This window comes from Pygocentrus nattereri, chromosome 16 (assembly GCF_015220715.1).
Source record: "Pygocentrus nattereri isolate fPygNat1 chromosome 16, fPygNat1.pri, whole genome shotgun sequence".
In the NCBI taxonomy this organism is placed as follows: Eukaryota; Metazoa; Chordata; class Actinopteri; order Characiformes; family Serrasalmidae; genus Pygocentrus; species Pygocentrus nattereri.
This window is the reverse complement of record NC_051226.1, coordinates 32,506,404-32,578,492: the sequence shown is the minus strand read 5'-3', so window position 1 is coordinate 32,578,492 and position 72,089 is coordinate 32,506,404. Positions and strand designations below refer to the sequence as shown.

At 40.7% G+C, this 72,089-nt stretch overlaps 1 long non-coding RNA gene across 1 annotated transcript; it reads left to right on the top strand.

Annotated features, from left to right (window-relative positions):
- Window positions 1-23,571: 23,571 nt before the first annotated feature.
- Window positions 23,572-66,008, top strand: LOC119265385. Its single transcript, XR_005131617.1, has 3 exons — window positions 23,572-23,692; window positions 54,274-54,396; window positions 65,861-66,008. It is a non-coding gene; the product is annotated as an uncharacterized LOC119265385 (long non-coding RNA).
- Window positions 66,009-72,089: the final 6,081 nt, after the last annotated feature.

Genomic DNA, 72,089 nt, shown 5'->3' with positions numbered 1-72,089 from the left:
CAATGTGCATGCAAAATAAATATGCTTATACTGGACTGCCATGCACATAAATGAGTAGCATCACTGTTATTTTGTGTTTTTATTGTTATCGCCTTTATAGACAATACTGATAATAGTTTTGGATTTGTGAACTGCAAATTGAGCATTTTCTTCAGGTTGTACAACAACTACACTCAAATTTAGTGTGTGATCATACAGATTTGCAAAAGATGAAAAACTGTTGGTGGAATTTGTGATCTGTGCACTCATTTATTTATTAGATTTGACCCTAAACACCTCAATAAATACCGCAAACGAAGGGTAGGAAGTTTGCTTCTCTTGTTTTAGAGTTGGAACTACAAAGCTAATGTAGCTAACAAGTCTCCTGCTAATTAGCATGGCGCTCACCGCTAAAAGTACACCTAGATGACTGGTACTGTTTTTAGCTATGCTAGTATACTTTAGCCCACATTTATAGATAACAGTGGGTCATACAGTGTCAGAAACAACACGATCAAGTCTGTAATTGTTTACTAAAGTGTAAAGCAAGCGTTTTACGACTGAGGCCTGCGCTTAGCACCATGCTAATGGGTGAAGATACACTTCTGTTACACGCTTTTACGTTAGCCTCATAGCCCCAGTGCTTAAACTAAAGTAGCAAAACACTGAACGTCTTGGCTGATGGACTGCACTTGAGGTAAGTGTGTAAATTTGATATTCACCTGTCGATTCAAGAGCGTGGTCTGCAGTGCCGTGGTCCGCCTAAGACTGTTTGCATTGACACTGCGAGCCAGGTTATGACAGACGAACGCAGCCAGGCCAGATTAAATATTTACAGTTATCACTGTGGAACGCTCCTGAGGCATCCGTCTCCTTCCTCCTGGCACGTCCCGCGGCCCTAACGCTGTCTATCAGGAATCCGCGGGTAATAATTACCAGAGCATCCGCTCGTTAGGATCCATCTGATATCATGCAGGAGGAATTCTACCAACACTGATGAAGATAATGTTGAGTTTTCCTGTAGCTGGAGAGCGAGAAGTGAGAACGGTCGGCCCTCAAGGTCGGTTACGGGGTGAGCTAAACCATTTTCGGCACAAGTTCACCAGAGAAACTGCGGTTTAGCATGTATTTATCACTGAAAGCTAGAAGCATAGCTGTTACTTCATGATAGGCGGCTTACATTCTGAAAAGCAATGGTTTCGTAAAGGGAATGACTCGATTTAGATCCATAAGCTCTGTATTAGGGAGAATGGTTCTATATAGCACCAAAAATGGTTCTGCTGTTGTTCAAAGTATCAAGCTCGTAACAATAGCACAAGGTTTTTTGGTGCTACATAGAACCCTTTTCAAAAAAGGCTCTATTTAGAAACATAAAAATCTGAATCATTAGATTTTGAGTAGTACTCAATGACTTTAAACAGCTGTTCAAACATAACATCATCATTATTTTTTCATTAAAACACTAAAAAGTACCGAACTTGGTCACATCTGACTTGAGTGATTTAGCATTTTTAGTGTAAGAGAAGAATAAAGCCTTCTTAGATTGGAGTCTTAAGTCTTCAGTTCTAAGATGTTCCACTGCAGCTCTATAAGTTACAGTCAGTACTTAAGTAGTTTTGTGAGTCACTACTGTTTTGCTTCTTCTCAAGCTGTTTTTTGGGAAGGTGTGTTTGCTTGACTCATTATTTCACCCAAAATTTATTACTTTCACCTGAGTTTGGGTTTAGGCCGCTTTACCCTCCTCCAATTACTCTGCTCAGCTAGATGTGGGTCTCTAAATCAGGCTTCCAGACTCGGTTTAAGCCCTCAGAAGTCATGTGACTAGGCAGGGCTGTCAGTGGGGATTCCCCCGTGAGAGTGCGTGTCATTCTGGGATTTAATCTGCACTCAGAAGACGGGCCGGCACTGAAACCTCGAGCCCTTGGCTGGGATTCCACAAACATCTGTACTGGTCCAGGATTAGATCCGTCCTCTTCTTATGGCTTTCTTGGTCACCAAAGAGTGGTCCTACACCAGCCTGGCTACTCTGTGGTGTCAATTGATCTCGGACAGTAAAGAACGTGTATGCATGTACATATTTACCTGGTGTGTATGTGTGTGGTTACCTCAAGCACAAGGCCGTGTTTCTAATAAAGTGGCCTTTTAGTGGAAGCACAAGGTGGGTGTTTCTCATAAAGCGTGTAGAAGTGTGTAGAAGCACAAGGTGTGTTTCTATTAAAGTGGCCAATGAGTGGAAGCACAAGGTCGGTGTTTCTAATAAAGTGGTCACAAGGTGGCTGTTTCTATTAAAGTGGTCAGAGATGGGAAGCACAAGGTGTGTGTTTTTCCAATAAAGTGAGTGGAAGCACAAAGCAGTTGTTTCTAATAAAGTGGCCAGTTAATGGAAGCTTAAGGTGGGTGTTTCTCATAAAGTGGCCAGCGATTGGAAGCACAAGGTGGCTGTTTCTAATAAAGTGGCCAGCGATTGGAAGCACAAGGTGGCTGTTTCTAATAAAGTGGCCAGCTAGTGGAAGCACAAGGTAGGTGTTTCTAATAAAGTGGCCAGCGAGTGGAAGCACAAGGTGGGTGTTTCTAATAAAGTGGCCAATGAGTGGAAGCACAAGGTGGGTGTTTCTAATAAACTGGCCAGTGAGAGCCCCTTTTGCAGCTGCTTGCAGTGCCACAGAAGTGGGATTGTTTTTGAAGAGGGCTGAGCTGTGTTTGCAAAGGTATCAAACCCAATATAAACTCATTTCTGTATCAGAGAACTAGTGTGTGAGCATACGTACGTGTGTGTGTGTGTGTGTGTGTGTGTGTGTGTGTGAAAAGCAAACATGGCTTTGTGACGATCCTGTTGCATCAGGATCTTGTCTGTTTGACTAGGTCAACAAAAAGCCTTTGCTTTACTTGCTGAATATGCGTAAATGTTGAAATACACACAAACACACACATACACTCCGCGAGGGCAGCAGCTTCGGTGTTAAATTATGATCATGGTTGTTTGGATAGTTGAGCAGTTGATGTAAGTTTAACGAGTGATTCCTGTAATCGTCTTTGCTGTTGCTGTGTGTAGTGTTTCCTTATTGCTTTAAGCAAGATGCATAAAAAATGTATGTCATTTCCCTAATTACCTTAAATGTTCATATAGCGACCTGAAATTGAATTCCTTAGTACTGCGCTGGAACTATGAGGCTAATGTAGCTAACAAGTGACGGAAGCTAATAGCTTGTCCGTATGTTTGTTTATATTTATAGACAACAATGCGTCACAGTGTGTCAGTGTTTGTGTTAGAAACCTGTTCTCGAGATCACTGAACAGCTCCACACAGCTCGAGGCAAGTGCGTGAGAATTAGCACCATGCTAATCGGCTCGGCATAAAAGTGGATTCACATTTGATATGCTTCTCACGTGTTTTTTGTCATTCCATCTAGTTTAAACTGATTTATGCTGTTCTAGTGCTGGTTTATGCTGTTCTAGTGCTGGTTTATGCTGTTCTAGTGCTGGTTTATGCTGTTCTAGTGCTGCTTTATGCTGGTCTGGTGCTGGTTTTTGCTGGTCTAGTGCTGGTTTATGCTGTTCTAGTGCTGGTTTATGCTGGTCTGGTGCTGGTTTATGCTGTTCTAGTGCTGGTTTATGCTGTTCTAGTGCTGGTTTATGCTGGTCTGGTGCTGGTTTATGCTGGTCTAGTGCTGCTATACGCTGGTGTGGTGCTGCTTTATGCTGATGTGGTACTGGTTTTTGCTGGTCTAGTGCTAGTTTAGAGCTGGTTTTATGCTGGTCAAGTGTTGGTTTTTATCTGGTCTGGCCATGATCTTCGGCCTATCAGGCAGCACTGCATTAAAAACAGACACGATTCTGTAGCGGAAATCACTGCATGGGCTCAGTACACGTCTAAAAACCACTGTCTGTGAACACAGATCATCACCGCATCCACAAATGCCAGTTAGAACTCTACCATGCAAAGAAGAAACTATATATAAACAGGATCCAGAAACACTGCCACCTTCCCTGGGCCTGAGCTCATTTCAGTTGGACTGAAGTGAAGTGGAAAAGGTGTAGGAATATGAAAACATATCATTTTCAGCTACAACAGCTGGTCTCCTCACTTCCCAAACGCTTAGAGAGTGCTGTTAAAAGAAGAGGTGACGCAGCACAGTGGTAAACATGACCCTGCCCCAACTTTTTTTGAAAGTGTTGCTGACATCAAATTCAAATTGGACATCATTGCATTCCGTTTTCATTCACGTTTTGCACAACATCCCAACTTTTTTGGAAATGGCTTCTGTGCAATGCAGAAAAGAATGAAAGCTGTAAAGGTAATGTTGCATTTTATTCTCTGATTAAAGGATCCAAAAGAGTTGTGGCTGAACATTATCCCATCCTGTGTGCTTTAAAACATCGATTTCCCACTTCTTCTCAAAAGCTCTGATGCATGATGTGCATTCTTTGCTTTCGCACCAGACGGGATTCAGCCGTGCTTTTAATCAAACTGGGTACGTGCTGACAGAAAACAGGGCAAGTTGGCACGAACCAGAAGGGTCCGAATCAGCTGAACTCCATGGCCCGAGTGCCTGTGGAACATTTAGGTAATGTTATTGTAACAGCAACCGTGATCATGTGTGCGCAAACCAAATCCTTTCAAAGTGTCATATTTTCCACTGGATGCGAACAACACCCAGGGATGTTTCCGGATGTTTGTGAAAGGAACAGGTCCTCTAAAACCCCCAGAGGGGCTGTCAGTGAGATAAGTGGCCCGAACCATCACAAACCATGTAGTTGTACATATATGCTGTTTTTAAAGTGATAGTTCTGGTTGAAAACTGCACCCAGTTTTCCCTCCTCAGCCCAAGAGATCAGCCTTTAGATAAACAGACAGAACTTCATTAAATTATGTTAGCTTTAGCACAGGAGCTACAAAGCTAATGCAGCTAACAAGTAATGGAAGCTCATACGGATCTCTGATATGCAGCAATACACACATTTCAAATATATGGCATAATAGCATATGTGAGCTTTCCTTATATCGCTGCTGTCGGAAGAAAACCTCGTATCTCCAAAATAGTAACTTTACAGGAGAAGGGAAAACCCTACTTCACTTTCAATGTAAGTCAATGGAACCAGAATTTTTCCCACGTCATTTTGGGTCATTTCTTTTGGGCCACTCATCATTAAATTTACAAACAATGTAAAGAGTAACAGATCCTTTCAAATTACGTCAAAAACCGGAAAATGCCAAAAATGGGGATACAAGGTTTTCTTCCGACAGCAACAATATCCAACTATATTGTCGTAGATGGACATACATGAGACATGCATGCCAACGTATTTAATATTTTCATATATCAGATATATATCTACAAATCGCTGCTGTTGTAAGAAAACCTCGTATCTCCATTTTTGTTTTTTACATTTCTGTTTTTCAGTTTTTGACATAATTTGAAAATGCCTGTTGTTGTTTACATTGCGTGTAAATTTCATGATGATTGGACCAAAAGAAACGGCCCAGAATGACTTGGGAAAACGTCTGGTTCCATTGACTTCCATTAAAAGTAAAGTGTGTTTTTTCCTTCTCCTGTAAAGTTGCTATTTTGGAGATACAAGGTTTTCTTCCGACAGCAGCGATGTATACATATATATTTGTGTATGCAAACATATTGAAAATATACAGGAAATGTTATTTGTATATTCATACATAGATTTTTGGCTTTTTAAGAAACCTTTAGGTGTTTGTATCAGACATACGGTATGTGTATGATCCATATACTCTGCATATACATCCAATATTTGATACTTACAAGCATATGCACCACATATATATGACCATATATGACTGACTCTTTATATGTGCATATATATCCATATATCAGATTTCCGTATGGGAGCTTAAGCCTGTGTCTCAAAGCAAATACTTCTGTAGTGTACACTTTTTTAAGGGTTCTTGAATAAAGACAGTGGCTCTGTATAGAACCCTGAATGCTCAAAGAACCCTTTGCATGGTGAAATGGTACTTCAGATTGATGACGACTGTGGTTCTTGGTTGCACCAAAAGGGTTCTGCTATTGTGACAATGTCAAGCTTGTATGCAATAGAAGAAACCTTTTTTGGTGCTACATTGAACATTTCTTAAAAAGGTTCCATACAGAACCACATACAGCACATTCTCCATCAGTCTGAAGAGCCATTTCACAATGCAGAGAACCATTTAAGCATGCAATGTGTTCTTTTGAGTGTTCATAGTTCTATATATGTAGAACCATCTTACTCTCTAAAGAACCCTGGAAGAACCATCTTCCATTCCCATGGAGAAACTAGGCTAGCATAAGCTAACCGCTACTAACCTCACAATATTGAGAGCAGGTTTCACTCATAGGTGTATCTTACATTCGAATAACCCAATTAGAAGCAGTGGTGGACAGTAACTGAGTAACTGAGTAAATGTAATTAGTTTCTGTACTTAAGTAGTTTTTTCGTGTATCTGTACTGAAATTTTTCCATTCTGGGCGACTTTTTCCTTTCACTCCACTGCATTTCAGAGTCTAATATCCGACTTTTTCCTCCTACATTTTGAGAAATCTGTCGTTCCTTTTGGTTTCTCTGTGTATAAAAACGTAACATGTCAAAACGAAAGAAGCGCAAAGCCAGAGCACCAATCAGGGCCCAGCGGTCACTTTGTTTAGAGCTGGTTTTGACCTGTTGGTCACACCGACCCAATGTCCACATATGCAGTCGTGACTGACGCGGCTTTTCTCTGAATTTCTACAAACACCATTTCATTTTATAGTAAATGAGTTTGGGCTGGTTTATGTTTATGAACAGACGCCTACAGATCAACATAGTAAAGGAGCTCATCTGTGATCCTGAGTTTAAAGCCAGTTTTTATTCAACTTAAACTTGGAACTAAGTTGTAAATAAATCTGAAACTGAAACTTTGCTTGTGTGTAAAAAGTGATTTCAGAGCCACTCGGTTCTCCCTGATGGAAACTGTTTACCTTCAGTGTTTTGTGCTTCTGATCATTTTAATAGACGTCAGCGTCACTAATTAATGACGTTCTATTAAAAGACTGGTTTACCAAGAGAGACACTGGAGGACTTTCCCCTGAAATGAGTTCATGAAGCCAGTCTGGTTATAAAAATGATAACAGGACATCAGAGCCAGAATTACTCTTTTAGTACTTTTACTTTATACTTAAGTACATTTGGAGGTAAATACTTTAGTACTTTTACTCAAGTGGAGGTCTAAAGGGAGGAACTTCTACTTTACCTTGAACATCTCTGCTTTAACTCAAGTACATTGTTTGTGTACTTCGTCCACCACTGATTAGCGGCAAACCAAAGCTAAATATCTTTGCCAAAATAGACACTATTGATGTCAGAAAATATTTCCTGGAGTGCATTCATGACTAAATCCATGTACACTTGTTCCAACCAGCATCAGCAGCATTGTTGGCACAACATTAAAAAGCCATAATTTAACACGGTCTTAGCTTATTTTCACTTAGAAAACCAACACAACTTATGATTTGACCAGGGCTGCCCAAACTCTGTCATTTGTATTGATTAAAAGCAAAATTATTTGGTAAGACTTTAAAAAAAACTGCCCTTATAAAACATCTATTAATGATTTAAGATTACTTCACTAGTTGTTATGGATTAGGTCATAAACACTTGATTAAAAAATAAATAAATAAACAACACATTCATAAAAAGGGCAGAAGTGAGCTGTTATATCTGAATAAATAAACCCATTGTAAACTATTCATGAACTCTTTATGAGGCTAGTCTTATTCTAAAGCATTACCCATGATTTAAAACATGTTCTATATTTAAAACATGACATACTGCAATGTTAATGGGGAAAAATCACACCGAGTAGCAAAACAATGCCAATCTGCCCAATGGGCATTTTGCATTATACAAATTTGGTAAATCATAGCTAGCTTTAGCATGCCAGCATAAGCTAACCATGACTTGAGGCATGATTGTACAGATATATTACACTTGAAAACATGTTAGGGTTAGAATTTATTTATATTTTACAATAAAACTGAATTATTTGAAAAATTACGTCTTCTTCAGCCTCAGTTTAGCAATATTGGTCTATAGATCAATCATGTAGAATTTGAGGCACCACAGAAGAGCTCGTCCTCACAGTCATGTGTAAAAGGCCATTTTTTAGGTAAAAAACATGTTTTTCTGCAATTTTAACTGCAACGATCTCTACATGACTATGAAATACGTGATTCAAAGGATGTAAAGAAAACAAATGCCAAATAAATCGTATCAAATATATGATGAAAGTTGTCATGTCACTAGTATCACTGTGTTAAAAAAATCTTATTTTGAAATAAAAGTCACACCGATGACATCACTTGACTGCCTTTTACCTGTTTTCTGAAGAGCTGTGAAGAGAAGCACACGGTGAGTCCACTGTGAAATCTTCAGTTTTCAGGAATTTACTCGTCTAGCTTATGATTTCGTATGAAGATTTCAACTGACGTCACTGGTGTGACCAACTTTAGTCTTGGGTAAGTGTGAAGAAACTGAACACAAATGGATTTAAATATTTTAGCGGATGTTCCATGATTGACACCACGTGGTTTGATGCTCTGTAGCAGCCGTTTTGTAAAATGCATTTTTCGTTGAAAATGTCTCTGGTGTTACCTTCTTATGTGTTACACCAATGACGATCAGTAGCACCAGTGACTCCTATGGACAGATAGAAAAGTACATGTTTCTGAACGACCCTTAACAGTGGTATATTATTTGAATTGATTGAAATTGAAATATTTATACTGTCCACTGGTCAGTTTCGCACAGAATGTTGACGGACACACGAATACAGCATTTCCACACAATGAGACACAGGTTACATGTATCTCAGCCCCTATTCATAGGCTCATAACTTTCGGATGTGATATATATATATGGGAACCAAATAACTCCAGAAACATGTGATATTTGGTGGAAGAGGGCAGAAAAAATTTATGACCCTGACTGAGCCTGTTGATCTTGGCCTCTTAGCCATAGAGAGGGTGTCAGGGGCAGTTCAGTGGGGTCGCAGGTCGCGGTCTGCAAACTTAGTCTGTATGGGAGAACGCGAGTGGTGGATGGGAATTCTCTCACAGCTTTGGGAAGAAAAATGCAAAAGAGAAATGCAAAGAAGCAGGTGATCCCTCTTTTGATTTACCGCCCCTAATTTGCATATTGAAGGTGGTAGATCAGGATTGTGCTCCGTGTGGCCTTTCCTGGGTGTGTGTGCATAATTAGTCCGTCTTGATCTCTCAATACAAACACACCCCGCAAACACGGCGAGACCTAAACCGCCTCCAGAATAATTCGATTTAAATCTCTTTAAGCTTGAATCTGTTTCTCATTATAGCAAACAGCATTATCTTTCTCTCTCTCTCTCTCTTTTGAAATACAAAGCACAAACACACATTTCTGGTTAGGTGAGAATGTCTCTCAGCCTTGTTGATGAATATTCCATTCAATATTGTCTCGAAAATTTGAATATTCAATGAGAATGAAGACATTTTTTTGAAAGTTTTGTTAATTTTCTAAGTGAAAATAAGCTAAAACATTCTTTTAACCCTCTGAGTTCTGAGGTATGGGTCTCGATTTGTTTATATCTTCTTAAACTCTCCTTTAAAGCTCTTTGTAGAAAATGATCCTCATATGTTTCATATCAAAATGCTCCGTTATCTTCATCACTACTTTTCAGCAGCAGCTTCAGCAGCTGTAAACCTGTAAATCTGCAGGCCGTTTCACTCCGAGGTGGACTGAATAAAGAATGAAGGGTGTCTGGCGTGATGGTCAGCCCTTAGTGATTTCCTAAGTGTCCACTGGTCAGTTTCGCACAGAATGTTGACGGACACACGAATACAGCATTTCCACACAATGAGACACAGGTTACATGTATCTCAGCCCCTATTCATAGGCTCATAACTTTCGGATGTGAGTCCCATATGATCTCGTTATAAGATGGATTCTCTATCTGGAGAATGAGGCCCATAACATCAATGCACGACTCAGGGAATCCAGAGAAATCTCTGTATGTAAAGGAAAAGGCCTAAAACCAATAGTGAATGCTTCACCTCAGATGGCAGGAATACTTCAGAAAACCCATCTCAGTAAACACAGTTCATCACTTCATCTACAAATACCATTAAGACTCTGCTACACACAGCAGAACTTATATATCAACAACATCCAGAAGCGCCGCCGACTTCTCTGGGCTCAAGCTCATCTGACATGGACTGATGCTCAGTCTAAATATGCAGGTTCTAGACTGGCCTGCCTGCAATCCAGAACCGTCTCACACTGAAAATTCATGAAGCGTAAAATATGACAATGGAGAGCCTGGATTTTTGACCAGATGAAGTGTTGTATTGAGCAAAAATGGGAAAAATTCACTTTCCAGACTAAAACATGTCCGTTTCCAAATGGATACTGAGCGCTGCTAAAATGAAAGGTGATGTAACGTAGTCATGAACACGCCCCTGTCTTGACTTTGTTGGAATGCATGGAGGTATCAATCTCAGGATAAATGTATTTATGCAAAAGGGTTCATTAGTAAACACTAAATATCTTTTATCTTCAGTTAAATACAGGTAAAAAAGCATGTGTGAATCACTGCTGTCTGTTTTAGTTTTCCTACTGTCTCAAGTCTTTTGGAATTAGGTTTGTACATATCTCGTATAATTTCACATTTAACAATGTAGTAAGTTATATATAAATTACATTCATATTTGATATTCATTCTGTATGGACTGCACTTCTGGCTTTATTCTTTTTTATATTGCATTGAGGGTCTGAAGAGTTAATTGGGGGTCCTGGAATCCTCGTATTTCATATGTTGGTCTACTTTCAAAGATCTCTCTCTGCTTTACCCCAGATGCTCTGTGGTCATTAAGCTTCAGCTCACATTCCTCTCTGAAGTACTCCATCTTTCGCTTGTTACCTCACTTACTGTAGCCGAGCACGTCTTCATTCATCTCCTCACAAAGCTCCACATCACTCCTAATAAGATTACACACGTTCTCCTGAGCCCATCCATCTTTCAGCCTCTCCCTTTGAGCAACTCTCGAGCTGTCTTTTCTCTTTTTCTCATCCTCTCGTTCTCTGTCCTGCTCTTTTTCTCCTCTTATTTGGGAGGCATGGCGCATTTGGAGCTCATTTGAGTTTTCCAAAAGAATCATAGCACAGATATCATGTTGAGACGGCAGGGCCAATGTTTTTTAAAGCAATGATTCAGGCAAAAATCACCCAGATGTAGTCGAACCAAGACATGCTTGGTGCCTGGAGTTCGCTTCTTTAGTGTTAACGCTGGAGTTATGAGGCTAATGTTGCTAAAAAGTAATGTAGACTTAAAATCAGGCCTGGATCATCAGGTTATAGACCCCACTGTACGTTTGGTGGTCCTTCAGTTGGCTACATTTCTCAGGTGATCAGGGAATTTTTATGGTATTCCAGCAGGTTACATGAGGGCTGTGCAGCATTGTGATTTCAGTTTACTAATCATGGTGTTGGGCATGTCAACTATAATAGCATGAATAACTTTTGTGGTTCAGTTCATCATAGACTGGACAAGTTTCTGTAGGCGACATCAACATTCAGCCACTGCTGCATCAAAGAATTGAGGATTTCATTCCCACTGCTGGTTGACCTGTTTGACTGTATGCTTTGATACAAATGCAAATTCAGCTATATCCTTCACACTGTCTTCTTTGGTGCCCAAATGCAATCATCCCTTTTTGCAAATTTGCCAACGTCTGTTTTGTGACCCATTTTCCAGACATCGAACAATACATTCACTGTACTGTACCACCTTTTCTCAATCTATGAATCCTGTCACACATCACAAGTATTTATAGCCCGATCATACTTGTACAATGGCATCTGCAGGAACCTGAAGTTATTACCACCTTAAACATGCAAGGTGACAAATTTTTTGTCCGGGGAACATATAATGCATGTTTAAGTTGTGTGGACACATCATCGGTCTACAGAATCTTTGTTTTTTGGGAGCAAAGTCTTCAGGAGAAGACATAGAAGATATGGTCAGAAGATAAATTTCTGCCACTATCATGATGGACACATATGGTACATAAAAAATAAAAAACTACGCTCTCACGCAGCCCCTAGGTGGCTTGAGGGTCCTCCTACACTTTATAGCTGGAAAAAGCCTGCGTCCACACCTGGGAGATGTTGATGAGAAGCGAAGTTCTCTGTGTCTATGGCAACGGAGTTGATCTCAGGTAGACAGAGGGAATGTTTACACAGTCAAAGGCCAGATGTAATTCCTCTAAAGCCGGCCGAAGCTGGACACGCCGTGCCTTAAATAGTTCAATATTTTGATGTTTGGGTGGGGGGGTGGGTGAGGGTGAGGAGGTTGTGTTGAGAAGGTTTAAAAGAAGCTCCTCAGGGCCAAGAGCAACACGAGCACAACTCAGATAACATGAATCAGATAGGTCAAGAACATTAAAGTGCTTTAATTCAGCTCTCCAAGGTCTGGAGGCCAGGCTTTGAGATTGAAACAGGGGTTTACTTCATATTACACAGTGTTCTGCTTCTAATGTATGGCAGGCAAAGAATATTAAGCTTTGATTTAAAAATAATTTAGTCTCATTTCATATCGTGGAAAGCTGAAATCTGAGTTTGATGTTGTACAGTGCTGCGAAGAAGCATTCGCCCACTGATTTCTTCTATTCGTCACACTGAATGGTTTCAGATCTTCAGATAATATTTATTGCAGTACAAAGTCAAGCTGAGTGAAATACAGTTGGAATGAAAAAGTTATGGCCTTGTGTGAAAAAATGTTTGCCCCGTTAGTAACTCAACCAATTAATCAAATTTAGTTAAAAGTTAGGCTAAAAGGTCTCAACAAGCAGCACCCTACGCCACAATCAAAAGAAATTCCAGGAAACCATGTTCGAGGCTCTGGGACACCATAAGAACCATTATCTCCAAACTTGGAACAGTGGTGAATCTTCACAAAAGTGGCTAACCTACTAAAATTCCTCTCAGAGCACGACGACGACTCATCCAGGGATTCACAAAAGAACCCAGATGAATGTCTGAGGCGCTACAGGCCTTGCTCACCACAGATAAGGTCAGCAGCCAATGGTGGCATGAAGGAAGATAAGGGGTTGTCTCACGTTGGTAAAATACACCTCAATGACCCCTAAGCTTTTTGTTTTAATGTTCTGTGGACTGATGAGTCAGAAGTGGAACTTTTTGGAAGACAGTCCCATTTCATCTATTGTAAAGCTAACATACCATTCCACAATACAAACATTGTATCCACAGTGAAATGTGGCTGCATGACTTGCCATAACTGACAGAATTATGAATCCCACAGAAGAATGTCCACTCAGCTGTTGCAGGACCTAAAATGCAGGATCTAAAATGGACTTGAAAGCCTTCCAAGTGTGATGATAAATGCAATTCTGAAAAGAAGAGTGGGTCAAACGTCTTTCATAGCAACGTGAAACTGTAAACTGTAAACACTGTTAAGTTTACCATAGCCTAACTATTAGCCATTTAGACTAACATAGACACCATGCTGATAAAGCCCAGCTGGGGAACCGCCCACCTTGGTGAGGTGCATCAGGCGATGTCGTGGTCTCTTGTGAAAAACCTACAATATTTTCAAAATTCCAGAATTAAACGGGTCACCCTTAATACTGCGGCATTTACATTCAGCTGCATGTACATGTGCCAGAATGTAACTGCTGCTAGGTTTAAGGTGGAACAATACATTCAAACAAAAAAGTGGCCAGCTGTTATTTAGATTTTGATACGGAAATTTAGGTGAGATTCTGTTTTTGTGAGAAAGCAATGCTAACATATGATTGTCTATCTCTCTGTATATGTACAGCAGTGTGATAGACTCTTTTGTGTGTATATATGTATGTAAAGAAGCCATGTCACAGTTTATTTATATAGTGCTTTTGTATCACAAAGCAACTTTACAGAAAATCCGGGTTCGAGCATCAGTGAGCAACTGAGGGTGACAGCGAGAAAAAGTCCCTCAGAGTGAGAAGAAGAAAACTTGAGAGGAACCAAGACTCAAAAGAGGAAGCCGTCCTCCTCTGATCCACAACGAGTAGCAAAACAATAATACAACAAGAGAAGTATGAAGAAATAATGGACTGCAGCTATATATATATATATATATATATATATATATATATATATATATATATATATATATATATATATATTCATTCACATTAATTCTGTTAATGTGATAAAAAAGTAAAATGTTTCAAAAAAAGTAAATCTCCAATGGTCTCCAAAATGATTTATTTCCAAGAGAAGCCACAAACATTTCTTTATTTTTAATGTAACTTAATGCAAAGACATTTTATTTTGTAGAATTCAATATCTACTATGAATTATTCAGTACCTACAACGAATAATTTAGTTACTACTATGAATTATTCAGTATCTCTATGAATTATTCAGTATCTACTATGAATTATTCAGTACCTGCTAAGAATTATTCCTTAAATACTATGAATTATTCAGTAAATACTATGAATCATTCAGTGTCTACTGTGAAATAATAAGTTATTCAGTTTTTACTATGATTTTATGACAAATAAATAAGTCCAATAAACTCTTCAGCATCTAAAATCAGTCAGTAACTTATAGCTGGAAATTGTTCAGGGTCTTCTACAAATGATCCAGATACCATTATAAATTATTCAGTATCTGCTATGAATCATTCAGTATCTACTGTAAATTTTTCGGCTGCTACTATGAAATAAAAAGTTTCACCTAAAAAATATTGAGTAACAATCATACACTTTGACTAGTTTGAAACATTTAGCATCTACCATGAAATATTACATTATTACTATGAACCAATAAGTTACTATTATGAATTATTCAATATCTACTATGAAAATTTGAGTACTATTGAGTAACTACTACATATTGTTCAGTACATACTGTAAATGAATAAAGTATGTACTATGAATTATTCCCTTATAACTACAAATTATTAAATAACTATTATAAAGTTAGTACCATGTATTATTAAGTATTTACTATGACTTTTTGAGTGACTTCAATTAATTATGATCTACTATGAATTATTACATTATTGCTATAAATGATTTAGCATATAGTACAAATTATTCAGATTGTTATTAATTAATAACATTCAGTAATTATTGTTACGTTTTCAGTAACTCCACATCTATAAAGGATTAAATATCTTTCATGAACATATTAATATTCTCCAATACATTATTCATTATTCTAATTTGAAATATTCAGTATCACCATGAAATATTACGTTACTACTATGAATTATTAAATGTCTAATATAAACAATTATGTAAATACTGTTCAGTAGCTACTACAAATTATTCAGTACATAGGCAATTATTCAATTATTACATAGCTACTATGAATTATTCAGTTGTAGCTACATATTTAGATACTTATTTAATATCTACTCTGAATTATTACATATTTGCCATGAAATATTAATACTATGAATTAAGTGACTACTATGAATTATTTAATATTTAATACAAATTATTTGGTATCTTCTCTGAAACTCTGTTTGTTTCTGAATCCAGATGAAGGCCTGTGGAGTTTAAGGGGTTACTACAGTCCTCTACTACAGTCTTCTACTACAGTCTTCTACTACATTCTTCTACTACAGTCCTCTACTACAGTCTTCTACTACAGTTTTCTACTACAGTCCTCTACTACAGTCCTCTACTACAGTCCTCTACTACAGTCTTCTTCTACAGTCTTCTACTACAGTCTTCTACTACAGTCCTCTACTACAGTCTTCTACTACAGTCTTCTACTACAGTCTTCTACTACAGTCCTCTACTACAGTCTTCTACTACAGTCCTCTACTACAGTTTTCTACTACAGTCCTCTACTACAGTCTTCTACTACAGTTCTCTACTACAGTCTTCTACTACAGTCCTCTACTACAGTCCTCTACTACAGTCCTCTACTACAATCTTCTACTACAGTTCTCTACTACAGTCCTCTACTACAGTCCTCTACTACAGTCTTCTACTACAGTTTCTATAACACTTTAACGTTACACGGTCGCGCCAACAGAGCCTCTTTGAGCTAACTGAAAATGAGTAATGAGAGAGAGAGAGAGAGAGAGAGAGGCCGAGAGACCCCATCGTAAGGCAGGCTGTGCTGCCTCTGCTCATGCCGGGATTCCTTCTCTGCCTTAAATATGCCGGTTATTTTTAACCCGGCACGTAAGAGGCCCCGGCGCCGCCCACCAGAGTTCCCCTTCAGCCAGCAGGGGAAATGGACAGGAGCCACACTTCCTGGTCACATGACGTGGCTGCCCAGTCATAGCATGAGGAAAGGGGGGCGAGGGGGGACACAGGCTCGCTGCCCAGGCCTCTGTGCTTCACTCCGGCCTGCGCGTACAGATTTAACCCGCTCGGCGGAGAGCATGGTGCGGAGGTGGCACGTCCTGCGGCAGGGACGATAGAGAGGAAGCCTGGGTGAGTGGGTGGGGGGTGAGGGGTGGGTAGACGCTAGGACGAGGTGACGTCACGGGACCCGCCAGGATTAGAAACCATTAAAAAGCCGGGGAGAGTGTAAGCAGTGCCACTCTGCTATACACACACACTCACTGGGGCCCCGAGCAACTGGGGCAGTGTGTGAATATGGACGGACGTAATGGGGGAAAACCGCTGGGTGAGCTCACCGCGGCTGACGCCGGTCTGCGAAAAGAAAAAACAGCACCAATATCATTCAGAGCAAAGTTCTCTATGGTTTAATGCTTCGTTGAAAAAGTGAGCTTACTAGTGTTGATTACAGCTCAGGGAACTACAGTGAACATTAGTCTGTACAACGTAGGTGAAGTTTCCACTGTACACTTTTCAAAGTCCAGTTGATGACTATGCTACGTTTATTTCCATTGCTATGCTACACTCTTTTCCATGGCTGTGCTATGCTCAATTCCATGGCTACGCTACACCCATCCCCGTGGCTAAGCTAGACCCTTTTCTATGTCCACACTACACTCGCTTGCATGGCTACTCTACATTAATTTCCGTGGCTACACTACACCAATTTCCATTGTTACGCTACACTCGTTTCCATGGCCATGTTACACCAATTTTCGTGGCTCTGCTACACCCATTTCCATGGCTGTCCTATGCTTCCATGACTACGCCACACCCACCTCCGTGGCTAAGCTAGACCCATTTCTGTCCACACTACAGTCATTTACATGTCTATGTTACAGACATTTCCATGTGTACCCTACACTCACTTCCATGTCTACGCTACACTCACTTGCATGTCTACACTACACCCATTTCCATGACTAGACTACACTCACTTCCATGGCTATGCTACATCTTTTCCATGGCTACGCTACATCCATTTCCATGTCTTTGCTACACTCACTTCTATGGCTACACTGCATCCATCTCCATGTCTTTGCTACCTCCATTTCCGTGGATAGACTACCCTCATTTCCATGTCTAGACTACACTTATTTCCATGACTACGCTTCACATGTTTCCATGACTACGCCACACATGTTTCTGTGGCTAAGCTACACTTATTTCTATGATTATATTACATTACTTTCTTTGGCTATGCTAAGAGGGACACTGAGCTAGCTGACGTGAAACATGATTTTATTGGTTAATATCATTTTTCCCCCCAGAATCCATTACATTTTGAGAGAATTATCCTAAAACTTCCCTCAAAGCATTCGGCAGTGTTTAATATCTCTAATTGACATGATTATTTGGTTGCTGATACTCTTACTGTTATCTATAAACAGTCATCTTAAAGCCTGAACTGTCATTTTTGTCCTTTTATAGATAACAATGTGAAACTGTAAACGTTCACCAAACTCTTCCTTTAAGAGCGTGTGGTGAAGTGAAGGAGCTGGCTGTGCCCCGTTTATGGCCTTCATGGCTCCACATGAGGAACGCAGCAGGAAGCCCCTTTGTTTTCACTGTGTCTTTCTCCAGCTTTCTGCCACCTTATATAACCAGAGGGACCACTTATATAAAACACATCATTTTTTTACAGCCCAATTCCAAAAAAGTTGGGACAAATGTAAATAAATGTAAATAAAACCAGAATGCAAAGATTTGCAAATCACAAAGACCCATATTTTATTCACATTAGAGCATAAAACACCAAAATCATCCGATGCTGAAAGTGAGACATTTTACCATTTCATAGAAAATATTAAGTCATTTAGAACTTGATGGTAGCAATGCATCTCAAAAAAGCTGGGACAGGGGCAACAAAAGGCTGGAAAAGTAAATGGTACTAACAAAAAACAGCTGGATGAGCAATTTGCAAATAAAAAACATGACTGGGCATGATAAAGAGCATTTTGGAGAGGTCCCACTGAAGCAGAGATGGGCAGAGGTTCAGCAATCTATGAAGAACTGTGTCTAAAAAAACGTGGGACATTTTCAGAAAAATATACCTCAACGTAAAAAATTGCGAAGACTTTGGATATTCCCCCATCTACAGTACATAATATCATCAAAACTTTCAGAGAATCTGGAGGAATCCCTGTACCCAAGGGACAAGGCAGACAGTCAATATGGGATGCTTGTGATATTGGGGCTCTCAGACGGCACTGCATTCTGTACTGGAAACCACTGTATGGTCTCAGGATCACTTCCAGAAGTCACTGTCTGTGAACACAGTTTGCTGGATCATGCGAAGAAGAAGCCATATGTCAACAAGGTCCAGAAATGCTGCCGTCTTCTCTGGGCCAAAGCTTATTTAAAATGGGCTAAGGCAAAATGGAAAACTGTTCTGTGGTCAGATGAATCAAAATTTGAAATTCTTTTTGGAAACCATGGATGCTGTGTCCTGCGACCTCAAGATGGGAGGGACCATCCAGCTTGTTATCAGAGCACAGTTCAAAAGCCTGCATCTCTGATGGTATGGGGTTGCATTAGTGCCTATGGTGTGGGCAGCTTACACATCTGGAAAGGCTCTATCAATAGAGGATTTAGAACAACATATGCTCCCATATAGACAACATCTCTTTCAGGGAAGGCCTTACATATTTCAGCAAGATGATGCTAAACCTCATACTGCATCCACCACAACAGCATGGCTTCACAGAAGAAGAGTCCAGGTGCTGACCTAGCCTGCTTGCTGTCCAGAACTTTGACTCTCCACCTGAATAATACCTGCTCTGTGGGGTCCTACATTGAAAAACAGGGTAAAAAAGTATCTCTGCAAGGTGGACCAACAAGGTAGGAGTGTCTAACAGAGTGGACAGTGAGTGGACATTAACAGCATGATGTTTCTGGTGAATTTGTGCAGAAGTCACTTGTTTTATGACAGCCTTTTTATGATCCTTGCAATTCTTCAGTGTTCTAGATGTTCTAATGATACCCATTTAAAATCAGAAAGTGCCCTGCTGTTCAGAATTAATTTCTGAACCCTGGTCAAGCATTCTCAGATTAGACTGGTGATGATGTCAGCCGTGAGATGTTTGTGTTTTCTCTTGTCGTCCAGTGAAAAGCTGCATAAGAACATATGAGGATTGCTGTTGAGAGGAAGTCAAACAGACACTGCTGTGTCGTAAGAAGCTAAAAACTGACCTCTTTTTGTGTCCTTAGCAAACATTTCACTTGCTCACAGCAACACGTCACGAGAGCACTGGTTAGTGTTGGCCGTTTGACCATGTGGGGGGAGAGTGGGCCGCATTTCTGTGGTTCTGGGTGAGAAAAGACACCATTTCCTCTCTACCTTACTGGAAACCTCACAGCCGCTGGGATTAAATTGCAGCAGACAGGTTTCAGTGGAGACTCTGTTTGCACTTCTTAGCACAGAAAAAAGAATCTGCCTCAATCTAAAGGTTTGTTTTCTAATCGCTTTCAGGTCTACAGTGAGAAAAAATCGATTTATATTATCAGTCGCGTACAGCCAAAAGTGATCGCAATGTACCCCCTCATAGCTGTAGGAAGACTGATGTAGAACTAAAGAACACGGAGGAGATGGGGATCGCGAACACCTCATCATGGGAGCGGAAGGTAAGGATGGTAATTTATAGAGTGTCAGATTGGAAGAAGGAGGGTTTTCAGGCATGTTCCTCCCCCCAAACTTCACTTATAACATAACTCCATTATATTCATGATGCCATAGAAGAACCACTTTGGTTTTATGAGGAATCATTTTTGTAAATGTGACTTATGAATGTAAAGAACCTTTAAAATCTTAAAGAACCTTTACAAAAGAAGAAAAACAGAAAAGAAAAATGGTGGAAAGCCTCTCCCATGGTGAGTGAAGCTGTTTAATGAGCTAAGTTTAAGGCACAATCAAGTTTACATACATTTAAAACTCCAAATACCAAATTGATCACATTTTAATTCCATGGGCCTCATTTAAACATGTTTACTCTTTACTGTGTCAGTGCAAATGGCAGAGAAAACAGCAGCAGCAGCAGTGAAGCGCTCCACGTTTGTTTACTTGCGTCTCCTAGTAATGGGAGAACGCGAGAGTTTGTGAGAGTTCACGAGAGTCCCCGTGAATTCAGTGAATCTCGTTGGGTTCAGTTGAGTACTGTGCGATCCCCAATATTTCAGTCACACAAAAGTCTGCAGAAAGCGAATAGTCGGATGGTGTGAGAGGACCAGCCTTTTATAAACTGTTCAGGCTTTAGCAGTCGTGTAGTGAAACCAAGGCTTAAAATAAAGTCAGAATGAGGGACATTTTACTGTAAAAAACTGCAGCGTTTAAAAACTGAAAACAAAGTTAAGCATACATTTGTAAAACTTGTAATATTAAGTTAACAAATGAATTTGTGCTTTCCACTTGTTAACTTCAAGGGGCTGGAAGTTAACTCGGCTACTAACTTTTGTAAGTTTAAAAGCTGAATTTTTTTAACGCCTCTCCTATAGTGGTTTCTGACACACTCTTATCTATAACCATGGACAAAAGTAGGGGCAAACTTCAAATGTCAGTTGCTGTTTTATGTGGAAAAAAGAAAAAAATATGGCCATATATTTTCATATATTTAAAATAAATGTCAGTCCATGCTGAAATACACCGATCAGGCATAACATTATTCCTTGTTTCTGCGCTCTTTGTCCATTTTATCAGCTCCACTGACCATATAGGTTCACTTTGCAGTTCTACAGTTACAGACTGTAGTCCATCTGTTTCTCTGATACTTTGTCACCCTGTTCTTCATTGGTCAGGACCCCCATGGACCCCCACAGAGCAGGTACCATTCGGGTGGTGGATCATTCTCAGCGCTGCAGTAACACTGACGTGGTGGTGGTGGTTCATTAGTGTGTGTTGCACTGGTCTGAGTTGGACTGAGAATAGTCCACCAACCAAAAATATCCAGCCAAATGTATCCAGTGGGCAGCGTCCTGTGACCAATGATGAAGGACTAGAGGATGACCAACACAAACTGTGCAGCAGCAGACGAGCTATCACCTCTGACTTTACATCTACAAGGTGGACCGACAAGGTAGGAGTGCCTAATAGAGTGGACAGTGAGTGGACAAAGTGTTTAAAAACAGCAGCACTAACACACTTCCACCACATTAAGATGTATTTCAGAATATATTGCTATATTAACCCAATATAATAACACATCCACCTACATGCATTTTAAAAATATATTTAACGAATACATTTGGAATATGTAATTGCTTCCATATGAGTAGCATCATTAACGCCATATCAGTTGATGTAAGGGGGGAAAACCATGTAAATCTGATGGTTTGCCAAACTATTGCTTTAATGAAGGCCTGAGTGAGGGTGCTCAGACTGAGACAGCATGATGAAACAGCCTGAGAACCGCTGCAACCTTCAGAGGAGCTGCTGAAGAGCAGGGCTGGATGGAAACGATGGAGGGACGTGAGCTCTTAACGCAAACCTCTCCCTCGTTCTCCCACTCTCACACACGCTCTTGTGTGCGGTGGGATTCCCCCAAACGCTACGTTGGCAGGGTCTGGCCCCAGGCCGCGTCTGCATAACGTCTACGGTGAGGACTTGAAATAAAAATGAAATAGTGCCAGAGAACGGAGGTTTACTTTGGAGCGTTCGGCGTTAGCTACACATCCTCATTGTGCACTGTGACACATTTTCCCCCGATGACTAAGTGACCTCTGTTGTATTTCTACGAAAAACTAACACACTCTCTCTTTCTCTCTCTTCATTTCTCCTTTCTTCTCTTCGTAGTTCCACTCTGTCGCATCTTTACTGCTTTTGCCGTCTTTATATTGCTCGCTTTTTTCATCACTTTTAAGAAAGTGTATTTTTCTGTGTGAAGGCCTTGACATACACTCGCACACATACATCACCTCCACCTAAATGTATTACAGCAACACTGTTGCTGCCAAACGTACGTGCACTGAAAGAGGTTGATGTAGTGATATAATGCGTTTTATTCATGTGGAAAGCATGTCCACGTTTACGTAGCTGGGCCTCGTTCACTACCTTGTTTGCATGTTCTCTTGTTTAGGATTTGTTGCAAAGGTGAGGACCATTCTGCGCTTTAAGAACACGTCATGGATCTTAGGATCTTTCTCAAGAACACATGTAAGAACAAACTTGGGAAGATGTTGGAGAATGAGGCTCAGTGGTTGTTACAGCTGCCAAGAGGCAGGATGAACGTTAGTGATGCAAAGTGGGCGGAGTCAGCAAAGACAATTTAGAGTGATGCTTAACCAGAGCTGGTTTATAAGGAGCCTGTCTTCCCAACATAATATCAAAAGAAGGGCTGCAAAATGGTTAGCATTACTGCTACTGAGTGCTGATTGGTTAAAATTACTGCTACTGAGAGCTGATTGGTTAAAATTACTGCTACCGAATGCTGATTGGTTAGCATTACTGCTACTGAGCGCTGATTGGTTAAAATTACTGCTACTGAGCGCTGATTGGTTAGCATTACTGCTACTGAGCACTGAGTGGTTAGCATTATTGCTACTGAGTGCTGATTGGTTAAAATTACTGCTACTGAGCACTGATTGGTTAAAATTACTGCTACTGAGCGCTGATTCGTTAAAATTACTGCTACTGAGCACTGAGTGGTTAGCATTACTGCTACTGAGCGCTGATTGGTTAAAATTACTGCTACTGAGTGCTGATTGGTTAGCATTACTGCTACTGAGCACTGAGTGGTTAGCATTACTGCTACTGAGTGCTGATTGGTTAAAATTACTGCTACTGAGCGCTGATTGATTAGCATTACTGTTACTGAGCGCTGAGTGGTTAGCATTACTGCTACTGTGTGCTGATTGGTTAAAATTACTGCTACTGAGCGCTGATTGATTAGCATTACTGTTACTGAGCACTGAGTGGTTAGCATTACTGCTACTGAGTGCTGATTGGTTAAAATTACTGCTTCTGAGCGCTAAATGATTAGCATTACTGCCACTGAGCGCTAAATGATTAGCATTACTGCCACTGAGCGCTAAATGATTAGCATTACTGCTAACTCTTATTGGCTATTCACGCTGGCAGACGTTATGAATGTACATTAGGTGCCATTTTAAGCTCCTATAACTCGAATTCAAAAGCTCTTGAAAACATAACAACAATGTTAAAATGTTTTTGTTGTTCAGGCGTTTTCATTTCAGCGGGAACGCATCTGAATTTGTGCTTGGGGTCAGCGAAGCCATGGCGACCAGCGGTCAGATGGAGTTCAGAAACCCTTACAGGGGACGAGCAAACTGGAGGATAACTGGTGCGAAGCCGCTGCCGGTGTGAATGCAGGGTAAGCTAACGTGTGCATTTTTAGGTTAAGCTTGTGAAGGATATATTTGAAGCTTTTGAGAGACTTTGCTCATATATTTCACCTCGGAAGGAGCAGTGGAACTGGAAATGGTGCTGGTGTAAAGCTGCCACCGCTGTTTTCCTTTCCTAACAGCTAACCGAAACCTGTTTACAGGTTGGGCTGCAGCTCATGCTCACAGTCAGTGACATATCTAGGACTTCCACAGGCCTAAAGTGATGATTTTTTTTCCCGAAATTGGTCCAGTCCATTGCTAATCAAACCTGTGTCGTTGACTCTTTTGTCACTTTAGTAAACTGAATGGGTCTTCAGGAGCTGGACTGAAGGCCTTACACAGTCAGTTGCTTTGCTCTATACACTTTAATACCACAGAGAAAACAAGACTGATTGGTCAAGTTTCTGCGAGCCAAGAGTTTAACCCTTTTGCTAATAACCAACTAAGCACTGAAATAAGAAATTCACTGCAAAGCTTCTAATACAAGCCAGATGATTCCAATAAAAAAATGAGCTCAAAATTACAGCCGTGCGTTTTTTCATCACCTCTTCTCCGAAGGCCCTGAGGGTTCCACACTTGTTGGGAAAAGAGCCCTAAAGTTCTAAAGTCTTAAAGAAAGTCCTGCACTAGGTCTTTATGGGCCCTCAGCCTCAACTCTCCTGAGTTCCTGCAGAGACAAATGAAGACTTTGAGGGTTTTTGCCCCTTTAGCGCTTGATTGAGTGTAAGTTCCTGACCTTGTGGAGTAATTACAGCAATCACTGACAGTCTGAAACGCTCCGCTATCTTGGCGCGGGCTGCGGAGACGATAGGCCGTCTCTCTAGCCTCGTACAGTCGTGATTAGCGATTAGCAAATAGCAGCCTGTGTCTGAAATCACAAAGCCATTCTGGAACGTTTGATTGAAAACAACTGCAGGATGTAGACGGTGCAGTGCACCTGAACCTGTGCCGGAGTCCCACGACCCATCATTACGATTGACCCTGGGTTTGGGCCGCTGCCCTCCTGCCTGTCTCTGCTGTTGTGCTTTGCGCGGAAGGCCTTTCGCTAAACAGCCGTGTGCAGATAGAGTTTGGCAAGCTAATTCTCAGGAATTTGGGCCGTAATTACTGTCAGGCTCTGGGAGCTGGAGTTCCCGCAAAGGTGTGGGCTTCACTTTCTGCCCCCAGGGACGAGCACAGAAATGTGTGACCTTTTCCAGAGTTATTCGTTCTGAGGCTCCGGCTTCGTGGAGCTGGAATGCTGCCTTAGGACTGCAGAGAGGCTGGAGAAAAAGTGAGGGAGCGGGTGAGTGAGTGAGCAAGGGAGTCTGAATGAGTGAGTGAGAGAATGAGTGAGTGAGAGAGTGGGTGAAAAAACGAGTGAGTGAGTGACTGAATGATTGAACAAATGTGTGAATGAGGGAGCGAGAAAGTGACCGAATGAGGCTGTAAGAGAGAGAGAGTGAGTAACTGAGTAAATGGGGCGGTGATGGATGCATAAATACATGAAGGAGTGAATGAGTGAGTGAATGAAGGATTAAGTGACTGCGTGAGTGTGAAAGAGAATGAATGGGTAGGAGAAGGAGTGAGCGAGTGAATGTGGAAATGACCGAGTGACACTGAGTTGGGGAGTTACAGAATGAGTGAGAGAGTGACTGACAGAATGAGTTAGTGATTGAATGAGTGAGTGAATGGGAGTGACTGCATGACTGAGTAAGCGGACGACTGACTGACCGAATGAATGAGAAAGTGAATGAATGGCTGACTGATTGATTAAATGAGTGAGCGCCTGACTGAATGATGGAATGAATGAATGAGTGACTAAATGGGTGAATGAATGAGTGACTGCCTGAATAAATGAGAGAGTGACTGAATGGGTGACTAAGTGAGTGAGTGAACAAGAGAGTGAGTGAATGGGTGACAATTTCACTATTGAATGATAGAGTGAATAAGAGAGTTATTGAATGGGTAAATAAATGAATGAGTGACTGCCTGAATGAATGAGAGTGACTGAATGAGAGAGTGACTGACTGACAATGAGTGAACGAGTAAGTGACAATGACTGACAGACTTCAAGGAGTGAGTGACTCAATGTGTGAGTGACTGAACGACTGACTGATTGAATAAGTGAGTGACTCACTGAATGATGAAGTGAATTAATAAGTGACTGAATGACTGACTGGCTGATTGACTGAATGACTGAATGAGTGAAAGATAAGCGACTGACTGAATGAATAAGTGACTGAATGACTGACAAGCTGAATGAGTGAGCGACTCAATCCATCTCTCTCTGTCACGACTCACAGATCAGGATGGAGTCTTACAAGATCATCAGCACAGAGATGATTCCTAAACGGCAGCGCAAGCATCTCTGATGCCTCTGAGTGCCTCTGTTTTGCGCAGCTGCAGTTCAGTGCTGCAGATTTATTCTCAAACTCTGGATGGAAAGAGAACGCTTAGCAGGACAGGGAGAGGAAACATGGGTGGGGGGCTGCTGAAAGGGTCATTATTTAAAAAAAAAGTAATAACAGCCTGGTACTCTGACAGAGAGGCGGAGAGAGAGAGAGAGGAATGGAGGAAGGGAGAGAAACCAGTTTTTCATTTCCTATTTTTTATTCCCCTCTGAGCTGTTTTAAAATCCAGGCCGATCTGGCGTGAGGAACACCTGGGCTTTATGGCGCAGACTGACCAGAGGTGTAAAACATAAATTTCATGAAGATTTGCCAGCAATAAAAACTGCATTTCATTCTTCATCTCGGTGTGAAACACACTAACCCACTCCTGCTGAAGGCCTCACTGAACTCCACCACAATGAAGCTTCAGACACTGTGTACACTGATCAGCCATAATGCCCACCTCCTTGTTTCTACACTCATTGTCCACTTTAATCAGTTCCACTGACCATATAGTTTCACTTTGTAGTTCTACAATTACAAGCTGTAGTCCATCTGTCTCTCTGCATACTTTGTTACCCTGTTCTTCTGTGGTCAGGACCACCCACAGGGCAGGTATTATTTGGGTGGTGGGTCATTCTCAGCACCGCAGTTACAATGATTTAGTGGTGGTGGTGTGTTAGTCTGTGTTGTGCTGGTGCGAGTGGATCAGACACAGGAGTGCAACATACTAATACCTTAATAAATGCCTTAATTTACCTTAACAAACCCATCAATTTACCTCAATAAAGTCATTAATTTACCTCAGTAAATGTATCTATTTACCTCAACAAACCCATCAATTTGCCTCAATAAAGTCATTAATTTACGTCAATAAATGTATCAATTTACCACAAAAAAACACATCAATGTACCTCAACAAATGCATCAATTTACCTCAATAAACACATCAATTTACCTCAACAAATGCATCAATTTACCTCAATAAACACATCAATTTACCTCGACAAATGTATTAATTTACCACAATAAACACATCAATTTACCTCAACAAATGTCTCAATTTACCACAAAAAACACATCAATGTACCTCAACAAAGGCATCAATTTACCTCAATAAATACATCAATTTACCTAACAAATGCATCAATTTACCTCAATAAACACATCAATTTACCTCAACAAATGTATCAATTTACCACAATAAACACATCAATTTACCTAACAAATGTATCAATTTACTTCAATAAATATCAATTTACCTCAACAAATGCATCAATTTACCTCAACAAATGTATCAATTTGCCACAATAAACACATCAATTTACCTAAAAAAATGTATCAATTTACTTCAATAAATATCAATTTACCTCAAGAAACACATCAATTTACCTCAACAAACGCATCAATTTACCTCAATAGATGCTTTAATTTACCTCAATAAACACATCAATTTACCTCAACAAATGCATCAATTTACCTCAATAAATATCAATTTACCTCAAGAAACACATCAATTTACCTCAACAAACGCATCAATTTACCTCAATAGATGCTTTAATTTACCTCAATAAACACATCAATTTACCTCAACAAATGCATCAATTTACCTCAACAAATGTATCAATTTACCTCAATAAATGTATCAATTTACCTCAATAAATATCAATTTACCTCAACAAATGCATCAATTTACCTAAAAAGATGTATCAATTTACCTCACTAAATGTATCAATTTACCTCAATGAATGTATCAATTTACCACAATAAACACATCAATTTACCTCAGCAAATGCATCAATTTACCTCAACAAACGCATCAATTTACCTCAACAAATGCATCAATTTACCTAAAAAGATGTATCAATTTACCTCACTAAATGTATCAATTTACCTCAATGAATGTATCAATTTACCACAATAAACACATCAATTTACCTCAGCAAATGCATCAATTTACCTCAACAAACGCATCAATTTACCTCAACAAATGCATCAATTTGCCTCAATGAATGTATCAATTTACCTCAAGAAACACATTAATTTACCTCAACAAACGCATCAATTTACCTCAATAAATGTATCAATTTACCTCACTAAATGTATCAATTTACCTCAATAAATGCATCACTTTACCTCAATAAACACAATTTACCTCAACAAATGCATCAATTTACCTCATTAAATGTATCAATTTACCTCAATAAAAGTCTCGATTTACCTCAACAAATGCATCAATTTACCTCAATGAATGTATCAATTTACCTCAACAAATACATCAATTTACTTCAATACATGCATCAATTTACCTCAACAAATACATCAATTTACTTCAATACATGCATCAATTTACCTCAACAAATACATAAATTTACCTCAACAAGGGCATCCATTTACCTCAATAAATGCATCAATTTACCTCATTTAACCCATCAAATTACTTCAATAAAGTCATAAATTTACTTCAATAAATGTGTTAATTTACCTAAATAAACACATCAATTTACCTCAACAAATACATCAATTTACCTCAACAAACACATCAATTTACCTCAATAAACAAATCAATTTACCTCAACAAATACATCAATTTACCTCAACAAACACATCAATTTACCTCAATAAACAAATCAATTTACCTCAACAAACACATCAATTTACCTCAATAAACAAATCAATTTACCTCAACAAATACATCAATTTACCTCAACAAACACATCAATTTACCTCAATAAACAAATCAATTTACCTCAACAAACATCAATTTACCTCAATAAACAAATCAATTTACCTCAACAAATACATCAATTTACCTCAACAAACACATCAATTTACCTCAATAAACAAATCAATTTACCTCAATAAACACATCAATTTACCTCAATAAACAAATCAATTTACCTCAATAAACACATCAATTTACCTCAATAAACAAATCAATTTACCTCAACAAATACAACATGTCATTTTACCTCAATAAACACATATATTTACCTCAATAAATGTATTAATTTATCTCAATAAATGTATTAATTTACCTCAATAAACAAATCAATTTACCTCAATAAGTGTATTTATTTAATTCAATAAAAACATTGATTTACCTAAAAAAAGTATTAATTTACCTCAATAAGACAATCTATTTACCTCAACAAACACATCAATTTGCCTCAATAAATGCATCAATTTACCTCAATAAACACATATATTTACCTCAATAAATGTATTAATTTACCTCAACAAATGCATCTATTTACCTCAACAAATGTATCAATTTACCACAATAAACACATCAATTTACCTCAGCAAATGTATCAATTTACCTTAACAAACGCATCAATTTACTTCAATAAACACATCAATTTACCTCAATAAATGTATTTCTTTTTTTTTTTAAATTAGCAACAGATATATAGTACAAGAAATAGACAGGTATGTTATGACAAGACAAGCCACAAAGAGAGGAGAAAAAACCCCTTTCTCTTGGAGGTGTTTAATGAGCAGCTAACGAGCAGCACAGCAGAGCAGCTGTTGAACTCAGTTTGGAACGGGGCCCCAATATCACAGCGGGAAATCTCAGCCGTTTAGATTTCAGCTTTCATTTGTTATCAAAATGAAGTAAAAAAACTCAAATATATGAATTAATACACTTTAAAAATGAGATTTAAAAAGCATTTGAAAACACGTTTTCCTGTCTTTGCTGGATCAGTTATGGCTTTATCCCATTACAAACAGCCACAGCCCTGCTGAGTGAAGTTTTTATTGTTTACTTGTTGCTTTTCTGGCCACCTGTCTGTTTGTTTACTCTGCATGTGTTAGCTTTTCCTGTGTTAGCCAGTTTGCCTGGATTGTTTTTCTTTTCCATTTTCACACTTCCGATTTTCAACAAAGTGGAAACACATTACATCGGTTTGGGAATTCGAATTAGGAATTTCACATCCTCATTAAAATAGTAACATAATTTCCATGCAAAACTTTGCTGATATGATGGAGCAGTTTTGATTTTCTGAGAGGAGCGAGCTTGACAAGGCCTACAAGCAAGGGGAACTCGAATTTCCTGCACAATTAACTGGTTAAGACCAACAGAGTCGTTCAGAGTGGTTTGGTGTTAAATGTTCCGTTCTAGAGAAACTTACCAAGTCAGAGTTCTTCACAGTGGTGGTGGTAGGAACCAGACGTCCACCTCTAAAAACTCACAGTAAGCTACTACATGAAATGGTTATGACTTCACTGCCTGACGTCTGAGACCCTGTTTTATGATAGTTTTGAAAACTTAATCTATTTGTGGTGGAGGGATACATAAGATGCAGGGTGCTGTGAGGTAAAATAGTCCCCGAAGAAAACGGCTTTTTTCAGGTTTTCCATCATCAACATTCCAGAAGACTTGTGTAGGTTCACTGGTCATTTTGGACAGCGAATAAAACATCTGAATGACTTTGTCTCAACTACTGAATTATGCAGGTGGAATTCCCCTTAAAGTGGATAATAAACTGGTGAACTGCTAATGTGGCCTTCTTTCCCACACAGCGCAGTAGGTAATGTAAAACTGCCTCTGTAGTCCATCCGCATGATTTACAACTCGTCTCTCTCAGACTGCTTCCCCCTCGCTGTTGGCAGAAAAGGATTAATTAACGAGGTGGTGACGAGTACGGAGTAACAAGCAGGTCTGAATTACGAGCCACTGTCTTCAAAGACGGTGAGTCAGGTCTCCGGTTTGAGCGTTTTACTCAGCGGCTGGGAAACTGTGGGCGAGGGTCTCAGCAGCGATGATCAGCTCCAGAATATTCCCACTTTCCTACTGACATATAAAAATTCATTTGGAAGCCGTTTAGGGGACACTGGTGTGGAATGGTATTAATCTTTAGGAGTCTCTGCAGGATAGGTAGGTCCTATACCAGATTAGGTTGCTTGTGCTTTTCTATACATTTTTCATTAAATTATCATTCAAAGATGATATTTTTTCCCTTAGGAAATGAATGGGCGGAACGTTTGGGATTAAAACTTACTGCCACAAGTGACGTCTCAATGGACATCTCTCACACACAGTACACACAGACTCACATGCTCACAGCCAAATGTGCAGCAGAATCAGCACAAACAATGAATTTAAGGTGGAATTGCACTTAGGTAGCAGTGAATTTAAAGGGGAACTGCATTCAAGTTTGCACTGAATTTAAAGTTGGCACAGAATGTAAGGGGCAACGCTATCGAAGGTAGCACTAAAATGAACAAGGCACTCAATTTAAGGTGGCGCTCAAATTAAGGTGGCACAGAATTTAAGGTGGAACCACATTTAATGTGGCACTGAATTAAGGTGGAACTGCAGTTTATATAGCACTAAATTTAAGGTGGCACAGAATTTCCGGTGGAGCTCCATCTATGGTTGCACTAAAAATAAGTAGCAACCACTTAGCAACATTTTAGCAACATTTTAAGAACTATCAACAGTCAACAGTAAGGACTGTAATTCTGAACTTTTTGCCATCAAAGAATGACAAAACTGCAAACACAAATGGGGTAATATGTTATTTTGCTACAAACACACCACAAAAAACTCAAAAATAAACATTGTATGAATATATTTATTCAAAACTGTAGAATTTATAATGAATATTCATATAATATAATTCATTCATTTTCATTTCATCTATCATTGTTCATTCCTCTATTTTCTTCCATTTGAAAAGCAGTAAAAGAGCAAACAAAATATAAGACAGACACATACGTTTGCTACATATATGGTTTAGTAACTCTTTAGTAAAGACAGTAGAACCATAAACACAAGAACATTTTACATGCTTTAATGGTTCCTAACATGGTAAAATGGTTCTACAGACAGATGGAGAATGTTTTATATATGCTACTGTTACTATTAAGATGTCAAGCTTTTAATATTTGCAGAGTCCATCTTGGTGTTATATGGAAACATATGCAATACATTCTCCATCTGAAGAAGCATTTCACCATGCAGATGGTTCTTTGAGAGTTCTTGGTTCTATATAGAACCATTTTCTTTACTAAAGAACCCTTGAAGAACCATCTTTTTAAGAGTGTAGGTTTGCGAAACATTATACACTGAGTGCACAATTATTAGGCATTTTTATTAATGACCAACTGCAGCGCTCTGAGTTAATCCAAAATGTTAATAAACCTCAAACATGAATGTTTCAGAAAAATAAAGTGAGGTTTTGGCTTTCTAAGGAGAATATCTATACGTGCACATTGATTGGGCAACTATAATGGTGCAGAATTATTACGCAGCTAAATGAAAAACTCACATTTTCCCATCTCACTTCTTTATTTTCATCTGTTCAAGTGAGAATTATAAACAAACAACTCAAAGCTTTCCAATGAACATTTCTGAGAAATGACCAATACAGCCGCCCTTCTTTTCAATAACAGTGATAAGCCTTCCATTCATGGAGTCGGTCAGTTTCTTGATCTGTTGACGATCAACTTTTTGTGCAGCAGCAACCACAGCCTCCCAGACCCTGTTCAGAGAGCTGTACTGTTTTCCTTTACTGTAAATCTAACTGCCCACAAGTTCTCAATTGGGTTCAGGTCAGGTGAGGAAGGGGGCCACGTCATAAGTTTTTCATCTTTAATGCCTTTACTGGCGAGCCATGCAGAGGAGTACTTGGATGCATGTGATGGAGCATCGTCCTGCATGAAAATCATTGTCTTTTTGAAAGATGCAGATTCTTCCTGGACCACTGCTTAAAGAAAGTGTCTTCTAAAAACTGGCAGTAGGCTTAGGAGTTGATTTTGAGCCCATCTTCAACCCGAAAAGGTCCAACCAGCTCATCTTTAATAATACCAACCCATACCAGTACCCCACCTCCACCTTGCTGGCGTCTGACTCGAAGTGGAGCTCTGTGCCCGTTACTGATCCAGCCGCGGGCCCGTCCATCTGGTCCGTCAAGAGTCACTCTCGTTTCATCAGTCCATAAAACCTTTGAAAAATCTGTCTTCAGATGTTTCTTGGACCAGTCTAGACACTTCAGCTTATGTGTCTTGTTCAGTGGTGGCCGGGTTTCAGCCTTCCTTACCTCGGCCACGTCTCTGAACGCTGAACATCTTGTACTTCTTGATACTCCAGCTAGGTTGCAGTTCTGGAATATGGCAGAACTGGAAGATAATGGGTTCCTGGTGGCTTCACGCTTGATTCTTCTCAAATCCTAGGCAGTTATTTTGCGTCTTTTTTTCTCAACACGTTTCTTGCGACCCTGTTGACTATTTGCAACAAAACGTTTGATGGTTCTGGGATCACGCCCCAATATCTTAGCAATTTCAAGAGTGCTGCATCCCTCTGAGAGACTTTTGGCCATTTTTGACTTTTCAGAGTCAGTTCAATCTCTTTTTTGGCCCATTTTGCCTAAAGAAAAAAGCTGCCTAATAATTATGCACACCTTGATATAGGGTGTTGACCTCCTTAGGCCACACCCTCCCTCATTACACAGATACACATCACCTGCTATGCTTAAATCCATTAAGCATTCAAGTTTATCCAGCTTGGAGTTAGAAAATATGCCTAAAAATCATAATATGGTCAAAATACTCACTTGCCTAATAATTGTGCACACAGTGTACACTTAAAAAAGACGGTTCTGCGAAAATCTAAATCTCAGATGAGAGCCTGAGTTTTGGCTTGTGGGCTGTAATGTAATCGGTCAGCGACTTAAAACATGATGTTTTGGACATTTGCATTTTTGTTTATTCCAAATTTCACACATATTTAACACATTATGACAAAATGTGTTGAAACAGTGACAGCATGTAAAATGTGTTGTTAATTAACACATCAAGTTTTGCTTTGTTCTGGTTTTTGGTGCATTTTAAATACTTTTGTTTATACTTTTGCTCTGGAAATAAATTCATAAATAAGCATCAGTTTTTTTTTTAATTATGAAGTGTTTATATTTGGCTTAGATGCAGATTTTTCTGATAAATACGAAGTTAATCATTTACAGATGGAGGTCTGAGCCTGCTTTGTAGGCCAGTGAATGTCAGTGTTACTGATATTGCTCTTCTCATGATTTCATTAGAAACAACCATTTCCATATTATTTTATTAATTATTCAACCTCAGGAAATAAAGAGCTCACAATATCATACATTTTTTGGGCATTTTTTGTTGCTTGTAAGGTCACATTAAAAATCAGACACATTTGAAGCTAAGATCAGCCTATTTGGAGCTAAGATCAGCCTATTTGGAGCTAAGATCAGCCTATTTGGAGCTGAGACCAGCTCATTTGGAGCTAAGATCAGCCTATTTGGAGCTAAGATCAGCCTATTTGGAGCTGAGACCAGCTCATTTGGAGCTACGATCAGCCCATTTGGAGCTGAGACCAGCCCACTTGGAGTTACAACCAGCCCATTTGGAGGTAAGATCAGCCCGTTTGGAGCTGAGATCAGTCCATGTGGAGCTAAGATCAGCCCATTTGAAGCTGAGATCAGCCCATTTGGAGCTACGATCAGCCCATTTGAAGCTGAGAGCAGCCCTTTTGGAGCTATGAGCAGCCCATTTGAAGCTGAGATCAGCCCATTTGGAGCTAAGATCAGCCCATTTGTAGCTATGAGCAGCCCATTTGAAGCTGAGAGCAGCCCATTTGAGTTAAGACCCTCCTGTTTTAAGTTAAGACCCTCCTTTTTGGAGTTGATCCAGCCTGCAGGAATACATACTCAAAATGAAATTTCACTTGAAACTTCCAACCAGCGTGATCACTCACTGTTAATGTTTTTTTTTTTCGTAAAATACCACCAAAGAAAAAGAGAAAGAAAAAATAATACACAGGCAAGTTTTTTCCAAACAGCACACCACAATTTGCATAAAAGAGTCTATATAAAATGGCTGATGTAGTTTAATGCATGTAGATATTGGAATCTAAAGGGAGCGCCAGTGAATTAAATGCGAACACGCATGGTTAGCATTAGCTTTTTGGCAGAACTCTGGAAAATGTCGCGTTTGATTCATTTTAATAGTTTTCCATGTTTCTGAGAGCCGTGATTGTGATGACGTGGTGAGAGTTATGAGATAAGATTATAGTTTTAGGGCTGTGTGAGACGGCCGCCTTATTAGGCCTCGAGAGCCGGGCGATTTTTGGACGAGACAGCGGTCCAGCCTGTCAGCCGGCATAGACGCAGCCACTGCGAGAACAGAGCCTCATTGTTCAAGAGAGAGAGAGTAAAACAGCCACTTTGCTCTGAAGGTTTCTCTTGTTGGTTCGTACTGAACTGAAGCTTTAATGAATCGGTTGGTCCCGAAATCAGAATCTTAGCACTTCATTGGCGGCTGATTCGCTCTTATTACCAGATATCATCACGGCTGGAGTGGGACTTGTTCTCAGGCCAAGAGAGACATGATGCAGACCAGCCCACACACAGAAAAGAGGGTTCCTTAAGGGTTCTTTAACATTAATTACACTCAAAAAACTGCTGCACACTTAAATCATTCTTTGCATGGTATTATGGTTCAGATTGATGTAGAATGCATTGTAGAGAACCTTTTTGGAAAGGCTTTTATGTAGCACCAAAAAGGGTTCTGCTATTGTTATGATGTCAAGCTTGTAACAACAACAGAACCCTTTTTGGTGTTATTTAGAACCATATACAACACATTCTCACATTTAACCATGCAAGGACAGTTTCAGCACGTGTTCATGGTTCTATAGAGAACCACTGTCTTTACTAAAGAACCCTCTGTTTTTAGAGTGTGGGTTTTGGATCATTTGTAGAAAGCTTGAAATGAAGCTTAAAGTGAACAAACCTGTCGCTGATTCCATAATAGCAGAGAAAAGAATGAAATGAAGTATAAACGTATCTGTTATTAAATTATTAGTTATTAATTATTAGCACATTATATTTGAATATTGTCCACCTGCTCAGATATTCATCCTCCTTAAGTAGATTTCTCGCTATTGTCTTCTCAGTGCCACGTTGGTTTTTCTGCAGTCATTGCCACAGCTGTCCACCGTCACTTGGTTCAGTTATAAAAACTGGTAGATCTTTAGTGCAGTGATAATAAACTCTTTTACATTGCCCACCTGCTCGGATATGTCCTCATCCTCCTGAAGTAGATTTTTTTTTCTTCTCTGTGCCACCTTGGTTTTTCTGCAGCCTTTATACTTCTATATTATTAATCTACTATATACTTACTTTACACTATATTTTCATGCTAAACATTATATTGTGTATTATTACATTATACGCTATACATTCTCATGCAATACATTATAAACTATGTTCTTACACTATACATTATACACAATTTCTTGCACTCTGCAATGTATACTATATATTATATACTATATTCTAACACCATACCTTGGGTCAAAGGTCAATGATGGACTTTGTTGTCGATTTAATCTGACTTGGGACCATATGTTCTGAACACTCGGGTGAAGAGAGGTGCTGAGCTGTCAACTGATCACCATCTGGTGGTAAGTTGGATCAGATGGCAGGGAAGACTGATGGTCAGACCGGATAGACCCAAGCGAATAGTGAGGGTGTGCTAGGAATGACTGTTGGAGGCACCTGTTCGGAATGATTTCAACTCCCACCTCTGGGAGGGCTTTTCTCATGTCCAAGAGGAGGTAGGGGACATGGAGTCTGAATAGAACCCTGTTCAAAAACTTTGTGGAAGCTGTCAGGTGTTGCTGTGGCCAAAAGCTTGTGGGTGCCTGTCGGGGCAGTAACCCAAGAACCTCCTGGTGGACACGGGGTTGACCCGAAGGACTCCCGATTCAGCAGAGGTACCGACAGGCAAAAAAGGTGGCAGACCGGGAGACGTGCCTCCCTCACAGAAGTCAGGGCCAGAGGCTTCTGGTGTGCCAAGTTTCATTTCCCTGGTGGAGGTCACTGAGGTAGTTGGTAAGCTCCTCAGTGGCAAGGCACTGGGGGTGAATCAGATTCATCCAGAGATGCTTAAGGCTCTGCAATATTGCATGGACCTTGGGAACAGTACCTTTGAACCGGCAGATGGCATGTGGGAGGTCCTCCAGGAGTATGGGGTGCCGGGGCTACTACTCCAGGCCATCCAATCTCTGTACTTCCGGAATGAGAGCTGTGTTCGTATACTCGGCATTAAGTCAGACTCTTTCAGTGTTAGCGTTGGATTCCGCCAGGGTTGTACCCTGTCTCCACTCCTGTTCGTGATATTCATGGACAGAGTGTTAGGCCGTTGCCGGGGTCAGGAGGGCATTATGTGTGGAGGCCGGAGTGTGGCATCTCTGCTATTTGCAGATGATGTTGTTGTTTTGGCTGAATCACATGGATGCCTCCAGCGCTCACTGGAGTGGTTTGCAGCTGAGTGTGAAGTGGTTGTTATGCTGGTCAGCACCTCCAAGTCTGAGTCCATGGTCTTAGCCTGGAAAAGGATGGCATGCCCACTCTAGGTAAGGGGAAATTACCTGCCCCAGGTGGAGGAGTTTAAGAGTCTTGGGGTTTTGTTCATGAGTGATGGGAAGAGGGATCGTGAGATCGGCTGCAGGCTGGGACAGGCGGCAGCAGTAATGCAGTCACTGTATTGGACTGTAGTGGTGAAGAAGGAGCTGAGCCAAAAGGCAACCCTCACCTATGGTCATAAGCTGTGGGTAATGACCGAAACAACGAGATTGTGAATACAAGCGGTGGATATGAGTTTTCTTCGTAGGGTGGCAGGCTACACTCTGTTTGATATAGTGAGGAGCTCGGTCATCCGGGAGGAGCTCAGATTAGAGCTGCTGCTCCTCCGCATTGAGAGGAGCCAGCTGAGGTGGTTCGGGCATCTGATACGGATGCCTCCTGGATGCCTCCCGGTGGGGGTGTACCAGGCACGGCCTACCGGGACAAGACACCGAGGTTGTCCTAGGACCCGCTGGAGGGATTATATCTCCAAGTTGGCCTGAGAGCGGCTTGAGGTCCCCGGCAATGAGCTGGAGGATTCTCTGCTCTCTCAATTGCTACCGCAACCCTATCTGGACTAGTGGTTAACAATGATGATGATTATTACATTATACACTATATATTATCATGCAATACATTATAAACTATATTTTTACACTGTATTTTATATACAATATTCTTACACTATACACCATATACTATATTCTTACACCATACATTATATACAATACTCTTACACTATACACTATATTCTTACATTATATATTGTATTCCTACACTTTATACTATATACTGTTTTCTTACACTATACATTACATACATTACAACATTACATTACATTCTTATGCAACACACTATCTTGTTTACTAATATCTGTATGTTTTGTGATAAAGGTTATGAACATTTAGCTGAATGACAGAAAACAACCTCTCAAAGACAAGCTATTTTCTTACAGGCTGCTTTTTTGTGTTTTTAGACCAAAAAAAATCCCTTAAAAATATATTTGAGTTTGTGTGACACTGGTGATTAACTTGATCGAACAGATCTCTAAAGCACGTTATTAAAACTGACCAGCTGTTCAAACAATCCTCCTCCCTCTCTGTCTCTGATTCAGCTTCATTATTTATTCCCTCCGCAAAGAACCTCGTCCATATCAGCTCAGCTTTTACCGCACAGGACCAGTCCAGCTCGCAGAGCAGTGTCCAGGACAGCTGCTATTACAGCATGTGCATTCTAAACAATAACGCAAAAAGAATAGTTCTTGGCTATAATAATTATTATACACCAACCAATCAGTTGTAACAACAAAGTCATCTCCTTGTTTTTACACTCACTGTCCATTTAATTAGCTTCACTGACTATATAGGTGCACTTTGTAGTTCTACAGTTACAGACTGTAGTCCATCGGTTTCTCTGACACTTTGTTATCCTGATCTTCAGTGGTCAGGACCCCCACAGAGCACAGACTATTCAGGTGGTGGGTCATTCTCAGCACTGCGGTGACACTGACTGGTGTGTTAGTGTGTGATGCGCTGGTCCGAGTGGATCAGACACGGCAGTGCTGCCACTGCTGGACTGAATAGTAGTCCACCAACCAAAAATAGTGTCCTGTGACCACTGATGAAGGACTAGAGGATGACAGACACAAACTGTGCAGCTGCAGATGAGCTGTCGTCTCTGCCTTTACATCTACAAGGTGGACTGACAAGGTAGGAGCGTCTAATAGAGTGGACAGGGAGTGGACACAGTGTTTAAAAACTCCTGTGTGTACCAGCAAAACACACTCTAACACACCACCCCCACATCAGTGTTACTGCAGTGCTGAGAATGACCCACCACCCAAATAGTACCTGCTCTGTGGGGGTCCTTGGGGGTCCTGACCAGGGTAACAAAATATGCAGAGAAACAGATGAACTACAGTCTGTAATTGCAGAACTACAGAGAGAAATTATATGGTCAGTGGAGCTGCTAAAATGGACAGTGAGTGTAGAAACAAGGAGGTGGACTTAATGACGTGTCCAGTCAGCGTATAGTGGAGGAAAACAGTACACAGGGCCTAAATTAAGAGCTGATCTTTTAGCTCTAACAACAGCAGTGAATGGAGGAAAATAACCGTGTTGATCTGTATGGAGTGGAAGTTTACTGAGAGAAACTTCAACAGTCTCCATTACTCTCTCTCTCTCTCACACACACACACACACACACACACACACACACTGTCCCAGTCCCTGCTCAGTCAGCGTCACTCAGGCAGTGGTGTGTGTCGTCATGATTCTATTTAAAGGACAATGCGAGTCTTATTCGGTGTGAACACACACTGCTGCTCTGCTTAAATAAATGCAGGGCTGGATTTCTGCATACGCCACAGCTGTGAGTGTGTGTGCATACTTGGGTGTGTGTGCGTCTCACGCACATGTGGACGCGTGCGTATGCGTTCATGCCATGAAGAGTTTGCATACCTGTGGGAACACCTGTATACCTGTATGTGTGTGTTTGTTTGTTTGTTTTTGTACGTTTTCAGGACAGAAATGTCCAGACCTTCTAGTAAAATCCCAAAAAAGCTGGACTAACCTTCAAAATCAGGCCCTAAGTCTCTGCTAAATCAACCTTTAAAGCACACTTGTGCCCCTTTCCTACTGGGAGCATTTGAAAGCATTGATTCAGGACTGCCTTCCGGCCAGTGACAGCTGGGATAGGCTCCAGCACATCCCCCGCCCTCCGCGACCCAGAAGGATAAGCAGTTTAGATGATGTGTGTGTGATTCAGGCCTATTCTAGAATTTTCCGTTCCACCTTAAATGGTACGGTCTGGGGCTTAAATGCCGCAAAATGTAACTGCTCTGCCATTTAAGGTGGAAGCCGAAAATTCATAACAGCCTCATCAGAAGGAGTTCATCCGAACTGCCGTTAGCTTAGTATAACAAACTACTGAAAACCCCATAGGGGCGCTAGCAGAATTTAGCAATAGCTTTAAGGCGGACTTTTTGCCCCCATGTTTTGACTGGATTTTGACATGTATGGCTCAAATTGTCACGGTTCACCACTGAGGTAATGTCTGGCGAGGCACCCTACACTCCACTGTTCCATATAATAAGCGACAATGATATGATTATTAATGATTAAAGACCTGAAAAGTGAGACTAAGCTATATGCAATATTAGTGTTTACGTCAACTTTGAGCAACTCTAGAGATTTTTTTGGTTTTGTTTTGCTGGTAAAAATGAACAAAACTGGCTTTAACAATGTGCAATATTCTGTTATGTCTTTTGTGTGTAAGGATTGAATCGGTTTGAATTCACTCAAATTGTGTGGCTTTCAGGCCAAACCAAGTCATAACACATAAACAGAGATCACACACACACACACACACACACACTAATCAACACTTTTAAAACAGAAATGGGCCTGAAAACTGAAAATAGTTCATTTTTAGTTCATGAGACTGTCCCAAGTGTCAGACCTATCTTAAGCCTTGTGGTCTGAGACCTCCAAGGCCCCTGGACATTGGCCCCACTAGCCCATCTGGCTCAGTAAGTAATCCAACCATCCTGACATCATCTGAAAACAAACTGCTGTGTTTGTGTGTGTGTGTGTGAGACCTACACAGTAGAATGGAGTAAATGCCCAGAATGCTGCAGGTTTACTGTGTCACCTGCTGATTCTGCTCCTGTGGGAACGGCTGCAAGGGTGTGTGTATGTGTGTGTGCGTGTGCGCGTGCGTTTGAGTGTGTGTGTGTGTGTGTGCTGCTATTTTAAGAATGGCCTCTCTTTGTTCAGACTACACACACTTGAGGCACGGCACTGCGAGACAGCTCCTTATTTACGGCTCTCTGCTGCAGGCCTGTAACTGCTGCCTCACATCACACTTTTCATCAGCTCAGTTCTGGAGAGCTGAATCATGTGCAGTCAAAAGCCATTAAGCTTCTACAGAGCAGCTGCGCTCCTCCCTCCAACTGCAGAATCTCAAACCGCGTAACCTGCTCATGTGAACTAGGCCTGTAGGAAAGTCTGTCTAATCAGCACTTATTTCCACTCACACTGACCAGGCCACTCTACCTGAATGAGGAGAAACCTGTAAACCCTGACCGGATAACCAAGCTGACAAGTTTGGAATAAAATCTTGCAAGGATTACATAAGCAGTTTATAGTGTTTGACTCAAACAATGCACACAAAACGTTTTGCTTTTTCAGCTTGTTGGCTGTTTCACATCCACATGGCTGCTATATGTGTATGAAAATAGTTCAGGTGGTTGTTCCAGACCTTTTCATTTTAGGGTATGATAACAAATTTAGCCCAAAGAAATGGTGTGTAAGAAAACAGTATGTTGTTTTTTAGTGAGAATATGGTAGCGTGAAAATATAGTGTAAGAATATAGTACACAGTGTATAATATAACAATATAGTACATAGTGTAAGAATATAGTACACAGTGTATAGTATAACAATATAGTACATAGTGTAGGAATATAGTACACAGTGTATAGTATAACAATACAGTACATAATGTAAGAATATAGTACACAGTGTATAATATAACAATATAGTACATAGTGTAGGAATATAGTACACAGTGTATAGTATAACAATATAGTACATAGTGTAAGAATATAGTACACAGTGTATAGTATAACAATATAGTACATAGTGTAAGAATATAGTACACAGTGTATAGTATAATAATATAGTGGTCTTTGTTTGTCTTGCTACTCTTTGTTTGCTTGTTTGGGATATTGTTTATTGTTTGATTCTTGTTTGTTTGGCATGTCTGCCCCCTGATCAATCCGTGTTGCCTCAATGACCTTGGACCGTTTCGACCATGACCCTGGATTTGCCCTTAATAAAAGTCGCTTATCTCAGCACATGCGTCCACTTCCTCACTCCCCACCGTTACAGACAGTAAAATGTAAAGTAATAGTACACACTCTGATGTTGTGTTCGCATGTTTGCGGTAGATGGACGTTGGCAAGACGGCCAGTCCAATGTTTTTCGATGTAACCGCAACACAAAATTCTGTCACTGCAAGCAGCAGCAATCCGCAGACACAACGGATAAACCGGATATTGAGCTATGGATGCCAAACATCTCATTGTTGAATTTCAGATGAACTTACACATTTACACGACCCAAATAAAAGAGTGCAATAAATAAACAAACAATCTCATTAGTACTGCTAAAACTCTCCTCTTTTGCCAGCACTGCGGTCCCCAAGGCAACGTTTGCATGGCTTCATGCTGCTGTAGGCCGCGCACTGCTATGAGGTGCAAAATGTTATCAATGCAAATGTGAACATAGATTTAGAGTACAGCACACAGGCCATACACATTTTTCATTCCAGCCAAACTGTGGCTTTAATCAGTGTCGGAACGCAAGCGTCAGGTGTGTGTCTGTGCGCTGAGCACCCTGGTGTGTGTATGTCTGTCATCCTGTCCCCGTGATGAGCTCACCGCGAGTGTGTGTGCAGCACAGTGGCGGTTCCCAGTGACTCATGCAGGCTCCTACGTAAGCACACACACTGCTGCCTCAGACCTGAGAGCAGTATTCCATTACCCTACCGCACACACACAGGGCCTGCCAGCAGAGCCCAGCACACTGCGAATGCACCGAATGACACCAGAGAGAGAGAGAGAGAGGAGCTTAAAGAAAACAGCTCTGCAGCATAGATCATATGCTAATGTCTCTGTAGTGATGCAATCCTCGCTGTTCTGAGCAGGACCCTCAGAACAGAGCAAGGGATGGATGTGGTGAGGAGGGAGAGATGAAGAAGAGCGTGAGAGAGTTGAGCGAATCTGCTGAACGGGGATTTCCATCCAGACTCCAGTCATTACTGTGTTGGTGTAATGAGCTTTACTTTGCAGCATGTTATAGTGAGCACTACAGAGACCCCCGAGCCCCTCCACTACACCAAATATGGTTGAGCAACCAAGACATGCTCAGTGTTGGATGTTTGCTTCGGTCATCAGCTCTTTAGCACAGCTAAACTTTCATGGTGAATATGTTTGGCAAGCGAAACTTTTCATGGAGGTCAACTTCAGTAAGGTTTGAATTTGTGTCTATGTACAAAGCGCTGAAGTTGAAGGGGTGGGGCTTCGTATGGCAGCCCTGAAGAATGAATGAAGGAACTGCTAATGTTAGCAGTGACTGTTGAAACAAACACATAAGCGAGAGACTGTATGATACACAGCCAGTCAGTAGACTGTATTAGATTGTATATCTATTATTACATTTGTGATTTTACTGTTTGTAGTAGGTGAGTGGGTGAACTTGCCAACTGCTAGGTTAGCTCCTTGGCTAAGTGCAGCTGTCACTACCTACCACCAACCTTTAGTTATTTATTCTTTGGTGCAGCTAAACTTTCGTGGCAACTAAATTTCGCAATTGAAACTTAGAGTTCAACTTGAAGAAACAAAGTGAGGGAAATACTCATTTTAGCAGTGACTGTTTGAACATTTATTCCTGACTGGCTGTAAATAAATGAACACATAAAAGAGAGACTGTATGACATGCATCATAAGATTGGATTAGATTGTAAAGCTATTATTATTTATGTGATTTTACTGTTTGTGGGCCAACTTGCCAGCTGCTAGGTTAGCTCCTTGGCTAAGTAGAGCTCTTACTGCTGTGCCAGCAACCTTTAGTTATTTACTCTTTAGTACAGCTCTGTCTGCAGCACTATGAGAGCAAAGAACTATCTGGTGTAATTGTTTACTTTTGTGCCGTAATTCTGTATGGTTGGTGTGTTAGCTCGCTTGCTATCTGCATCAGAATGGAGCCTCCTTTTGTTGTTTTTAATCTTTTGGTCCAGCCATTTCCAGCCAAGGTGACAGACACTACAAATGCCACCAACAAGCAATGGGAAACCTTGACTATTACAGCTATAAATATCAAAATAAAATCCCTAAATAATCCCTAAAATGTATATTAGTATGTTAATGCTAAGCTATGGGCATTTTACCTGGCTGTTCTAGCTTAAACACAGACATGTCCATGTGAAGCTTGTAAAAGACATTAACATTTTTTACCTTGCATGCAGCAGTTTTACAGTGAATCTCTCAATAATGCATTGAGCTGTCACCATTTTCCACCCCAAAACAGTTCAACTGTACAGCAGAGCAGAGTCATCAGATAGTAACCTTGTCAGAAGTTTGCAAAACAACATCTAGAGAAGCCAGAAGCATTTTGGAAACGAGGGCAGTAGACTTATGAAATAAAACTCTCTGGCCACAATCACCAGATGTATGTATGGAAAAAAAAAAAAAAGAAGCAGCATCTGATGATAAGAACACCTTGTCAACTGTTAAGCATGGGGTGGATCTACTAGCTATGGCAGCTAGCAGCACAGGTCACGTTACACAGGTAGACTGGAAAATGGATTGAACTAAATATCAACATGTTCAGGAAGCAAATGCGACTGTCTTCAACAGGATAATGATCCAAAACATACTTCAAAATCCATTATGAAGTACTTGAAACTGAAGCTAAAGCTTTTGGAGTGGCCCTCACAGTCCTGTTGAATATCATTGATAATGTGCGTGTGGATCTTAAACATGCTGTGCATGCAAGATGGCCTCGGAATATCGCAGACCTCAGGCTTTATCCAGGGAAGAAGTGAAAATTCCTAAAACAACAAAAAGATTCCTAGTTGGCTACAAAAAGCGTTTACAAGCGGTGATATACGCCAGATGTTATGGGATTGTGTGGTTTGGGTACAGTATGGATGTAATCTGATCTCTGCATGTACGCTCTGTGCTTGGTTTGAACCGGACCTTCAGGTCAGGCCATGTGGTCAGTGTGTGGTATGGCCATGCAATCATCAAAGTGCGCTGAGTAATAATTATGGCAGACAGCAATTTGACTGTAGTAGGATTCTGCTGTTCTCTCTCTCTCTCTCTGCTTCACTGGTGGGTCTCTGAGCTAATGATGAAAACACTGAAGCCTGTGAGTACAAAGTAAAATGCCAGTGGTATCAGTATTGATGTGTGACATTGATCGGTCAGTTATAGCAATACTGATAAATAAGCAATATCAGTTAAACCATGGAGACCCAGACCAAGACAAAGATTTTAGACCAAGCCCTATGAGACCTAAACTAAGACTAGACCATTTTAGACCACGGTAAAGACTAAAGTTGGGCACAGTTATCACAGTAAGACCAGATCTGTTGAGACTAAACTGTTTTAGACCAAAGCAAGACCAAACTCTTCCAGATCCAAACCAAGGCCAAGTCTGAACTGTTTCAGACCAAAGTAAGATCAAACTCTTCCAGATCTAAACCACGACCAAGAGTGCACTACACCATGAAGGCTTGACTGTACCAAAGTAAGACAAAAGTATGACCAAATCAAGACTAAGATTACACCATTTTAGACCAAAGTAAGTCTAAACCCTTCAAGATTCAAACTGAGGCTCGACTGTTTTAAACCACAGTATGACCAAACAGTTCGAGGTCCAAACCAAGACCAAGACTATAGCATTTTACACCACGGTATGCCCAAATCCTTGGATATCCAAAATAAGACAATACTATTTTAGACCACACTATTATCAAACTCTTTAACATCCAAACTAAGACCAAGATTACACTACACCATTAAGGCTTGACTATACCAAAGTAAGACCAAACCAAGGCTAGACTATTTTAGACCGAAATAAGACTAAACCCTTCAAGATCTAAACCAAGATTGAGGCTACACTGTTTTAAACCACAGTAAAACCAAACCCTCTGTGATCCAAACCAAAACCAAGATTAGGCTACGTTAGACCACTGTATGCCCAAACCCTTTGACACCCAAACCAAGACCAAGACAATACTGTTTTAGCCCACATTAAGATCAAACCCTCTGAGATCCAAACCAAGACCAAGGCTAGACCATTTTAGACCATAGCCAGACCAAACCCTTGAAGACTCCAAACTAGTGTGATGTAAATAAGTAAGACCAAACACTTTGAGATCAATAAAGACCAAGATTAGACCACTTTAGACCAAACTAAGACCAAATTCTTTGAGACCCTAACCTAGAACAAGATTAGACTACTGTACATCACAGTAAAACCAAACTTTTGCTAACTCAAACCGAAACCAAGACTAGACCATTTTAGGCAAAACTAAGAATAAACCCTTTGAAATTCATACCAAGACCAATACTAGACCATTTTAGACTAAAGTAAGACCAATCCCGTTTGAATCAAAACTAAAGAAAGACCATTTTACACCAACAGTACAATACTTCAAGCTAAGTATTCAAACTAAGGCCAGTTGTAATCCCCAGACTAAGACTATATTCGAGTAGCACTCCACCAACGAGTCTGGCCCACACAAAAACTGCCTCCTTCACTTTTCTACTCTCTCCCTCTCTCTCTCCCCCTCCTCAACAGTGCCCCTTCAGTGTTTCCCTCACTGTGGAGGGATGCATGTAGGCCAACACGAACGCACTGAGCTGCTTTTGTCACCGCCGTAATTTTGATCCTTATCTCGCTGCTCTCCGCACGCCAGCCGGACTCGGCAGTAATGTCCCGGTGGCACAGACGCAATAGGAAGCGCTGATGCCAACCAGAGGGGCGAGCGCCACTGCATCAGATAAGGGAGAGAGAGGGAGAGAGAAAGGTAATGAGCAGAGGAAATCACCCACCTGCGCCTCTCTCAAAGAAGCGCTTTCTCCAGGGTCGCTCTGCTCAGATGAATGCCTGGACTTATGGCCTCTGTGTTTGTCGTTCTGGGTGGTTTGAGCAGGATAGCTGCCTGTGTGTGCTTTATTGGTGGATAATTTGAAAACAGTTATACTCCACAAGCCAGTTTGTGTCTAGGGTTTTTTAAATTAGCCTAATTTCCTCAAATATTTAAAACAGAAAAAGCTTTTATTGCAGACTGAAGATTAGTCTCCAACTACAGCCTTTAGCATGTCAATGGGCTTATGTTTTCCTTCTGGTTGTCTGTTAAAGCAAAGTCAGCAGCAGACAGTCGGCACTATTTCAAACAGAATTGCCCCTATTATTGTTTACCTTTTTAAGAATTGGCCCTATTATTGTTTACCTTCTTTAGAATTGGCCATATTATTGTTTACCTTTTTTAGAATTGGCCCTATTATTGTTTACCTTTTGTAAAATTGTCCCTATTATTGTTTACCTTTTTTAGAATTGGCCCTATTTTTGTTTACCTTTTGTAGAATTGGCCCTATTATTGTTTACCTTTTGTAAAATTGTCCCTATTATTGTTTACCTTTTGTAGAATTGGCCCTATTATTGTTTACCTTTTGTAAAATTGTCCCTATTATTGTTTACCTTTTTTAGAATTGGCCCTATTTTTGTTTATCTTTTGTAGAATTGGCCCTATTATTGTTTACCTTTTGTAGAATTGCCCCTATTTTTGTTTACATTTTGTAGAATTGGCCCTATTATTGTTTACCTTTTGTAGAATTGATCGAGTAGAACAAAAACTTTTAATATCAGTTGATGTTAATGTATAGCAATTTTATAATGGACCATTTATTTTGGCCTATTCCCAATAAATTTTCTAAATATTCCCACTAAAACATTTTTAAGTGCCTCTATTCAAAATGATATAAAGTGATCATTTTATCATTTGAGCATATGATGAAATTTATATGGGAGAAATCTGCAAAAAAAACACACCAAACTACACCTCCTAATTCTTGACTTCATGTGTTTGAGCCTCACCCGTTGTTAACAGGTCTATAAAATCAAGCATATAGCCTTGCAGTATCCATAAGCACACACTGGCAGTAGAATGGGTCAGTGACTTTAAACATGGACTGTCACAGGATGCCATTTTTGCCACAAGTCAGTTTCTATCCTAATAGATCTGCCCTAGACAACTGTAAGTTCTACTATTGTAAGGGCTATTATTTTCCAGTGTTAGCAACATTCACATTGCATCAGAAAGCAGAACACTACGTTCATTATGAAAATGAATGTACTGCAAAGGGTTCTGCTATTAGTTGGATGTCAAGGTTGTGACAACAGAACCCTTTTTGGTGCTATGTACAACCATTTTCAAAACGTTTCTAGAACCACACAGAACCGCATACAACACATTCTCCATCAATCTGAAGAACGATTTCACTATGCAGTGAACTATTTAATCATGCAATGGGTTCTTTGAGTGTTCAAGGTCCTATACATTGTCTTTACTAAAGAGCCCTTCATCTTTTTTTAAGAACGTAGCTCAAATTGTAGCTTATATGTGTAAAAAACATGCCCAAATCCAAACTACACGTGACATTTTATGATTCGTTTTGAGTTTGTTGATGTAATTTGAAGCAAATACACAAAGATTTTGGCGTGTAAAACCAGTTTGGGTGACTATTGACTTCCAGTATTTCACAGCATTGTAGTACTAAGACTGTCAGTTCAGGTGTTTTATTGTTGTAGTTCTCATTTATGACACATAAAACAGTAAATATTGTGGCTGAAGTGGGTAAATCTGTTTTTAGGAAGAATAATACATAATTGAAGCTGTGGAAGACATTCGGAAACGGACAGAGGGATGACTGATTTTTGATAAACGTCAGCCACAAAAATAATAATATTAATAATAATATTAATAATATTCAGTTAAAGCTCATTAATTAGATCTAAAACAACACTTTCCCTCTGATTTGTATTTATACTGATTCTTTCTTGGTTCTCCAAGCTGCCCAAGTCATTAGTGTTAGCCCAGAGCGTTTGAACCGTATCAGTGAAAAGTGAGCACACTGTCACGTCCTGCTGTAATAAGATAATACGGCCTGATGTTTTATAGTGGGACTGAATTAAATGATGTAGGGGGCGGGGCAGGGAATGATGATGTCACCGTGTCAGCCCGTTTGGTGCAGACTGGTCTGGGACGGGCACTGCGCTGGACTCGGAGCGCTCGGCAGCCTGTTATGCAACAGCAGCAGGCCGGCTTTCCGGCCAGGCAGGCGTCCCATACACACACACATACAGGAGGAAGTGGCCAGGACAGAGTGGTCCGATCTCCAGAGGCGGGCGTGGAGACTAGCTGCTCTGATCTGATTTCTGGAGGAAGGAAAGGGCCGAGCAAGCAAGTGAAAGAATGAAGGGGGGAGAGAGAGAGAGAGAGAGAGAGAGAGAGAGAGAGAGAGAGAGAGAGAGAGAGAGAGCGAAGAAAAAATTGGACAGAGAGAAAAGAGAAGACAGATACACAGAGAATGAAAAACATTGAGAACAGAGAAGAGAACGAGAGAAAGATAAGGGGGGTGGAGGGAAAGAGGAAGAAAAAGTGAAGCGAGAAAGAGAGACAAAAGGAAGAGAATGAAAAGAGAGAGAGAGAAGAGAAAGAGAGAAAGGAAGAGAGTGAAGAGAGAGAGAGTGAAGAGAGAGAAAGAGGACAAAGGGGGGGAGAGAAGACAGAGGACATGAGAGAGAGAGAGAGAGAGAGAAAGAGAGAGAGAGAGAGAGAGAGAGAGAGAGAGGACAATGAAGAAAGTTTACAGAGGAGCCTATAGAGGAGGGATGAGAAGATGGGAGAGTGGCAGAGGAGCGGATGGAGAGATGGAGGGATGGAGGGATGGGCGGATAAGGAGCAGCAGCATATCTCCTCAGTGCAGAAGGGCAGGTCCACCCAGCGCATTGACGGCTACATCCTGTTACAGTCAGGCGCCTAATTTAGCTCAGAGGCGTCAGAGATCCAGCACACCTGGATGACCTCATTCAATGAGCTCCACAGAGGAGAACACGGATTATAATCCAGATTAGAGTCTGTTACTCAAACGGGAACAAAGTGACGGAGAACGCGACCCGTAAACATGATTAAAACTATAGACTTAAAAAGAGAAAGAGCATTAAAATCAAAATCACAATATAAACTGAAATTAGAATATTAAGGTGCCGTTAGAGGGAGCAGTGCAGTAGAGCTAATGACAGAGACCACCCCCCACCCCCCACCCTGTCCATCAGTCCAGACCCAGAGCTTCTTTAGCTTTAACGTAAGTAATGGAAGCTAATTACTCTAATCAGCACTGTGTGCCTCAGTCGTGTACCTGCCGTGTTTACGGGCAGCAGAGTGTCACTGACTCGCGGCACATCACCAGGGCTGAGGCCAATGTGTGAGGCTTCAGGCCTGCAGTTAGCAGGTTAGCATCACGCTAATCGGTGGAGCATCAGATTCTATTACTTATAAGCTATACTGGCTTCTAACTTGCCTAACAAGTGGAGTGAGGGTATTGAGGGTGAGGGTAAGTGGAGTGGGGGTATGGAGGGTGAGGGTAAGTGGAGTGAGGGCATGGAGGGTGAGGGTAAGTGGAGTGAGGGCATGGGGGGTGAGGGTAAGTGGAGTGGGGGCATGGAGGGTGAGGGTAAGTGGAGTGAGGGCATGGGGGGTGAGGGTAAGTGGAGTGGGGGCATGGAGGGTGAGGGTAAGTGGAGTGGGGGCATGGGGGGTGAGGGTAAGTGGAGTGAGGGTATGGAGGGTGAAGGTAAGTGGAGTGGGGGTATGGGGGGTGAGGGTAAGTGGAGTGAGGGTATGGAGGGTGAAGGTAAGTGGAGTGGGGGTATGGGTGATGAGGGTAAGTGGAGTGGGGGCATGGGGGGTGAGGGTAAGTGGAGTGAGGGTATGGAGGGTGAAGGTAAGTGGAGTGGGGGTATGGGTGATGAGGGTAAGTGTAGTGGGGGCATGGGGGGTGAGGGTAAGTGGAGTGAGGGTATGGAGGGTGAAGGTAAGTGGAGTGGGGGTATGGGTGATGAGGGTAAGTGGAGAGGGGGCATTTGGGGTGAGGGTAAGTGGAGTGGGGGCATGGAGGGTGAGGGTAAGTAGAGTAGGGGTATGGAGGGTGGAGGTATGGAGGGTGAGGGTAAGTGGAGTGGGGGTATGGAGGGTGAGGGTAAGTGGAGTGGGGGCATGGGGGGTGAGGGTAAGTGGAGTGGGGGCATGGAGGGTGAGAGTAAGTAGAGTCGGGGGAAAGGGGGGTGAGGGTAAGTAGAGTCGGGTTATTTGGGGTCAGGAGGGTGGGGCTATGGGGGGGGTTTACCCACTGTCTCTCAGGCGGTAGCATGTTGTTACGTATCTGGCAGCGAGGGGGGCCGAGTGCCCCTTCTCCGAGGAATATTCGTAATTTCTCCAATTCTGTACATTTCTCAAAATTTGGAATGACTTTGTTGAATTTGTTTGTGTAAATTTCCCTCATTTGTTTATATTTTTCACAGTGAAGATGAAAGTGCATCTCTGTCTTGACCTCACCTGTCAGACAATGACCACACCGCCTCTCCTCTCTGGGCTGCCAGGACTGTTTATACCTGCCCTGTTCTATGGCCAGGCTGTGGTCACTGAGTCTGTACTTGGTCAGGATCTGTCTCTGGCTCTGAGTCTCTGACAGTCAGGAGATACTCTTCCAGTTCATACTCGGTTTTTTGGGCCTGACAGCAGTTTAATTTACTCTAGTGTTGATTTCTCTCCTCCAATGTTCCAGATAGTCGTTCTGACTGTTTCTGATGATGTGATTGGTGTTTAGTCTGGGCTGTAAAGCAGGGCTGAGTGTTAGATGCTGTTAGTGAGTTGATAAGCCTCAGGACCAGCTGACTGAGAGAGCTCTTCTCAGGGTTCAGTTCTTGGGTCTGTAGCGCCTTAAACTGCAGCGTTTCTCTGGGACTCGTCTTCAGATGCATCCAGAAATTTAGAGATCTTTTTTGAATGTTTATTAACAGAGGAGATCGGCCTAATTCTGCCCTGCATGCATTGGTTGGTGTTTTCCTTTGGACTCTCAGGATCATTCTGCAGAATTCTGCATGCAGGGCTTCTGTTGGATGCTTGTCCCATCTAGTGTAGCTGTGCTCACTGAGTGGACCCCACACCTCACTCCCATTCAGCGCAATGGGCTGGATCACACTGTCAAAGACTTTACACCTGATTGAAATGGGAATGTCGATATTGTAGAATCTCCTCCTGATTGCGTATCTCTCTCTCTCTCTCTGTCTGTCTGTCTCTCAACCTCTCTCTCTCTCCGTCTCTCTCTTTTCTTACTTTTCTTTTTGCGCTCTTTTTTACTTTATTTTCATTGTGTTTCTTTTTACGTACTCACTCTTTCTACACTCTCTTTTTACTATTTTTCTTTCTTCTTTCTTTCCTCTCTCTTCACCCTTTCTTTTACTTTCTTTATACACTTTCATTTCTTCTTTTTCTTTCTTTCTACACTCTTCTACACTACTTTTATTATTTTCTTTCTTTCTTCCTTTTTACACCCTCTTTCTCTATGTCTACACTCTTTTTACTCTTTTTGTTCACTGGTTTGTTCTCTCTACTCTTTTATTTACTCTCACTTCACTTTCTCTTCCTCTCTTTCCCTTCCTTTTGATCTGTCTCTCTCTGTTCTCACTCTTCTTTTTACCTCTATTTCTCTCCCTCTCTCTGCTCCTTTCTTTCACTTCTCTCTGTTCTCTCTTTTGTGCATCTCTCTCTCTCTCTCTCTCTCTCTCTCTCTCTCTCTCTCTGGGTTTATCAGACTCAAACACAGCTCTTCTCCTCCACCCAGTAGAGGAAGCAGTGTGTGATCTGATGTGGCCTTCCAGGGAATGTTTGTGTGTGTGTGTGTGGTTGTGTGTGTGATGGTTCTGTTGAGCTCAGCAGAAGTCGCCTGCCTCTCTCTTTCTCTCTCTCTCTCCCTCCCTCACACACACACACACACACACACACACACACACACACACACACACACACACACACACACACACCTGTCTGCAGTCACACACTTCCCGATCAGCTCCTTGTAGTGGACACTTGTATTAATACAGTGCTTTTAACCCTTAAAAGATGAACATTCTGCCTCTCAGCCATTCATCACACAATGTGTTTAAACTTAAATAACCTTAAATAAGCCATTTCAGGTATTAACAAATACCCCTACCCCTTGTTTGAGTGTCACGTTGCCCCTCGGAACTGAGTTACAAGTTATAGAGGTTGAAATCATCCTCTACAAAGTGGAACAACCCTCAAATAAAAAGTCCTCAGTGCTGGGCTTTAGTTACATTTAAGGAAGATATATGCATATAGGGGGGCTGGGGGCCCATCTCTAATTCTTCAGTGATATGAAGCTGTCATTAGCTATTCACCAGCTTCTGTTCTGGATTCAGTTCTGAATCCTGAGGCAACAGAATGCAACTGCTTGATCATTTAAGGAGGAACGGGAAATTTAGTTGACCGGCTACCGAGACATCAGCTATTACTAGAGACTTTGGGTGCTTGTTATGAACAAAAGGACCAAAATACACTGAAACAGCATTCAAGTAAGATTCTCATAACACGCTGTTCGGAGTCTGTTTGGAGGGCCATGTAGCCCAAGCACTTCACCCTACCCGGCTATCTCAAAAAGAATCAGGACTCCCTAACCCTTGACGTGAACGTGCAAAACAGAGGGCTAAGGGCTAAGTGGTAGGGGGATTGGGCCCAAGTCTGAGTTTTATATCTGAGTGAGATTTAAAGAGTTAGAGTTTAAATCAAACATGATGTGTCATAACATGCTTTAAGGTGGCCAAAGCCTACAAAATATCCATTTAATAAAAAGGTGTCATATTATGTGTATTCATTCCAAACTGTCATGGTTTGTATGTTGCAGAGTGCTTTACACCCCTCCAGCTGACACTTGGCATTGCACATAGTAATCTTAGGCTTGTGTGCAGCTGCTCAACCATTTCATGAAGCTTCTAATGCACAGTCCTGAGTTTTAGAATGTTGTTGTTATTGTTTACACAATCTCCTTTTCCATAACTTAGTGGTACTCAGTGGCATATTTGACCATTCCCTGTAACAGACGTCTAGCAGATAAATCACTCTGTGTAGTAACTGAACTCTTCTCTTTCTCCTGGACGTCAGGCAGTGCAAACTAAGACTCCACTGGACAGAAGGGGGAGCAGAGATGAAGCCATGGAGAAGCTAAAGGTGTTTCTGTGGGTTCCTCCCCTTACAGAGGTGTAGAAGGACAGGAGAGAAGAACAGGTATGCTGACCATGTCAGAGTTTAACGTGGGCTTTATTTTAATCACAAAAGCAAATCCTTGAATTCCTGAGATGTTGTATCCGTCCTGAACCATCACGGCCTGCGGTATGTGCTATATGTGGATCCATATTTCACAGACAAGTTCCATCCAGGAATCTTAAGCTACAAGCCATTAGCAAGTTAGCAGCGGCGATCCGCAGACGACCCTGTATCTGCAGCTAGCACCAAACGATACAGTAAATCGAGGGATCATACATGAAGCAGCATCATAATAGGAGCATTAATATTTATCCATACAATCCATCCACCTTTGAGATGAGTTGTAGTGATCCAGAACTGACCATCCAACATCAGTACCTGACCTCCCTGAAGCACAATCAAATCCTCACAGCAATGTTCCAGCATCTAAAGCCTTCCGAGAAGAGTAGAGGCTGTTGCTGCTGTGAAGCATTGCGCAATGCCTTTGGGGTTGAAGTCAATTCAAGCATCTCGAAAAGAGAAAGTTCAGAAGTGACATCCTCCTGTTCCCTCACACGCAGCAGGCCGCCCCGCTTTGATGGACCGGGGTTTAGGACCCCTGCATTGTTAGGCTGTTTATGTTTTGGGGGAAGTGCTCCTTCGAGGAGACAGGAATCACTTGTTTGCTGTTTAACAGGCCGGGCCTGTTTCCTCCGGCTCCTCTAGCAGTCGCTGAGCAGCGTTACCACAAAAGCATCCGCACCATTCAGGATCAGGAACTGCAGATTAGCAGCGTGATGGCCAATGATTTATATTATACCATGATATAATTACAATTTCTGAGGCTTTTGGCTTATAAATGGCATAAATCATGTTTTTGTATTGTGCAGGAATAACCAAATAACATACATTTACATTTAAGGTCAATATTTAACATCTTTACTATAAAACAAGCAGGTAAAGATGTTAAATCTGAACACAAACAGCCGTTGATGGTCAGTACTAAACATCTGTAAGTTCAGAGCTCGGACAGTCCTCGGGCTGAATCTCAGGCAGCTCACTGCTCCCTATATAGTGACTGTGAGTTATGATATTTTGTCTTTTCCACCCAAATATTGGTCTTGGTGTGCAGTATGACTTGTGCGATCATGGCTGAATCCAGAGTGGTTCTCTGTTAGACTCGCTGAGCTCTGTTTAGATGCAGTAGCCGTTATTTCAAGACCTGCGTGTTGCTCTTTGTAGGGAGAAGGGAGCTGTTTGAGATTCTGCCTGAAACAGTTAGCGGCAGTGCTGATTCACCTGATCCGAATGCTGTGCACTGATTGGCTGAACAGAGTTATTGGGTTCTGATTGGAGAACAGCGCTGGCGTTGGACTGTTTCTGCTGTAAAACGTGAGCTTGTGATGCCTCGATGATGAACAGTAATGGCTTTAGTGACTAAACGTGTTTAGGGTTCAGGATGAGCTGAGTGTTAGAATAACTCACCACAGTCAGCTCCATTTTAAATGAACCCTTCATATAAACCAATAAATAAAAAAATAAAAAATAGTAGATGCTCTACAAATGATTGTTCTGGCATGTCATGGAAATAGACTGGCAACATCCTAGCATCCATGTTGGATACCACAGCAATTGTCTTTTACCATCCTAGCAGCCATCTAAGATACCAATGTAACCACCAAGAAACACCTTAGCAACCACCTTAGATACCCTAGCAACCACCTAGTGACACCCTAGAACTCGCCCTGGCCACGATAGCAGCCCTTGAAAACCATGCTAGGAACCACCAGAATAGTGACCATCTTAGATACCATAGCAAGATACCAAAAAACACCCCAATAGCCACACTGGCCATCATAGCAGCCACCAAAAATCACCCTATCAACCACTAGAAATACCATAGCACCTGGTTCGCAACACCCTAGCAACCACCTGGAACATCATAGTAATCATCGTAGATACCATAGCAACTGCCTAACAACACCCCAATAGCCAATCTGGTCACCATAAAAGTCACCTGAAAACACACTAGAAACCACTAGAGATACTATAACAACGGGTTAGCAACACCCTAACAACCACCTGGAGCATCATAGCAACCACCAAAAAACATCCTAGCAACCACAAGAGATTCCATAGCAATGGGTTAGCAACACCCTAGCAACCTCCTGGAACAACATAGCAACCATTTAACAACACTCCAGTAGCCACCCTGGCCACCATAAAAGCCACCTGACAACACCCTAGCATCCATTAGAGATACCATAGCAACACCCTAGGAACCACCTGGAACATTATAGCAACCACCATAAAACACTCTAGCAAACACCATAGATACCATGGCAACAACCTAGCAAAAGTTTGTACACCCCTCTTATATCACAATAATGAACTAGCATCAATACCATGGCCATCATAGCAGCCACCAAAAAAACACCCTAGCAACCACCAGAAATACCATAGCACCGGATTTGTAACACCCTAGCAAACACCTGGAACATCATAGTAACCCCCTTAGATACCATAGCAATTACCTAGCAACACCCTAGACGCCACTCTGGCCACCATATCGGCCACTATAAAACACTCTAGGAACCACCAGAAATACCATATCCCCTTGTTTGCAACACCCTGGCAACCATCTGGAACATCATAGCAACCACCTTAGATACCATAGCAACCACCTGCAACAACATAGCAGTCACCAAAGATATAATCTATAGCAACACCATAGTAACCACCTGGGAAAAAATTCTGCCTTTTTCTTCAGAACTTGATTCCTTTTAACTTTCAGCCGTTCCATTATAAAGCACTTTGACCTGCTCCGCGTACGAAAAGTGCTTCTCAAATGACGCATTGTCATTAGTTAAAGAAAAGAATTAACCGAATATCAAATTCCTGCAGTGTTCGTCCCCCACGGTTCTATTTTTTTCACCACCCGTTTGTCTAAAGTGACTCTTGGAGCCATTTTTGAGCTAAAAAACAAAGAGGACACTCTCAGCGGCGCACAGATGCAGCCCTGTGCCGCAGATGTACCCGATAAGCCTTCGGAGGAGAAAACCCAAACGCAGCTCTGTGCCTGCTTTGCAATTGCGGTTTCTAATAATATTTAAGTGACTGCTGAGGAGAGCAGTGTGTTTTGGCTCTGCTGTCCTCTTTTTTAATAAAGACAGAGCCTTTCTGTGTGAAAGCAGGAGTCAGAGCTATAACATGCACAAACTGAGAAAACAGCCAGTGTGAGTCTTATTTTTATACATTTCTAATGAAGCTTGATCTTAATAAGGGACAGTCGGAGGGGAATTTTCTCTGCCGTCTGTCCAAACCTCACATCACACTTTAGCTCCCTCTAATATGTCTTGTCTCTGACGATGCTAAACCGCTAAAGCTGGCTAATAAATGTAAATGAGTCTATAAAAGAGCCTCAGCTGTTTGACGTTATTTTAGCCCTCGTCTCTGAGCTAGCTGAGCATTTGCTTTGATGACAGGCGGGGGTGGGAGGTGGAGGTGAAACTTGATATTATTGGTTGCTATTAATTCTGGGTCCCTGCATTAAACCGTGTCATATCTACACATGCACCGATCCTTTAGTATCGCCCGATACCAAGTGCCAATACTGAAACTAACTCTATCTAAACTCTATCCAAGTCCTGATATTTCTACAAGTACATTATTAAATATTTCATGATAGTAAAATCTGTGTTCTCTGTCACAAATAAAACACACTCAGCTAGATTAGATGCCATTTACTTGCTGGATTATATGCTTAAGAAAGCTTACTGTTATTTATATACTGTATATTTAGTATTTACTATTATATAACTGGTAAAAGGCTCATGTTTAACAACTTAAGTAAATGTAAAATATCTTTATTATGTAAAATAATTATGAATAGAGTTGAGCAATATTCAGATAAACCAGTGGTGTTTACCTGTCAGCAGCTTCCGAAAACCGGAGCTGAACGTTGTACGCATGTTTTGTTCCCTCGTTCTGCATCTCTGAGCATCGGTTTGGTAAATATCACCATCGTCTGTCAGTATCAGCGACTTGCAGTGTTTTTTTCTGGCTTGGTTGAAGCGAGGGTCACAAGACCCAGTTATTCATTCAGCCTAATGAGAAACTGTAGAACAGACTCGGTTTATATCACAATACCTACATTTAGAGTCAGTTATTCATTCAACCTAATGAGAAACTGTAGAACAGACTCAGTTTCTATCACAATACCTACATTTAGAGCCGGTTATTCATTCAACCTAATGAGAAACTGTAGAACAGACTCGGTTTATATCACAATACCTACATTTAGAGCCGGTTATTCATTCAACCTAATGAGAAACTGTAGAACAGACTCAGTTTATATCACAATACCTACATTTAGAGCCGGTTATACATTCAACCTAATGAGAAACTGTAGAACAGACTCAGTTTATATTACAATACCTACATTTAGAGTCAGTTATTCATTCAGCCTAATGAGAAACTGTAGAACAGACTTGGTTTATATCACAATACCTACATTTAGAGTCAGTTATTCATTCAGCCTAATGAGAAACTGTAGAACAGACTCAGTTTATATCACAATACCTACATTTAGAGCCAGTTATTCATTCAGCCTAATGAGAAACTGTAGAACAGACTCAGTTTATATCACAATACCTACATTTAGAGCCGGTTATTCATTCAGCCTAATGAGAAACTGTAGAACAGACTCGGTTTATATCACAATACCTACATTTAGAGTCGGTTATTCATTCAGTCTAATGAGAAACTGTAGAACAGACTCAGTTTATATCATAATACCTACATTTAGAGTCGGTTATTCATTCAGTCTAATGAGAAACTGTAGAACAGACTCAGTTTATATCACAATACCTACATTTAGAGTCGGTTATACATTCAACCTAATGAGAAACTGTAGAACAGACTCAGTTTATATCACAATACCTACATTTAGAGTCGGTTATACATTCAACCTAATGGGAAACTGTAGAACAGACTCAGTTTATATCACAATACCTACATTTAGAGTCAGTTATACATTCAACCTAATGAGAAACTGTAGAACAGACTCAGTTTATATCACAATACCTACATTTAGAGTCGGTTATACATTCAACCTAATGAGAAACTGTAGAACAGACTCAGTTTATATCACAATACCTACATTTAGAGCCGGTTATTCATTCAACCTAATGAGAAACTGTAGAACAGACTCAGTTTATATCACAATACCTACATTTAGAGTTGGTTATTCATTCAGCCTAATGAGAAACTGTAGAACAGACTCGGTTTATATCACAATACCTACATTTAGAGTCGGTTATACATTCAACCTAATGAGAAACTGTAGAACAGACTCAGTTTATATCACAATACCTACATTTAGAGTCGGTTATACATTCAACCTAATGGGAAACTGTAGAACAGACTCAGTTTATATCATAATACCTACATTTAGAGTCGGTTATTCATTCAGTCTAATGAGAAACTGTAGAACAGACTCAGTTTATATCACAATACCTACATCTAGAGTCGGTTATACATTCAACCTAATGGGAAACTGTAGAACAGACTCAGTTTATATCATAATACCTACATTTAGAGTCGGTTATTCATTCAGTCTAATGAGAAACTGTAGAACAGACTCAGTTTATATCACAATACCTACATTTAGAGTCGGTTATACATTCAACCTAATGGGAAACTGTAGAACAGACTCAGTTTATATCACAATACCTACATTTAGAGCCGGTTATTCATTCAGCCTAATGAGAATCTGTAGAACAGACTCGGTTTATATCACAATACCTACATTTAGAGCCGGTTATTCATTCAGCCTAATGAGAAACTGTAGAACAGACTCAGTTTATATCACAATACCTACATTTAGAGCTGGTTATTCATTCAGCCTAATGAGAAACTGTAGAACAGACTCAGTTTATATCACAATACCTACATTTAGAGTCAGTTATACATTCAACCTAATGAGAAACTGTAGAACAGACTCAGTTTATATCACAATACCTACATTTAGAGTCGGTTATACATTCAACCTAATGAGAAACTGTAGAACAGACTCAGTTTATATCACAATACCTACATTTAGAGCCGGTTATTCATTCAACCTAATGAGAAACTGTAGAACAGACTCAGTTTATATCACAATACCTACATTTAGAGTTGGTTATTCATTCAGCCTAATGAGAAACTGTAGAACAGACTCGGTTTATATCACAATACCTACATTTAGAGTCGGTTATACATTCAACCTAATGAGAAACTGTAGAACAGACTCAGTTTATATCACAATACCTACATTTAGAGTCAGTTATTCATTCAGCCTAATGAGAAACTGTAGAACAGACTCAGTTTATTTCACAATACCTACATTTAGAGCCGGTTATTCATTCAGCCTAATGAGAAACTGTAGAACAGACTCGGTTTATATCACAATACCTACATTTAGAGTCGGTTATTCATTCAGCCTAATGTGAAACTGTAGAACAGACTCAGTTTATATCACAATACCTACATTTAGAGCCGGTTATTCATTCAACCTAATGAGAGATTACATATGTTTTGTGTGTATGAAAGGTAGATTAAGTGTTGACATTTCTAGACCACTTAGCTTTGATTAACTACAATGCAGTCCAGTTCATTTTAGCATGTTAAACTAGAAAAAAAGAAAAAATGTCTCTACGTTTCTGCATTCGGTTAAATGAACTCCTCAGAGGATATATGACCTATGCTGTGGTCCAAAAAATGTCTATAAAAGCCAATTTCAGGCTTTACAGAGTGACTCGCATGCACACAAACACACACACACACACAAACACTGTATTTTAGCCTGTTTTCTTCTCCTGACTCAGTACTGATTACTAAAACTCTGATATACTGCAGCTTTTATAAACTCTGATGATCCGCTAAAGTGATGAGCTGAAATCAAGAAGTCAGAAAGTCAGCCCACATTCCAGAGTTCCACACTGCTGCTTTAGCTTTTCATTACTTGACTTACAAAAAACACAGTTCTCATCAACTCGCTGTTCATTCCTGAACACGGTCTTGAAACATCTGACCAAAGGAGCAAAGGAGTCTTTTATATACATCACTGCTGTTAGAACAAAACCTCGTATCTCCAAAATGGTAACTTTACAGGAAAAGGGAAAAACATACTCTGCTTTTAATGTAAGTCAATGGAACCAGATGTTTTCTTAAGTAATTTTGGGCCGTTTCTTTTGGTCCATTCATCATGAAATTTACACACAATTGGCAACTGTACTTTGAAATTATGTCAAAAACTGAAAAACAACACAAATGGAGACACAAGGTTTTGTTCTGACAGCAGTGATATGTAAATGTAAGGTAACATATAATCTTATATATTATTATTATTATTATTTTATTATTATTATTATTTGTTGAATTCTGAGACAACATATACAGAACACTGAGATAATACAGTCTCAAACGCCTAATTGTAAGGTTATTGTAATGTTACTGCAACAGTATTGTAGTAATATATCAAAATATACGGTATCATCAGCTTTTCTGTAAAACTATACATCAAAACGACTTTTCTGACGCAGCAAATAACCATCATCTTTACTCTGATTTCATTTGCTTTTTATTTTTCCATCATTCAGATGTTAAAATAGCTGCTGAGCCTCATTAATATCTGTGAACCAGAGTAAAAACAACAAGTTAATACTCAACTAATGGTAAAGTTAGCCTACCTAGCTATAAAAGTTGAAAATATCCACATGCGTTTCTGTCCATCCTTCCACTGTGAGAAAACAAGTCAACGCTATGGGTCTGAAAGGATGTGTAGCTGTCAACAAGAACCTCACAGAGAAAAGGACACGGACTCATCAAACGAAGAAGCTGGACAATGGACTGACCACCCCAGATTCCAGACCTCAACATCACTGAATGAGTTTGACCACTTCAGAAAATGATCAACCAGCTTCTAAGACTGAACTTTGGAGGTGTGGACAAAGATCCCACCATCCAAACTGACTGGAAAGGAAATAAAATGTAACTGTAAAGCCGCATGTGCAGAGACAAGCGAGATTTATTATGGGCAAATCCAGGGTCATAGTCACAACGGTCCACGGTCAAACAGTCAACACGGAGAGAAGGAGGGACAGACATGACAAAATGAAAACAGGATCAACAAACAACGGAGGCCAGAAGAAACAAACACCAAACAATATCACACACTTCAAACAGTACAAAGACCAGCAACCAGACAGGGGAAAACACAGGGCTTAAATACGTAAGGGTAAACGAGGGACAGGTGGAAACACAGGTGCAGACAATCAGGGGTGGAGTAACCAAACAAGGGGCTGGACTAAAAATCAAAACAAAAACACATGGGCTAAACCAAAACACAATACGAACACATGGAAAGGATTGGGAGGGGCCAATCGTGACACTAACCAATGGACTGACCACCCTGACTGACTGAGTCCATACCTCAACACCACTGAATGTGCTTGGATTACATCAGAAAATGATCAACCAGCTTCTAAGAGGTGTGTCTGCCGATTTCTTTGAGAAACTGAAATTGAGGCTCCTGAAAAGAATGGAAGCTGGAATAAAGGTAAAGAGTGGACTGAAAAGTGTTGATATTATGTCTGGTTGTTGAGGCTTCTGTTAAATATGCTTTCTGCTTTTTTCCCTCATAACTTGAATAGCTGTTTTGACTGGAAAAAAATGTGTCGACTAGACAAATTTTTTTTTGTGGTGTCCCACAGGGTTCCATTTTAGAACCTTTACTAATTTCTAATATTACTGTTTTATTAGCTGTCCATAAAGCACTTTGAGCTGCCACTCTTATGGATATGCTCTATAAATAAAGATATTATTATAATTGTTATCTATTTTGTTCATGAACTGAAAGCAAAAGACTGGAAAACACTTCCATGAACACCTAACAGACATGACTCTAGTTGCTAACTTTCATGGTTATCACTCTGACCTATTCAAAGTTGGTGCTCATGAACTTTGTTCCCCTCGTTGGCTAAGTACATGACTGTGTCCAGCACCTGGTGATTACTGTTTCTTTTATAGACTTTCAATAGAGCCAGAATAGTCACTTCAGGCTGATATGCTTTATCAAGGTCCACACAAATGAGCCACAAAACGTCACTGCATTATTTCGTGGCTCGTTTTATGAATGACACGAAAGCATGATTGATTGGCCCTCAATTGCCCCTTAATTGGGCTTGGAGTGTTTGATTGCTGGACACTGAGTCATTGTATTGGCAACGTCTGTCATGGCAACGGGCGACCTGCCTACGTCACGTCACACTGCGTGGGAGTTTGGTATCCTCGCCACTTTAAAGCAGGTTGGGCGAAGTCCAAAAAGCAATAAAACTGGGATAAGGAGGTAACGGCTGAAAGAATCTGCCCTGTTAACATACCTTCAGTTCCGGCGGTTCCAGAGAGTAGGTCAGAGGAGATAAGAAAAGCCTGGAAGCCTGAGTTACACGTCTGATTAATCTGTCGAGAAGGATCCTGTAATTACTGTTGACATTCTGAAGGACGATAAAGAAAAAAGCTGACATCACATCACGCAACGTGAATCAACACAGAATCCACTGGGTTTGTGTGAGTCTACATGTACATTCGCTGTTTGATACTTGGTTTTGCTTAATAACCCTCCTCAATTCCAGTAACACTATACTTTGAACTTGCACCTGGCAAATGTGGCATTGTATGACAGTGCCACCTTTAAAGTCATTGAGTTCCTCAAATCAACCCATTTTACTGCTAGTGTTTGTCTATTGAGACTGCAAGGCTGTGTGCTTGATTTTCTACATCTGTTAGCAATGGTTGTGAATGAAACACCTGACCTCAGTAATTAGGATGTGCGTCCACATACTTTTGGCCATGTAGTGTCTTACAGCACAATAACTTTTTGTCACCTATGCATGGCAGAACAACTGCATTCAACCAACAGTAACACTTTATTTGAAGACTGCTTACACAGGAACTTCATAAACATTAAATTATTTTTTAGAAGACGGATATTTACGAAAATGTATTGTAAGAGGAACATCCAAGAAAGGCAGAGTCCCAAGGATTGGTCAAGGCTCGCCACTTTGCCAAAAATTTAATTCATGTTTAAACATAGCAATCTTTAGTGAATGATTGAAAAAAATTTTAGTATATCACCCTCTACAGTCATATCCAGAGAAATCTCTGTGTAAGGGAAATGGCAAGAAACCACAAATGAATGCCCAGAACCTTTGACCATCAGATGACACTGTATTAAAAACCAGCATGTTTTTTATGATAGACATTACCATGGATTCAGGAATACTTTGGTAAACTGTTGTTAATATACCTTAAGACTACTTTGCACAGATATGCACACATATTAACAACCTCTAGAAACGCTGCCAACTTCTCTGGGCTGGAGCTCATCTGAATAGGACTGATGCTCAATGGAAATGTGTATTATGGTCTGATGATTCAACCTTTCAGAATGTTCATGGAAATAATGGACATCGTGTTCCCAGAGCCAAAGATGAAAAGGATCATCCAGATGGTTACCAGAGTAAAGTAACCTACACATCTGTGAAAGCACCATTGACACTGAACACATTTTGGAGCAACATACGCTGCCTTTTAGACGCCGTCTTTTTCAGGAACGTCCATGATTATTTCAACTTGACACACCAAGAAACATTCGGCACGTTACAACAGCATGGCTGCGTAATCAGAGAGTGTTGGTGCTACACTGACCTGCCTGCAGTCTAGATCTCTCACATTGAAAATGTGTATTTTAGAAATCTCAAAATATGGCAATAAATGCCCTGTATGGTTGCAAAGTTGAAGCCTAGCATAACTGAAGAATGGCAAAACATTACTCTGTCAAAACTTGGTCAGTCCCAAATGATTATTAACTGCTGCTAAAGGAAAAGTTGATGTAACACAGTGTAAATATGTTCCTCCCAATGTTTTGGAAGATTTTGCAGGCTCAAAATTTGGAGTGAGAGTATAGTTAGAAAAAAAAAACTATGATACAAACTGAATTTGCATATCACTGCTTCCTGTTGTGATCAGCACTTTATATACTGTCCCAGCTTTTTTGGACTTGGGTTTGTAGGCCTCTTCATAGCAGTTTTATATGGCTTTCTAACCCCTTGAATGGCCAATGGGCCCAAAGTTTTATTACACAATTCTATAGTCTAGCTTAACCCCTATAAAATAGCTCAACCCTGTCGTTACTGAATAATAAGCCTTAAATTTGAAGGGGCTAATTACGTTACATTTTAACGCTTACGCAGGTGTTATGAAGCCCGAATGTAGTCAGTCTTTAAATACAGCCATTAAACAAATCAGTGTAGTAGATAATATCTGTTCATTAGTTAAAAAACAATACAAAAAATGTGCGCTGGAACAACAAATTCCGTAATACATGGTGGTCACTATGTTGTTTTCCTTTTTGCCTTTGCAATAACACCCCCCTCCCCCTCGCTTTTATTCCCTTTTTCTCCAGAGGCTCACGGAGTTGCAGTCAACTGACGAAACTCAACAACATCGGCTCCCCCAACTCCACCCCACCCTACACACCCGTCTGGGGTGACATCACCCTGTGATGTCATCAAGAGACCACCGGAGGCATGCCGGCGTGACATCACTCTGGCGCTGGTCAGAGCAGAGTTGCGAGGCAGCTGCACTCGCCCTCTGCGCGCGGACCCGCAACTAGCCTTTCGCGCAGTGCAATCGTGCTAATTCAAACAATCTGATCCAGACCGAGCTCTGCTTTTTTTGGCTACTTAGCCTGTTTGTAATGGGCTCCCAGGACAGATTCATGTGCTTGTGTGTGTTTTTCAGCGTTGCAGCCGGTGATGAAACACGGCCGAGGAGATATTTGTTGAGGAATGCAAGAGCAAGGTCAGAGTCTTGGCAGTAGATAGCTGGGGTGGAGGGTGGAGAGAAGGGGTGGAGGGTGGAGAGGGAGGGAAAGAAAGAGAAAGAGTTGGAATTTCCCTACTTAAACTTCCATCTGCAGCTTCGGAGATCAATTCCCCTGGATTCGAGCACTGACTTCATGACGCAAATCGCCTGTATGTAAGGGACGCAACATCTGCCTATGACACCAACGGCAAAACATTACAAAAACAAAGCCAAACATTACTTTCTTAAGGGCACTGAGGGCACTTTTTAGAAAAGGGGGCAAAAACAGGTGACCAGCTTGCCAGAGGAAGATGGATCCAGTGGGGAACCATGAATATCAGAGCTACACCAGGGGTTGGTAACATACGTCTCCAGATCTGTTTTACTGCTCTGTTGCGGCTTCACAGCAGAAATAGATTTTTAGATAAAAATAAAAGAATCCTTCTTTTACGGTAAAATAAAGCTCTGCTGATCGTTCAACACAGTTTAACAATAAATTGTCTTAAACACTGGAGAATGTAGAACTGCTAATTCATCCTTTAACCCTGAAGGCTGGCGCACAGGCTGCTGGTCACCATAGCAACACAGGTAACAGCCTTGCCTTTCTAGTAGCTAAAAGGCAAAGAGAAAGATTTAAGACGAACATCGATAATTTGGAGATGAATGGACTGAGGTGCATTCATAATCACTCCAGCTGGTTTCCTGATACATTTAATCTGCAACGAGATACTGTCAAACACTAAAATGTTGCAAAGCTGAAGTCAGTTTCTCCTTTGCCAGGTTCTTGTTTGAATTCTTCTGTTCCACTTTAAACTAGTGCAGCAAGTTGCATTTAACAGGGAAATTCGAACAAGAAGCAGACGAATGAGAAGCCTCGTAAACAACAACAAAAAAAATGAGACGTTTTACAAGAAATTCTAGAAAATCTACAATTGAGGAAAGGTTTCCTGCCAGAGATGCGAGAAAGGTGGCTATAGCTGATCTAAAAGCAGAGCAAAGTAAGTCTGCATTTTTGTTTATATTATATTTGTATCCCATACTAGTACATCAGCACATACTGGGACATATTTACAGACAAGATGGTAACATGGACATAAAATATTGTGGCTCCCAAGGTGGTTTGATTTTTGTTGAAAGGACAAAATGGCTCTTCTTAACATCTGGGTTGCCGACCCCTGAGTTAGGCCTCCAGTTCAGCTTGGTCAAAAAACACCTCTACAATGCTAGCCCACTAGGACCCTAATGACAGCACTGTTAGCACTGAGCTAACAGCAATGCATAGAAATGTTTTATGGCAGTTCTAGATTTTAACAAAGCTTTTTATTTTTGCAAAACTCTTCACACCCCTCTCTGCAGAAAAAAATTAGCTACACAGTTGATTTTATACCCAAAATGCTCTACAGCTACCAAACCCCTGTGGTAAAATCTCAAAACATCACCACTAGTGTTCTTCCACCAAGACTACTTTGTTAGTCACAACACAATGACCTCAGAAATACTAACAACTGCTGCCATTAAAGTAGCTCCAATATTTTATGTAAATCTATGAAGTATTTGTTCCATAGTTTGTTATTTTGATTCTTTCTTTGACTGAAAATGTAAATGACACTGTAAAAAGTTTAACACGGTCGAAGTTGATTTGAAGTGTTTTTGAGATTTGAACTGATGTGAAATATTAACCTTGTTCATCTAAACTGAACATTTGGTTTGCATTGTTTCAGTGAAAGTTGTTTATATGAGTTGAATAAAAGCAGTTAAGTTACTTGTTATCCATCCATCCATTTTCTAAGCCACTCCTCCGTCAGGGTCGCGAGGGGGTGCTGGAGCCTATCCCAGCAGTCTTCGGGCGGAAGGCAGGATACACGCTGGACAGGTCGCCAGTCCATCGCAGGGTAGACAGACAGACACTCACATCTAGGGGCGATTTAGCACATCCAATTGGCCTGACTGCATGTCTTTGGACTGTGGGAGGAAACCAGAGAACCTGGAGGAAACCCACGCAGACACGGGGAGAACATGCAAACTCCACACAGAGAGGACCCTGGTCACCTGGCCGGGGAATCGAACCCAGGCCCTCCTCGCTGTGAGGCAACAGCGCTACCCGCCACGCTACCGTGCCGGCCAAGTTACTTGTTAGCACATGGAAATTTTATTTTAGACTGAACTGACCTTTTTATAACATTAAATTAAAACAAAACATATATATATATATTAGTAAAAAAATACAAAATAATACAAAGTATGTCCTTACTGTATGGGTACTTCCACATCATGACTAATATCCTCTCTTGGTTAAACACATGTAAATAGGAATTTTCTTATTATGCTCTGGGCCCTTAGTGGACTGTCCATTGAGATCATAATAATTCAGTGTGCATAAGCATTTGAAAATTGAGCTCTAGATAAAAAAAATGTTTAGCATTTGTAAAAAATGTTTGTTTCATATTTTATTTTACACTTGTAACAATCACATTTTTACATAGTAACAGTTCCACACTGAGTCCTGGCATAGAGCTGCTGTTGTTTGGTGTTTCTAGAAACTGACTGAAACATAGTGCTTCATGCTACCACTCATTTTCACTGACCTACCTACATCTCACAAAATTTCCCAGAATGAAAATTTAAATGTGATTACATGGTTCTTCTGTCAGTTTTAATTCCTTAATTACTTAAATAAGCACTTTAACTCTTTAAACTTTAGATACATTATGTACATTATGTACAAGTATGTGGACACTTGACCATCACGCCTATCTGAGCTTGTTGGACGCCCTGTTCCAAATTCATAGGCATTAATATGGTGTGGCCCACCCCATTTTCACACCCTCCACTCTTCTGGGAAGCTTTCTACAAGATTTTGGAGTGCTCAGTCAAAAGAGCATTTGTAAGCTTGGACACTGATGTCGGACGAGTGGGTCTGGCTCCCAATCGACGTTCCAGTTCATCCCAAAGGTGTTCAGGGGTTGAGGTCAGGGCTCTGTGCAGGCCACTGGAGTTCCTCCACATCAAACTGGTCACTCCGTGTCTTTATGGAGCTCCTTTGTGCTGTAGCATCAACATCACCCTAAGAGCCCAAAGCCTGAAAAACAGCCCCAGCTCATTATCCCCCCTCCACCAAACTTTACTGTTGGCACTGTGCATTCTGGTAGGTAATGTTCTCCCACCATCCACCAAACCCAGATTCATCATCAGACTGACACATAGAGAAGCCGATTTATCACTCCAGAGAGCAGTTTCCCCTGCTCCAGAGTCCAGTGGCAGCGCTTTACACCACTCCAGCCGACGCATGCCATTGAGCATAGTGATCAGCTTGTGTGTAGCTGCTCAGCCATGGAAACCCATTTAATGAAGCTTGTGATGCTCTACTGTAGTAAACAAGGATAGGATAGATTTTGGTCACATTTGTTTGTTTTTCTTTTATAGCATAGATGTGTATTAAAAAAATTCAAATTCAAAGATTTTGATTGATCAAACCAATAATACTGGGTTGGATGTAGAAGGTGGAGATTATTTTATAATGGTACAAAGAATATAACAAAGAAATGACAATAATTATAAATAAACTGACTGTAAATAAACTAAAATTTAGGTATGAAAGCCCAAATGTTTATTTTTCCTCCTAACATTGGATTGACTTGTGCCCCCCCCCAAATATATATAAGACATAAACCCCCCCTTAAGCCCCCCTGAAAGTTAATAAGAACCATTTGGGCAATCCATCTGCATGCACGCATAAAAATGTCCAACATTTAATAAGGAAAGAGCTGAATTCCGATAATAGGAGAGAGATATCAGCACTTTCACATGTGATACACTATAACTTCATCATCAGAGCAGTGGTTTGGGAGATGGGTGATAGAGTGAAGCAGGGTGACTGGGTTCACCGTGGCCGTGACTGTAGTGAGCTGAAGAATGGTGCTTCATCCAAACCCACATTTCTACCATTGCTGCTTTAAAGAGACTGGCGCCATTCTCATTGTGTAAGTGTGTATTTGTTTTCATACAGTTTAAGGCCAAAAATATTCGGACCTGATAGGAAAATCAACAGGACCAACATATGGAACATATTATGACATATGTAATATGTAATACATATGAACTATATTGTTATTACATATCATATACAGATATCTCCAAAATGGTAATGGTAACTTTTGGTCCATTCATCATGAATTTTTCACACAATTAAATGAAAAATAAAAGCAGATTAAAAAAAAAGATATTATTATGTACATATATGCATGTGAGACATATATACTTACAAATACAACACAAAAAGGACATCAATGAAATACTTAAATAAATATATAATGCATAGGTGACATATTATAACATATAGATACTTACAAATACAACACGTCAAATACATCGTTATTTCACAGACACTTGTATTTCTGTTGTGAGGCCTCTCACCTTGATTATCTTTATAGGCCTTATTTAGGCTGAATATCAATAATAATTTGCACTGTCTGAAATGTCATCAAGAAATGGCAGTTAAGGGCAACTAAAGTCAAGGCAAGATCTGGAAGACCAAGAGAACTCTCAGATAGACCTGCTCCTATCCTGGCCTCAGTAGATCTAGCTGACACAGGAGTGGTGATGCACTGTGCGGCATTGATTGCACAAATAATATCTGCATGGAGGAGTGAACAGAGAAGAACCACTTCTGCAACCTCATCACAACGTCAGAGTCGGAAACATGGAAAACAACATCTGTAGATAAGGCGCAGGTGTGGAAACAAGTATTGTGGGCTGGTGAAGTCAAAATGGAATTCTATGGTGACAGTCACCAAAGGTACACTCTTAAAAAAGATGGTCCTTTAAGGGTTCTTCACTCAAAGAACTATTTGTGTGCTTAAGTGATTATTTGCATCGTGAGATGATTCTTCAGGTTAAAGGAGAATGTGTTGTACATGGTTCTATATAGCACCAAAAAGAGTTATTCTATTGGTATAATATCAAGCTTGTAACAATAGCAAAACTTTTTTGGTGCTATATAGAACCATTTTCAAAAAGGTTCTATATAGAGCCTTGTACATCTGAAGAATCATTTCACCATGCAAAAAAAAAACATTTAATCATATAAATGGTCCTTTGAGTGTTTCAGTTCTTTATAAAATGACTCTCTTTACTAAACAACCCTTGAAAAAAACATCTAATTAACCCCTTAAAATCCCAGGCCCAATACACATTAAGGCTTATTATTCAGTAAATAAAAGACAGGAGGCTGAGCTGGAGGTGGTGGAGATGAAGATGCTGAGATTTTCGTTGGGAGTGACAAGGATGGACAGGATTAGAAATGAGCAGATCAGAGGGACAGTGAAGGTGGAGCAGTTTGGAGATAAAGCCAGAGAGGCCAGGTTGAGATGGTTTGGACATGTGTTGAGGAGGAAGAGTGGATATATTGGGCAAAGAATGTTGGAGATGGAGCTGCCGGGTAGAAGGAGAAGAGGTAGACCTCAGAGAAGGTTGATGGATGTAGTGAAGGTGGACATGGAGATGGTTGGTGTGAAAGTAGAGGAGGCAATGGATAGGGCAAGATGGAGGCAGATGATCCGCTGTGGCGACCCCTAAAGGGAACAGCCGAAAGAAGAAGAAGAAGATTCAGTAACTACAGGGACTTCAATACCAACTGACTGAGCTATTTGTAGATTTCTGAAATGTGTAATAAAACATCAGCCTGATGGTGGGCCCTGCACACATAAAGGGGCTAAGATTGTATGTTTGGAGAAAAACTAGAGCAGCATTTGATGAAAGGAACACCTTGCCAAGTGTTAAGCATGAGTGTGGGAGCTGTTATGCAGCTAGTGGTACAGAAACACTGCAAA